General features: G+C 44.6%; 1 protein-coding gene and 1 long non-coding RNA gene across 3 annotated transcripts; one reads left to right on the forward strand and one right to left on the reverse strand.

The window, feature by feature from the left end:
- Nucleotides 1-5,765: 5,765 nt before the first annotated feature.
- Nucleotides 5,766-7,603, forward strand: ASCL1 (achaete-scute family bHLH transcription factor 1). Its single transcript, XM_061444998.1, has 2 exons — nt 5,766-6,976; nt 7,159-7,603. The coding sequence occupies exon 1, from the start codon at nt 6,295-6,297 to the stop codon at nt 6,964-6,966; it is 672 nt and encodes a 223-aa protein (XP_061300982.1). The 5' UTR covers nt 5,766-6,294; the 3' UTR covers nt 6,967-6,976; nt 7,159-7,603.
- A 3,293-nt stretch (nt 7,604-10,896) lies between these two features.
- On the reverse strand, nt 10,897-38,511 carry LOC133275866 (uncharacterized). 2 transcript variants are annotated; one of them, XR_009745713.1, is made up of 3 exons: nt 38,463-38,511; nt 13,715-13,799; nt 10,897-11,395 (listed from the first exon to the last, which is right to left on the reverse strand). It is a non-coding gene; the product is annotated as an uncharacterized LOC133275866 (long non-coding RNA). The 2 variants fall into 2 exon arrangements; XR_009745708.1 differs by lacking the exon at nt 38,463-38,511 and adding an exon at nt 16,429-16,745.
- Between the last annotated feature and the right edge of the window lie 33,578 nt (nt 38,512-72,089).

Genomic DNA, 72,089 nt, shown 5'->3' on the forward strand with positions numbered 1-72,089 from the left:
GAACGTGGACGGACACCGCGCCGTCCCCGCCGCCTGCCCTCAGGGAACGGGGGCTGTTCACCTCCCAGGCATCACCCAAACCCCGCTCCCACCCTCCTGCCCTGCCCTGCCCTGCCAGAGGGCTGCAGCCTCGGAGGCGCCGGGAAAAACACACACACACACCCCCCCCCAGCCTCCAAAATTTCTGTCTCCAAATCGTGGCGATGGGGGGAGCAGCGCGGTGTGATTTATCCCCCAGGGCTGTGATGGACGCGGGACGCGTGGCCGCACAATGGGGCCACCCGGCGGGGCCGGCGGTCGAAGGGCCCAGCTCCGGGAGCTCGAAGGGACGGGGGCACCGGACCTGGCGGGAGCGGCGGAGGGGCTAGCGGGCCGGGCCGGGGCTGAGGCCGGGGCTGGGGCTGGAGATGGGACTGGGGGCGGAGGGGGTGGAGCAACTGCCGCCGCTCCTGCTTTTCTTGTTTTCTTTTTCCTTTTTTCTTTCTTCTTTTTCTTTTTTTTTTTTTTTTTTTTAGTTTTTTGCAGCCCTATATGCAAACTGTCACTTCAGGTTAGCACAAGACCTGCTGTAGCTCATTAGCATGAGCTGTATCTAATATGCTTAAAACCTCTAATTATTTATTATGCCCTAATTGGCAGCCCAAGAAATGTCTGCAAAGCGATGAGTGTTCATCCCAAAGACGCCTCTCGAGAGGAATTCAGCAGTGTCCCCTGGTCAAACGTCATTTTTAATTCTTCATTAGGGCACAGGGCTTTATTCCTCTTGTAGACGGTACAACACTAAGAAAATTCGTACAACTTGCCGTCCCGAGAACTAAACTGCCTCTTATCTGGGCAGGGTTGGCAACAATTACTCACCAAGACGGTTTCATGCTCAAAGTCCTTCTTTCTCTGAAGGGCCGCTTAGCAAGAGATGCTAAAGTTTGTCAAGTATGCAAAAGTGCAGGCAGATGCCCCTTGAAAATTGCTTACCCGAAGAAAAGGAGGGAAATAGCTTTTCTTCCTGCCTTCTGAAAGTAGCAAAGTTCTGAAAATTATATTCACATAGAAACCGTTTCAAAGTAAGTTTACTTCTCTGGGGTTGCCCCCCACCTCCTAATTGCCTTTTCTTTTTTTTTCCTTCCAATTTCTTCGGGTTGCGCCAACTATTTATTTATCTTTATTCTTTCCCTCCTTCTTTTCATTCATTATTCTCTCTCTCTTTTTTTCTTTTACCCCATTTTTCCCCCCTTCCTTGTGTGTGTGGCTTCTCGGTCTGATCTGTAGCTTGTTACCACCCACTGCACGCTCTCTCCTGCAGCCGAGGTGTTTCTATACAAACTTCAGCGTCCAGTTGTCATATTAATTATTACACTGAGTAATGACTGAAATAGTCAAAATAAGGGGAGACTCAAGAGAGCTTTTTCTTGCTGCTCAAAGATTCAGCAAAGAAGCCTTGCAACAAAGCACTAATTGGTCCCCAGAAATACTCTGACAAGGCATGGAAGATAGGTTTCATAAAGCCCAGCAATTGTGAAGGGGGAAAAGATCCTTGAATAGACCCCACGCTTCTTTTCTAAACTCTCTTGCTGAGCAAAAAATGGACTGCTTCTTGAATACTGGACTGATCTTGAATGCTATACCCAGCAGAGAAAAAAATGCACCATTTATTGTAAGTTTTTTTTCCAGCTATTCATGTGTTCTATGTGGAGAATAAGCTGGTTTTGTTTACCATGAAAGACCTTTTACTTTATTTTCACTCTTGGGGGGGGAAGCTGAAAAAGGGAGGGGGAGGGCTAGGGGAGGGAGAGAAACACATGTGCCCAAATCCAGACGAGCTGCCTACTGTAACAAAATGGAGTGTAACAAATCCTACAGAAGTCCCGAATGTATCGATTCTTTGAAGATCTATATAGATTAACGACTTTCGTTCTGCTTTTCCAAGACGGCATTTAATCATAACGTAAATGGTCTTTAAAAAAGAAAAGGGGCAGGGGGAGGGGGAGGAGAAGATGGGGGGGGGGGGGAATATACCAAAGTTTTTTTTTTACATTTTTTTTTTTTAAAGCAAGGACTTCAAAGGACCTCACAAGCGTGGTTACAATTTAGGCGCACAAAAAAAAGCCACTATAAAATAATGACAGTTCAAGATTTCCTTAAAAATAAAAGGGGGCAGGGAGGAAAGGGGAAGAAAGAAAAAAAGCCCAATGAAAAGGGCAAAAGCTATTTATCATTATGTTAGAATTAAGAATTTCAAAGTGCAGGTGCAGGACTGTGCATAGGAGTGGGTGGAAGCGGGGAACCTTGAAACAATATTTATTATCTATAAACCTGGCAGCCCCAACCCCCTTACCCTCCACAGAGAGCAGCCAGGGGAGCTGCCAGCATTGGCATCACCTCAACCATGGCAAGGGGAACGTTTGCTCACCAGTGGCAGTGGATCATAGAAACGTAGATTTACAGAATGGTTTGGGTTGGAAGGGACCTTGAAACTCATCCAGTTCCAAATCGCTGCCATGGGCAGGGACACCTTCCACAACACCAGGTTGCTCAAAGCCCCATCCAACCTGACCTTGAGCACTATCAGGGGATGGGGCAGCCACAGCTTCTCTGGGCAACCTGTGACCATGTCTCACCACCCTCAAAGAACTTCTTCCTAGTATCTAACCTAAATCTACCGTCTTTCAGTCTAAAGCCATCACCCCTTGTCCTGTTACTACATGACCTTCCTTGTTAAAAATCCCTCTCCAGGTTTCTCGTAGGCCCCCTTTAGGTACTGGAAGGCTGCTCTAAGGTCTCCCCTGAACCTTGTCTTCTCCAGGCTGAACAACCCCAACTCTCTCAGCTTCTCTCCATAGAAGTGCTCCAGCCCTCGGAGCAACTTCATGACCCTTCTCTGGACTCACTCAAGCAGATCCATGTCCTTCTGGTGTTGGGGGACAACGAGCTGAATGCAGTACCGCAGGTGGGGTAAGGGAGGGATGTGCTGAGCAAAGGGAGGAAAAGGCTCTGTCCTTCCACCTTGCCTCCACCCCGGGCCTGGACAATGGCGGGGACAGAGTCACAGAGACAAAATGATATGCGAGTTACACTCAGAGACCTCTGGGATTCCCATTTTTTGCCTTTTTAAGAACCCTCTGAGACTCCAGAAGCCCAGAAACTCCAGCCTCACTCTGCCATTTCAGGAAGAAAAGGGGGGAATTTTCTTATGTGGTGTTTCCATGACAGTTCTGGTAGTGGGCTGCTCCATACATCTATGTATGTCTTTCTAAACACGTATACGGTTTACCTGGATGCAATTCTTTTGCTATCTATCTCTTCCCAAGGCCTTGGGGTTGCAGGGCTGGTTCATTGTCATTTTCTCACTCCAGCAATGTCACAACGCAGAGCTGATGCAGCAGAGCAACAGCTATTTCCAGTGCAGAGAATGCTGTTGTCAGGTAAGGTGTGTTGAACAAACCAACCAGACGACTTGGAATTGAAGAGCAAGAGCTCTCTCTACAGAAAATAAAAATTAATGTTTTATCTCGCTTAGGACTGGCTGTTCTGCCCGAGACAGACGAAAATCATTTCACACATTTCACATTTCACATGCAATGTAGGCTAAAAATCAGACAGAAACTCAGTGACCAGTGAAGAGGGCCCTGAAATAAATACAGCAGAGGTTAGACCATACAGAACTGCTTTACTTTTTCATTGCACATGTGCATTAAAAGCTGCCATGTTAAAAACTACTACAAGACTATTCAGCAGGTGCACATTAAGGTTCTGCCATGCAACACCACTGCTTATCACAGTTTTAACTCACGTGCCCAGCCAAGGCGAGAGAAGCAGTGGCAGATGAGAAGGGATCTCCACAGCTCCTGTCTGCTGTAATCGAGGCCAGCAGCAAAACAGGGTTTAATTTTGCACTAATTTCCACTGAAACCTGAACAGGGACTGCGCAGGTCCACTCCTTCCATGCTTTAGAGCTGGTGTGAATGCCAGGGATGAATGCCACTTGCCAGGGACTTCCTGAAGCCATAATCTCACCTGTGGCAAGACTGTCATACCATAACTCTGCATTTTTTTAGGGACTTAGGGGTCACACACATCTGCGTTTCCAGAGTGAGGAGGTGCAGAGAGAAGTGGAGATGAGGCAGAGTTGAAGGCAGAAAATGTTGTTAAGGCTTGCAGAGATACGAGCCTATGTGAAAGGCAGGAGGGCAGGGAGAGAAAGCTGGAGTCCCCACTGCTGCTCATGACAAGAACAGGACCACCAGCATGGCCGCAGGCTGGTCCTGGCCATGTCCTCCCGCAGGGTTGGTCTGACCACCAAATCACACCAGCCCGAAGCTCTGAGCACCTCAGCACTTCTCTTCCGTGCTCGGAAAGGTGGTGGCCTGCTTCCACTTTGCAAGGTGCCATGTGAGGTAGTGAGGGCTCTGTGAGCTCCTTGGGACCAGTTAGGGGACTGCGTGGCCTGGGAAATGGGCTCTGGTAGCGAGGGAAGTGCTGACTCCTCATCTGCTTGCTCTGCTTAGCATACCCAGACTTCACGCTGCCCTCTGAGACAAACTTCCCTCCCCAAGCCCACTGCCGGTGGCAGTTGTGTGGTATTTGGACCTTCTGAGTACTGTCCACTTTGGTAGCACCCAAGAGGGGGTTATTTTGGAAAAAGAAATAATTAAAATTTTCACCTAAAGCGTGGTCAAGCATTGGCACAGGCTGCCCAGGGAAGTGGTGGAGTTACCATCCCTAGAGGTGCTGTAAAAGACGTGTAGATATGGCACTTAGGGACATGGTGTAGCGGTGGTCTTGTCAGTGCTGGGGTAACGGTTGGACTCCATGATCTTAAAGGTCTTTTCCAACCTAAACAATTCTATGATTCTTTCTGTCCAACGAGGCGCGTCCCTTGGCACTCAGCATTTCAAGAGCTAACTAAGGGAGACCTCTCCGCAGGCTACGCACGCTACTTCCCTGGCCAGCACTCCTCCCGACACCCGCGCCTGTTCGCCCGCCGTTGTTCGCCAGACGGCAGAGCCACCGGGGCTCAAACGCACGGCCCCGGCCGCTGTGAGGGGCGCAGGCCCGGACGGCGGGACGCGGTCACTCGTTGATCGAGCTAAGCGGCACCGGGCACCCGGGCGCTTCCCAGGGACGAGCCCAAAACCCGCGCACGGAGAAGTTCCCCGTCCCGGCGCTGGCAGGGGCGCTCCTCCCGCGGGCATCTCCCGCACCGCGGCTCTCCCCTCCAAACCATGTGCCGATGAGGTTACCCGCACCCCGAGCCGCAGCAGCGCACCCCCGACTCGAGGGGCAGCGCGAGGACACGGCAGCCAAACGCTCTGCACCCCCGACCCCCCCATTTTCCTCCACCCCCCCCACCGGGGCAGGGCTCCCCCTTTCTCCCGCACACCCCTCCCCGCCACCCCCCAGCCCCCCCGCGGCGCCCCACGCGCGCCGCCTCCCGCCGCCGCCGCCTCCCCGCGCGGCTCCCCGGCGCGGGTGTTTGCTCAGGGCCGGGAGCGCGGCACGCGCCGGGCGCACGCACTTGCGACAACAAACCCGCGAGGGGCGGCGGGGCGGGGGAGCGGGCACCGCGGAGAAAGGAGCGCGGAGGGGGAGGGGGGGGGGGTGGGGGGTGCGGGGGGAGGCGGGGCCGTGCGGCGGCCAGCGCGTGTGCGACGGGGGCCGCGGGGAGGGGGGGGTGTTCCGTGTGTGTTCCGTGTGTGGTGTGTGTGTGTGTGTGTGTGTGTGTGGATGTGTGTGTTGTGTGTGTGTGTGCTGTGTGTGTGTGTTGTGTGTGCGTGTCGTGGTCCGCCTTCTCTCCCCCCGCCCCGCAACGAAAAGGCGGCCGGTAAAGCCGGGGAGCGTGGAAGGCGCAAGGTGCAGTGTGTGTGTGTGTGTGTGTGTGTGTGTGTGTGTGTGTGTGTGAGCGCGGGGGGAGCGGCGGGGGGAGAGTGCCTGCGTGTGTGTGTGTATGTGTATGGGGGGGGGGGGGGGGGGGGGGAGCCCCGTCCGCCCCTTATAAGAGACACAATCCCCAGCCACTTTTTTGCAAAAGGGGCTTTGCAAAGCAGGCTGCGCACACGCGAGCGACACGAGCCTCCCCGCGGCCGCCGCACGGAGGGCGAGAGGGAGGGGGGCGGGCAGAGCCATCCCCGCCGGGCTCCGCCGCCCGCTCCCGCCGGCCGCCGCTGCGCCTTCCCCCGCCGCCTGTTCTGTTATTTTTTTTATATATTTTTTTAATATAAATAATTCCTTTTCCTCCTTTGAATTTTTCCCGGCCGTGGGAGCACGGGGACCGGCCGCCGCTCGGTCGCCCCCGCGCCCATGGCCAGCGGCAGCCCCGCTAGGATGGCCAGCGGCGCCGGGCAGCCGCCCTTCCTGCAGCCGGCCTGCTTCTTCGCCGCGGCGGTAGCCGCCGCCGCCGCCGCCTCCGCCGCCCCGCCGGGGCCGCCCCCGGGGGCACCGCCACCGCCGCCGCCGCAGCTGAGCCCGGCGGGCGGGCAGCCGTCGCCGGGCGGGAAGCCGTCGGCGCCGCGAGCCGCCAAGCGGCAGCGCTCGGCCTCGCCGGAGTTGATGCGCTGCAAGCGGCGGCTCAACTTCAGCGGGTTCGGGTACAGCCTGCCGCAGCAGCAGCCGGCGGCCGTGGCGCGGCGCAACGAGCGGGAGCGCAACCGCGTGAAGCTAGTGAACCTGGGCTTCGCCACGCTGCGGGAGCACGTCCCCAACGGCGCCGCCAACAAGAAGATGAGCAAAGTGGAGACGCTCCGCTCCGCCGTCGAGTACATCCGCGCCCTGCAGCAGCTGCTCGACGAGCACGACGCCGTCAGCGCCGCCTTCCAGGCCGGCGTCCTCTCACCCACCATCTCGCCCAGCTACTCCCACGACATGAACTCCATGGCGGGCTCCCCCGTCTCCTCCTACTCCTCCGACGAGGGCTCCTACGACCCGCTCAGCCCCGAGGAGCAGGAGCTGCTCGACTTCACCAGCTGGTTCTGAAACGCGGCAGGTGGGTCCGCTCCCCGGGAGGGACGGGGGAGGCCAGGGGAACGGGGAGGACGCGGGGAGATACGGGGGATGCACCTGCCGGGCAGGGTGGAGGGATGCCCGGTACTTACAAGCGGCTTCGGCAGCCCGGCGCTGCGCTGGTCCCGGCGCGGCTCTGACCTCCTCTCTTTTTTGTTGTTACAGGACAGTTGCAAAAGGGAAAAAACCCCGATATATATTACACAGAGAAAGACAGAAATCCACCCAGAGAAAGAACCTGTTGCATTTTCCTCTTCCCCACCGTCGGAGGGCGGTGCGGGCACGTCTCTCGCTCGGCGGGCGGGCACAACCGGGTCGGGGTGGCTGCTCTGCCCCGGTCCCCGGGCACCGGCCGGGCTTTAGCCATGGGCTGCGCCCCGGTGGAGAGGGGGTCCCGTGGGGGAGCCGGGTGGCGGGGACGGTCGCTGCTCTCCTCGGCCGGCGGAGGAGCTCTGCCACTCCCGCAAAGGGGGGGAACTCCCCCTCCGCGCCCGGCCGCGGCCCTGCAGAGACCGGCGCTCATCACTCTGTGGACAAAGTTAGTTCCCCAATGTTTGTGGAGGTGTTGAAATTAAGCTATGCTGTACTCAAAGAAGCCCTGTGCGCCCCCGACCCCACCCCCCCTCCCCGTTCTCCGCACCTCTCCTTCCCCTCTCTCCGACCTTTCCCTCTCGTTTCCATCATAGAATGCTTCCAATCTTTTTTTCTTTTTTTTTTTTTGTGAATTTTTTTATTATAAGAAAATCTATTTGTATCTATCCTAACCCGTTTGGGGATATATTAAGCTATTTTTGTACATAAGAGAGAGAGAGATTTATAGAGGTTTTGTACAAATGGTTTAAAATGTGTATATCTTGATACTTTTTTTAATATGTAATGCTTATTACCTCTTCATGTTTAGACTTGTAGTTGACGTTACCTTACAACTGGCATTTTTTGTATGTGGTTTTGTAAAGGACTTGGATTTCCTCCAGATGTACTTTAGCACCAACGTGTCTTACTTTATAGAAACTTTGTTAATGTATTAATAATGTTATTAAACAATGTTCAAAGTGAACAAAGTTTATGCAGCTATTGTCCAAACGCAAAATGGTAGCCATTTGTTTGTATATGCTGCCTTTTGGGAAAAAAAAAAAAAAATACACAAACGACCCCTATGCCACTGCCTTTTCTTACTGTTTTATTACAAACTGACAAAGGTCCTGTATAACCCTGTTTTATACAAACTAGTTTCGTAATAAAACTTTTTTTAATGAAAATGATCGGCTGCCTGCTGCATGCAATTTTTACTTATTTCTTTCTGCCATTGACAACGATGAATGTAAGGACAAAATGTCCAGTGATGTTGTGCCAGAGCTAAGTTGCGTATGAAGTGCTTGTATCTGATGGATGTAACATATATTTATATATATATATATCTTCATATAAATATGCAAAGATCCAGCGGTATCACCATTGTTTTCTTGCCCTTCTGTGTTGCAAATGCTGTACCCAAAGCAAAAGGCGAGGAGGTGATTAATGATTGTATTGTCCCTCCTGAAATCACTGCACATTAAAGAATTCCACCCCCCCCCAAAAAAAAACCAGGTCCCAAAAAAAAAGAGGGCGCTCCATCCCGCAATTCGGCAGCGTGCCCCCGTCCTCCGCGGCTCGGAACCCACAGGGCAGAAAAACACGGGGGGGAAGGAAGGTACGCGGGAGGGAGGAAGGCACAAGGGCCACCGTGGTGCCTCGGCAAAGAGAGTGGCCGGGTAAATAAATCCGTCGGGGGATGGGGGGAGGGGGGGAATGATGGGAAGCGAGAAGCGAAGTGGAATGAAATGAAATAAATAAATAAAGTAGTAGAACTGGGTGGCAGCTTAGAGACACTGGTCTTTCTAAGCTTGTTATTCTACTCAAATAGCGTGATCTGCCTGTAAAAGTACCCAATTACCAAGACTCAAAAAAGAAATTGGACTCTCCTCCTCTCTCTCTCCCCCCCCCCCCCCCCCTTTTTTTTTTTTTTTTTTGGCTAGCCTGCTTGTTGTCAGTTAGCAAGGACGTGACCAGAATTCTCCTTCTCCTTTTCGCCTGGCCCCTGCATCACTTGCAAATTCAGTTTGCGTGCACTAAGCCAAGCGGAAAGCAAAGCGCAAAATGCATCTTAAAAAAGAGAGAGAGAGAAAAAACCCCAACAAAGAGCGGGGAGAACCAGTGTGTTGCACGGAGTTAAAAAAAACCCAGCCCGCTCAGCTCCAAATGGGCCGTCGGGTTGCGAGGGATGCGCTATTTCTAAAAAGAAAAACAGGAGGGAAAAACTTTGGAGCACCCCGGGATCTTGCCGGTGTGTACGTACGTGCAGCTATATGTGTGCACACACGCATAAGCAGCCGTGGCCATACATACGTGTGCATATCAATGCACAGGTCCTTTCTGAGTTGCTTTAAAAATAGACACACTTTTGCCCCTTCGCCTCCTCCCCCCGCGCCCTGAAATGATCAAATGATCAATATGTGATTTAATGCGGGGTGTGGGGGGGGGGTGGGGGTGGGGGGGGGTGTAGGGGACGACGACGACCGGGAGACGCACAGGGGACGGGACACGCTGGGGTCACGAAATCCCTCATTACTTCGGCAGCACAAACACTCATTGTTTTAACCTCTAGTGGAACTAATGTTTAGTTATGAAAATAATAACCGTTATGTGCCTCCGTCCGCTCTCCCTTTTACAGCATCTCCCTTTTTTATTTACCCACTTTTGCAAGTGCGCAGATAAGGTATGCAAAAGAAAAGTGCAGCCAGTAATTTATAGCTATGAATATAACATTAGGATAATGTTTCATTCTGTTACAAAGGCGAAATTTCTCTTCCTTGTGTAGACAGGTGTTCTTTTTTGCTCACTGCTGAATAGTAAATATCCAGACTCATTAAACTAAAGGCAAAGTTACGCTGTTGTTCGCTACAATGTATAAGGCAGGCTCAGAAATTCACCACCTCCTCCCTCCCTCTTCCCTTCAGCCCCCTCCCGAAAGAAAGGAAGAAAGAAAACACACACACACAGACACACACTCGCACAATTTTCCTGAAGATAGGGAAAGGGCAAAGCAGGATTGGGGTAAATCTCATTACATCTGCTCTAATCGCTTAGCAACACAAAGCCTTTTCTTGTATGAGCGCGGAGAGCCTTTCAGCGCGCCCTGACAGACAGTATTCAGTCAGCATTAGTAAACTCCATAAATCAGGGACTTCTTTGGGCGCAGGATAAGTTTTAGAGCTACTCAGGGATAGGGGGGTGGGGGGTGGGAGGGAGGCGGGACAAGCGGGAGGGGGGTGCAGATGGAGGTTACTGGGCCACGGATTTATTAATTTGTTTACCTATTATGTATTTATCGTAATGCTGGAAAAGCGTCCCGTTAACAAGCGCCTCTTCCCCAGTGTCCGTGTCTCCCCCTCCAGCTCCCAAATCAAGGCCCTCTGGCAGCGATGGGAAAGCACTGCTAGACCCCCACCACGGCGGCGTTTGGCCGCGGAGGTGAGCAGCGCTGCCCACCCTACCCCAAACCCCAGTCGGGGGACGGGACCGTCCCCTCGGCGTGAGTTTTTACCCTCTCCCCCATGCCCGCTCCAGCCGCTGACCCTCCCCACGGGACCCTCCGATGACCAAACTTCGTTCCAGCGAGTGGGACCAGCGCTGGCTCGGCGAAGCCGCCGCTCCCCACAACCCTCCGCGCTCAGGTGAGAGCGGCGGGGGTACCCCGGAGATCATCCCTGGGGAGAGACGCCCAGCCCCGCGACACCGTTTTTTTCCCCTGCTTAAAAACTTTTTTTCTCTCTTTTTCCTTTATTTTGATTTTTATTAGGATTTCATTCCTTTTTGTGTGTGTCTGTTCTGCCCTTTCCCCCGCTGTCCCCCCGCGGCGCAGGTCCTGCCTTCTGCGTGCGGGCTCCCGGGGGCACCTGGGGGTTGCGGCAGGGGGGCCGGGCAGGCAGCGGGCAGCGCTGCGTCCGCGCGTGTCACGCCTCAGCCTTTATCCCGGTGGCGGCGGCGCGGCGGGGGCCGGCGGGGGTGGGGGGGGCTGCGTGAGCACCGCTCCGCCCCTCTCCGCGCCCGCGCTTCCCTCCGCACCGGGGCGGGCAGCACGCGAGAAGAGCGGGCACCTGCCCAAGGCGAGGCGGCGCGGCCACGGCCGGGGGATCAGGGCAGCCCCGTAATGCAGCGCCTGTTACTCAGTGTATTCAGGGATTAGCTCGTCTCGAAGTGTAGGGGGGACTCTGGGTCTCCCCTCCTGGAGAGGAGAGCGGGGAGAAGCCCCCCCTCCACACCCCTCCGGACTCCACCCCGGTCCGTCCTGGGGCACAGCAACTTCTTGCTCCCAAGCCAGCTCGCTTTTAGCGTGTCAGCGCGCACAATGCAGGGCTAATTCCTGCTGCAAAAGGCAAGTGGTGAGGAATCAATCGCAGGCTTTATGCAATCAAAAGGGATGATGGGTTTGGGGTTGGGATTTTTATTTTTTTTTTTTTTTTTTTTAAATTCCCTGCCCCAGACTGAATTTTTCCTGCTCCTTACTCCAGTCCTATTAATAATCCCATGCAGGCGATTGCAGACCGAGGTAAAGCTATCATTTGTATGCGCCTGAAGATTAATTTCCCCCATGTACCAACTCAACGGCATAGTTATCTCTTTAACAGGGAAAACAGTTTGGCTCCATTGTCGGGTTGCCAAGACCGCCTTTTGAGAAAGGGAACCCGGCTAGCCTCTGATCAAACTCAAAGGTTAGTTAAAAGACAAAAACAGCTGAAAATCTTCATGAATAATGCTGTTTCCCCGAGCCCAGTGTAGTGCAAACGCACATTTCAATGCCAGAGCATTTTGTTATGCTGCTCGCCTAAGTCAGAATTTCACAGAAAAGGCAGAGAAGAAAAGCTCCAACAATTAGAGGGGGCCTGTCAGAAAACATTAACGCCTTCCTCGCCCAGCCTGTCAAGCGTGCTGGAAATAAAAAACTGGCATAGCGAATCGCACCTCCACCCTCCTGAGCTAAGGGAGGGGAGAGGGAGGGGGGTTTAGGACGGAGAAGTAGAGAGAGAGGGAGACAAATGGACAGGCCCAGGCAGTTAACAGTCCCCCTCGGCTTTGCAGTTCACCCAAAAGCTGGAAAAAAAAAAAAGAAGGGAAAAGGACCTGCAGCTGGATGTTCTCTCTTGATACTCATCCATTTCTTTCATGCTCCTGAATGAAAGGACCACCACACACACTCACGCCGTCTCTCTGCATCTTCAACCTTTTCCTGCATTAGTTCTGCAAAGCACACCTGAGGTGCTCAGTGAAACAGCAGCATGGCAGAGCTGTTACCAGCCTTTGCTTTCTGCTTCCTCCAAAGTACCACTTCTAAGTTTCCCCATCTGTGGCCGTGCAGATGTCTGGTGTGGCTGACCTACAACCAGGCTGAAAGACCTCATGTCAGAGGAGCTGTGCTCATGTATAGCAGCAGAGGTATCTGTTCTTTAGATTGTGTAGGAACACTCATTTCAATGTACAGCTTTAAATACCTGTACCTATTACCTACATGCTCGAGTCTTTTTCCTTAGTGAAATACCTGCTGTCAAGGACACCAAACTATTTAAATCCTCCCTTGTGCTACCTGTAAGTGAACATCTAGGCTTTGACTTTCCCTGGCTAAAACACAGATTTTTCCAAAGCATTTAAATTATAAGAGAGATCTGCTCCTTCTCTTACTGTAAGTAAAACCTCAGTTAACCACTTAATCATCACTTCTCTCTCTTATTTTTTTTTTTTCCTTGTTGCCACTGCTGTCCCATTGCAAATGCATGTATATGTTAATATCTGGTAAAGACCAAATTAGTACTTCCATAGCCAGCCTTTTGCTGGCGGAGGTGGGAAGGAAGAGCAGGGAAGAATACTGCTGTGTCTTGTAGTGTTCAATTGTGGGTTGAAAAACTAAAATTTCAGCAAACTATGAAGTGACTGAAGAAAAGGAGTATATCCAAGCTTCATCTGAGGTGTTCTAGGGTGTTATATCAGAAAAGGGACACAGTGTCACAGTTCAGACAGCATGTGAAAGAAAGACAAGTCAGGCTTTGCCTTTGGTTGGAGAGCTGTGTAATTCCTACATGTCCTATGTGGAAGAAGCTCTGGCCTGGGGGACAGGATCCCCAGCCCTCCATCCCATGAACACCCTGGAGCAGCACAGTGCAGCCAGTCAATATGGTGCTTGCTGTCCCCTTCAGAGAAGGCAGGCATTTACAGCGGCTTTTGAGCCTGCTGTGTCCGCAGAATGATGTAAGCAGAGGAAGTGACCCACTGAGCACTGGTTCTTACATTGGCTCTGACATGTTAGTCCTGGGCAAACACAAACAACTGGTAGGAGAGAGGAGAAGTTTCATGAGGTCCCTTTTCTTTCTCTGTCTGGCTATCTGGTACTTACGGTACTAATTGCAGAGGGAGAGGTTGGGTAAAAATGCAGGGAAGGACAGGTAAAGGAAAAATTGTTTTTATTGAGGAGGCATTGATCTTGTACTGAAGCTGTCTAGATTCATTGCTGGCTATGATTTGGTCCTGAGATCCACAACTGCTAAACAGAGACCACAAGTAGTTCCTCACAGGTATCTGGGGATATGCAGCACTGGGGAAAGATGAAAAAGCTGGCAATACACAGCGAGTCACTGATCCAGACTCTGCTCTTATGCAAAGTGCTCTGGAAAAAGCCAGTGCACATTAGTACCTTCCTTATTTTTCCTGGGGACAGATAATCTATGTTTCCCTTCATCCCATTGTGAGCAGGATTCAATCTTGTTTGTGCTCTTCATCTGCCACCCCAGAAAGCGACAGTTATGTATTTTCCCCAGAAGAACTTCACTTCCTCTGATAAATCCGAGCAAACATCTGAATGTTGTCCTATATGTTACATGGAAGCTGCCTGGGAGCAAAATTCCTTTGAAAATGTTACCCACCAGGCCCTTTCTTAGACCCTGTAACAACTGCAGCAGTCAAGTTGCCCAGGTCTTCTGCTGGTGGCTCCTATTTTGCAGCAATACATTGGTTTCTTGTTTTCTGCTTTTATAAACTCCCAATAGCACTGGGGAAGGAAAGGTAAAAATTACAAAGACCCTTATAACCAGCCCCAATGGCACAGTCCAGGCCTTTGCGATAGGGGTAGGGATTGGAATGGGGATTGTGAAATGGAGCCCAAACTCACTTGGTCCAATTTCACAGAAGCAGATCAGGGAAAGAGTGCATGTTCCCCTTTTGGGATGGGGTCCTTATTCCTGCCTCCCCTGCCACACCACTCTCTTGCTCACTCTCCCCTCCTGCTGCTGGTTGGAGCTGTGAGCTACTTCAATTTACACTTACTGCACTGGCAGGGCTATATTACTCTGGAACAGGAAAGGAAAAGCCCCATATTAGTAAAGTGTGAAATGCAGTTTTGACTGAAAAGGGAAGCCATTTCGACAGGATTAGACCGTGACAGTGCAGATTAAAGCCCTGCCATATGGCTTGCTTTTACTTTCAGGTAACAGCGCATTGCTAATTAAGTAGTGATGACATTTCTAAATGAAAAAAGGAAAAAAGCCACCTGTATGTGAAATAAAGACAGTCAAGAGAAGGGAAGACATTAATCGGAGCTAATAATACTGGAAATCAGCCCTCTTTTATCATTGCGGTTGGCTTTAAATAGCAGAGGGAATTTGTTTGATTTGTTATTGAGTAAACAATAATTCATGTATGCACTCGGAGAGGTGAACACAGTGCTTCTGAAAGGTGCGTGACTGACAGTGCAGGAGGGCAAAGTCCAGCACTGCATCCAGGATAAAGCTGGAGAGGGCAATATCATAGAGGAGTTCCCCACCCTGCTTTACCAAGGACCTGCAAGAGGGTGATGGAGGGTTTCCCAGAGCAAGGCAAGATGCCAGCCTGCCTGCTTAAACGTCAGTTACATTTAAGCGCATGGTTCACTGTACTGGAGGTTTTAGCTTTTCCATCTCTGCTGGTGCACCAGAGAATGGTGGTATAACCAGGCAACACAAAACGTACAGTCCTTCCTACAGCCACTGCTGTGTCACTGTGGGACAGCAATAACTTCAAGACAATAAATGGTATTATATCAGACTGTTGGTCTACAAGCAACTGGTAATTAATAACCAATCCCTTGAGCCTTTCAGATGAAGAATGTTCTTCAAAGACCTGAGACTTTTACTTAGAGCTTCTAAGCAATGTCTGCATTTATTCCTCCATGCCGTACAAACTGCATTTGGAGCTGCTGACCCAAAAGGCTGAAGAACAGGCAGCAGAATGGGACACATTTTGCTTAATTGTCTTTTAGTTTTAAAGGCAAACCACATTTTAGGTTACCATAATGCACATCATGTTGGTCTGCCGGTCTGTGAACCCTGACCTAGAAAGGGCACTATCAGTGTCATATCCTTCAAGATTGAAGGTACTGCTCCCCCAGAAGAAGCAGCGCAACTTTATCTCTTCTCTCACTGTCTGTGTTGCCACTCAGATGTACACCAGTGTTTCATGTGGTTCTTACAGATTTTGCATGCTTAATGCTTTGAAGTTGGAATCGAGCATCCAGGTAAAGATCTAGAAAGATGGGTTTCCATGATGAGCCTGGCAAAACACTTTCTACTCTCAAATTTTTGCTTCTTTCTTCTCCACGTCTTCAGCCTCCAGTTTCTCATATATGGGGCTGTCACAGCTTGAGAGTTAGTCTGTGGACCAGCTTCTAGGCTAAGTTCCATTTGCAAAAGTCTTTATAAAAGCACTACCACATCCCTCACCAGCATGGTATATCAAGAACAAGTGTGGGGTGGAAGGAGACCAGGACAGACCAAGCACAAACCAAGAGGGAAAGCACAGACGTAACTTTCAGAAGCATCTCACTGCAAATACTAGTTCATAATACCCACCTGAATCCCAGATTCCTCTGGGCTTTACCAAAGGTTTGGGTTCTGCTTCTTAGGGATATGCTGGCGAGGATGGTGGCCAACTTCTCCTGCCTCTGAGGCCTGCAAGTCAAAGAGATGGGTAAAAACGTTGGCAATTGCTCCCATCTATACAGGAAGGGGGATGGTACAGATCGGCAGTATCACTGGAGGCAGTACAAAATGCTATGACAGAAGTCACGGTAAACATGAAAAGAAAAGAGGCTTCCTACCTAACCAACTTGCCATGTACTGCTGGGCAGGACACCAGCACAGAACTGATGAGCAGAAAGGGAGCATATAGAAAAAGCAGCGCTGGGCCAACATCCCTGAGACCGAGGCAGCCCCAGGAGATGATCCTATAGCAGCAAGCAGCACCCCAGGGCTCCCTCTCCTCATGTCCATGCATATGCCAGAAGAGTAATGTGTTTGTGCAAATGGCTTGTAGAGAAGGCTGGTAGGAGTGGAGACAAGCACAGCAGGGTGACGCCTTTATCCTCCATTCACCTACCTGGTCTCTTTCTGAACCCAGATGTATTTTCACCTTCTACAACATTTTGTGGCCATCACTGTGAAGGGATTTTGATGTAAAGACAAACAGAAATAAAATAGTTGCTGGCAGAAGCAGTGAGCAAACCTCCTTCTCTCCTCCCCTTCTCCAAAGTTTCTGTCAGAGGACCACCATGGCCACAGGGGCAGGTGATGAGAACAATGACAGGTCCATGAGCAGCACTCTGCTCAGACTGGGCTGTCCCTTGGCTTCTCTGCATGGCCAAATCCCGTCTTCTTGGCACATCACTTTTAGTTAGTGCTATTCCTTGCTCTCTGTGTGGGGAACTCCTACTGACCAATGGAGCATTTATAAATAGAACAATGTTTAATTAACACAACAGTAGGACAGACTTGTTGAAATACTTCCCAGACAGCAGGCAAGAGCCCTGACAAGGAGACTATTATGGGAATTTTAATGAATCCTTCCAGAGTGGGACAGCTTCCATACACCTACATTGCAATGACTAATTTTGTTTGTGAAAATTGTATTGGTAAATGATTTAGAGTGACAATAATGCTGGGGACCAGTGAACTGAATAAAGTCACTGGATGACTATGTGAAATGCTGCCTACAGGACAGAGCAGAGTGCTTACTAAATGCAATGCAGTCATAGGTCCAAGTGCCCAAAAGCCCACGTCAGACCCAGCTACAAATGTAGTTTGCATGAGGCAGGCAAAGAAGCAATTAAATAACCGAAACAAGGATCTAGCTGTGCCAGATGCCACCACAGCATGAAAAGAAGCAAGGACTGCACAGCGACTTCTGTGAGACACGACCAGGAGCATGTGCCTTATTAACACGGCTGTTAAATGCATGCCTGCTAGCTGCTGCTGCTGTAATTGAGACAACACACATATATCCTTGCCATCCCCCTGTCTAAGAAAACAGGAAATTAAAATCGGCTACCTCAGTGATGGGCCTGTGTGAGGTTCCCACCTACCATACAACAGCCTAGTCCTGCTAACAAGGATGTGTGAAACGTGAATCAAGGGGCACTGAAAGGACAAGGTTTACAATGTCACTGCATTCCCTTAAGTCCACCTCCTCCTAGCTCTGTAAACTACTCTTTATTCTCTATCAGAGACACTGTACACCATCAGTAAGCCAGTGGCTGTAAGCAGTAAGTACTAATGAGCTCAGAAGTTCAGAAACAGCCTCTTATCCTTCAAGATCTTAAGCAATGAAACTGCCAGGAAGACAGTATGCAAAGACAAATGGGTTATTCTTGAATTTGACATTTTAGCTGTGCACTGCTGTATTGTATGGACAGTAGCCAGCAAGGGATGCTCCTGCAGACCCTGTTCTTCTGACTTCATCATCATTGTACATTATGCATCTGAGGATCTAGATAGGCAGATTCAAGATATGGATTACCAAGCCAGGGAGCTTGGGGCCAATTTTCTTCTCTAGTTTTGCCATTTTGTTCCCCTTACTAGCGTATGCCATTTATTTTTTAGCTGAAAAATAAGGTGAATGCACTGATTATTAAAATAAGTTGCACTGAACTCCAAAAAAAGATGTTGGAAGTTTAGCTTTGCATGGAAGTGTGTGCTAGAATACTAATAAGCACAGGCAAATGCAGGTTTTGTTACCTTACTTCACACATACAGGAGCAAAGTAGTCTCTGTTTTTTTTTGCCCTAGACAATGACATACACAGGGCTGACTGACCAAGTCAAGAAAATTATTGCTGGAAACTTTGGTAACGCATAAGGATTTCACTGATCTGAAGTGGAACTTTGCAAAACGCTTGCCATAAGCATTGGTTTGCTGAGGAAAAGAGGTGAGCAAGGAGTGAATATGTCCTTTCTACTGCTACAGATGCTTCTGCACTTGGAGGTGCAGGTTGTGAAAACATTGATTATTTTTATCCACATGCATCTGTTGAATTCTTCCTTTTGCATAATGTGGAGCCTTGCCTGTCAGATTAACTCAGTTCTTCATGCCCAAACAAAAGCACTGGCCCCTGACAAATCCATCTACAGCACACCTAGCTCCATTGGTGGGCATATTATAAAAGGTAATGAGTTTGATACTCCCCTCAGCTCCAGCTGCCGTAGCAGTGTGTAATAAGCCCTGCTCTATGGACTCCGGCTCTCACACTAAAACGCCATTGAGAAGTGAGACAGCATGCCACTGAATTTAATTTACTGCTTAGCATCAGCTGGCCCCAGATGATGGAAGGTCATATGGATGGAGGGTCAAGTGGTATAAACAGCTCCAAATCTCCCTTCTGCCCAAGGGCTCAGAGCCAGTAAGCCCCATGGCAAGCAGGCACGGACCTGGAGGGGACGCGCTGGCTGAGCAGGCTCCACAAGTAGATTCCTTCAGAGCATCTGCTCTCCCAGATGAGGGACCCCTCCTGTTGACTGTATCCCATCAGCATTTTCACAGCAATTTCAAGAAAATCCAGTGCAATAGGCCAGGTTCCTTGGAGGAGCTAGTCTGCCGTTGTAGGTACTCCTGGTGGAGGAACTCTCCTACCTCCGTAACAACTCATCACACTGTGTTTTGCTTGTTAAGACATCAAAGATTTTTAGATCACAAAGTACCATCATTCTGTTTCAAGAAAGAGAAGGTGGAGAGAGAGTTTGAACAATCCAAAAAGAGCCAGTGCCAGGAGTTGAAGGAAAAAAAGAAGAAAATGGGGGCATGTGATGGTACCACCTTCAGTGATGTACAGCTCAAGGACATGCAGAGCCAAAGGCAGTGACACTGTAATTAATTCCTTCCAGAGGTTATTTTCTGCCATGGGTTTATATGAATATGTTGTAAGTGGCACTAATTTTGGGGGCATTTAAAACTAAGCCAAATCAACTAGAAATCTTGAAAGACTCATTTATTATAATCAACCTAAGGGTAACAGACCTGCCTCTGCTGACAACTAGTCATCCTGTGCTCCAGTGGATTATGATCCTAGGAAAGCAGTACTAAGACCCAGCAGCCTGTCAGGGAAGGGGTGTTCTTTCCTATTGGGAAGACGGGTAATGCTGTTTAAGGATTTTCCAGTCTTAAACCCAGAGATGTGACTGTCCATTAAGAAACAGTATGACCAAATTGGGGCCTCTGAAGTATGGAAATCTAGTGGGGATGGCGGGCCCAGGGCACGATGTGCTCCAGGCAATTTCTGCAGCTGCTCTTCAAAGACACAATCATTGAATCCAATGAGACCACCTGAGGAGCAGGAAGCCTTCTTGAGAGAGTAACACAGGCAGAATGAGACCCCCAGGGAGTGAAATATGGGTCTTTAAAAATCTACCTCATCGCGTGGAGGGGGGTTTCTAGCACAATGCGTATGCTTGGCTCAGCTCAGCCCATACGTGCACATGTTCCTTCCCTGCTTACAGCACACCAGGGGGTTCATGAAGGCGAAAGACACGCGTGTGGAGTGACAGGGGCCCAAAGACAGAGCTGCACAGCTACATGCCCATGTGGGCAGGCTGTGCAGCACAAAGCCAGGTCCCATCGCTTTTCCTGCATACTGGCACTGCATGGACCGACTGTGGGTTTATGCCCCAAATGTTTCTCTTTCTTTAGATATTGCCACCTCTGCCAGCACGGACAAAGACCTGTTTGTGAGGCTGCGCTCCTTTTCTGTGGGGATGACAGGTGGGAACTGAGGTCTGATATAAATATACCCTGGTCTGAAGTGGGTCGCGCATGGGATCTCGTCTAATTTTCCACCCTGAAAAAACGCAATTTTACTTTGCTCGAAACTTTCTCTGAAGAGAATGAGCTCAATTAAGAAAACCACAACAACACAACTTTTAAAAAATACCGTCCTTATTGTCCATGTGGGTTTTGGGTGGGCTGTGGAAATTGATTTACGAGTCAACCACTTTTCTCTTTTCTTGCCATCTCTCGCTTGAGTGGTTTGTAGGCCTTGGCCCTTTCTTTCACTCAAGGAGAATAAGGTTGTCTATGGAAGAGGTCAGCATTTCAAATTGGTGGAGTTCAACTGCACAAATGACATAGAAGTGACAAGAAAAGACAGGGAGTTTGGAGGTCATAGACTGCATAGCTCCTGGTTAGGGTTTTCGCTTTGTGATGGGACCTGGCACCAAAATGAATTAAATAACAGGCTTAAAGACTATTGAGGGAGGGCTGAATGCAAATCAAAGATAAGTAGAAGTTTTCTTTCCTAAAAGGGGAATAATTTTTTTCCTTACCTCCCCCTTTCCATATCTGCACAGGCAAGGTCTGCATGTTAAACATGATTTAGCAGGCATTATTCTGGAGCCTTTTCATCAGGTTTCTGCAGTGATTGCCTATCTTGGCCTATGATTAATGATCTGCTGTGCAATTTGGAGGCTATAATGACTCAACAATCCACACACAAACTATATAGTCGCATTCCTTTTGCAGATTTGCCAAGCTGTTACCAAGGGGCCCACAACCAAGCAGGATTGTTAGAGAGATAGCTAAACATTTCTGCAAATGCCATTCTGTCCTTATCTTGCTGAGAAGTGCGTTGGGCAGCAGGCTCATTTACAAAATTCAAAGCCTAGATTTCAGCGGTTTCTTAAAAAAAAAAAAGAAAAAAATCTGGACTGAAATAATCATTAAAAAGGCTGGTAAGAAAAGATCCTGGTATATGGCCCCTCAGTGATTATACAGACAAAATACTTTCTTTGTTTCCAAATTTTGAATCTGATTAATTGAGGCCTAATGCTATTAATGCAGCTTGAAAAAGAAAAGTTAATCTTTGGAAAACCAAGCCATAAATGAAATCTGAAAATCTAAGCAGATTTTGAAGCAAAAGCTTTGTCTTCATTTCAATTTCTATACAGGAATAGGTTATGATGATTTATTTATAGATTTCAACTGGATCAGTATCTGGGTAAAAAGTGTCTGTAGAATAACTGCTCTATAAAGTTCTTTTGTTCAAAAAATGGATCCTGATGAGAGTCATCTTGGAAAATCAATACTTCCTGTTTGTGAGGCTGCTTTCAATAAAAGTAAATGTAAACAGGAAAAGCAAGGACAGAGCAACAGATGAAATCCATCTTTCAGAAGGATGTCAGTTATCATATGAAAAAAATAAATAGAGAATAATCAATACATGTTTCTGCTTCCATTATTAGTTGTTAGATACAGCCCAAATAATTCAGTCATAATTGAAAGATTTCTGGTGTTAGTTCACTGAAGTCACATTCACTTTAATGATTCATCCAATCTTGGTTTCCTTTCTGCCTGTCTTGAGGGGCACATAGCTGGGAACTGGAAGGGCGTATACCAGATCCATCCTATACGTATTATTATTATTATCACTATTATTATCATCATCATTATAATTTTTATTATGGAAGTACCTGCAAGCTTTAAACAAGGATGGCACTCCACTGTGCTAACACTGAAACCTCATAATAACATTGTACTCTCATAATGAATGGTATCTCTTAGTCCTGTACATAATGCACAGAGACCCTGATTTTAGAAAGCCTGCATGGTTCCAGAGTTAAGTAAAACTTTAAGTGCTTCATTACATCCAGACTTAAGCAAATGCATCACACTTTAGTCTATGTCCAGCGTGGGGACTCAGATTTCTCCAAGCTATTTGGGAAGAAGGCCTTTCTTTGATCCCACTGTAGGCAACAACAAGCTCACATGCTCTGGCTTCAGAGCTCAACATGTTAGAAAGCACCTGTTTAGAGGAACATTTTTAATACTAAAGACAAATAGGAAGCAAACAATAAGTAACCGGAAGGCTCAGAGCTGTCACAGTTTCCTGCTGATGGGGAGGAAAGAGTAAGAAACCTCTGTCTATGAACACACTCAGGCAAAGCAGCATTTACCCACCCTTCTTTATACAGGGGCTTTCACCCTTGTGCCAACCCACAATAATGTGCCATAGAGGTCCTACTGTTCTGTAGGTTTTTAAGTAATCTCTGCCTCAAGTATGTACATAAATAAATAAAATCAGTTGGGAGCACACTGCTGTACAGCCACGATAGTGCTGCTGTGCATTTAAGTCTATTAATCTATGAATAGTGGTGTAGCTGACATTGCCTTCAGGGCAAAGGGATGGACTAGATTGGGGTCAACAACCTTTCAGTGGTGCTTTGCTAGCCTGTGGTTATCATACCCATAGCAGAGGTTATGCAGGACAGCCAGAGCTTGTCAATAACTGAAGATACTGCCCCTCAGAGAGTCAAATACCTGCTGCTGCAGTGGCATCATCAGGCTGTGTGAAACAGCCACTCCTCCTGACATGGAGAGTGAAGCAAAGAAAGCAGTGTGGATCTCTTAAACGTCTCAGATTTCACTTTCAGGATGCCAACGCATCTAGCTCCCAGCCTTGCCTGTGCCTCTGAAAATCAGCACCTGTCCTCTCAGGCGGGTGGTGTCTCCAAATCTGCTTGGGACTCCTCTTCCTTGACTTCATGAAACCACAAAACAGAAAAGTAAGCACTTTCACGCAACAAAAAAAAAAAAGTTCCAGAGCAGGTTTATTCAGAGGAAAAGTTTTGTCTGGGATCCAACAGGTGATTCTGAAAAGGATGGGGAAGTCAGCAAACAATGAATGCTAATTTAAAAGCCTCTTTAGTTTCTTTCTGTGTGAGTAGAGTTCGCTTGGCATCTCTGCATCCACATGGATAGTAACTTGCATGGGAGAAAGAAAAGGCATCAGACTTTTACCACCCTCTGTGGGAAAACTATCACTGACACGCAGTCTCCACAACAGCTATGTCCTTGGCTTTTCTACTGGAACCAGCTGTTTCAAATGTGGGTCATGTTTTCTGTGAGACAGCCAACCGCCTGCTAGGCAGTGTGATGAGGTCAACCCTCATTCACACTGGTCATCACCTCTCAGCTCCTTGTGTTTAGTGACCTTCACTTGAACTGTTGCTTAAAGGTGAACTGGACCGAGATTTTCAGAGGTCATGAGTGAATCTGAAGACAACAGTGTCTGGGTATGCAAGGGGGAACATTTCAGGAGATTCATTTTCTGGAAGGAAGTTTCCAATGCCTTCCACAACCGAGCTTCTTCAAGGTATCTCTCCCTGAACACCCAGAATTACTGGTGAGTTTTTGAAAAGCTCTTTCTCAAATTTTGTCATGCTCCCAGTTATCTAAGTCAGCTTCACGCTTGACATGGACCAGGTACATCTACAAATCGAACTGAAATATGGGTGACATGATGAGCTGTCCATCAGGTTTCTTAGCACACCACCTTGGATCCAGCCAGACTGGAAGCCTGCTACAACCAGGTCTTTTGAAGTATTTTGACATTTTCCTTTCCAATTCAGAGAAAGGAGCACAAACAGAGAAGGAGAAGTTATTTAAATCATTTCAACCTTAAGAAAGGTTCAGCTGAGGTGTGGCTCAAATGTTACCACTGATTATTGACAGGGACAGGTCAGGCTTTCCTCTGATTTCTCATCCCAAGGGATTTCATACACTGTAATCTCCCAGGTGATGCTTGTACACCTATGTTTCTGTGGACTGCTCAGTATGCGACAACCATAAGGTTGGACAATAAAGAAAGTACAGAGAAAATGACTCATTTTCTTTGAAACTGGGTGACTTGGCAGTATGAGAAATTATGTTTAGATGGATATGTCATACTGAGGTCACCATCAGTTTGCATGCATATTAAATTTAACTGCTAGACACATAAAGCTTATCCAGTTCCAGCCCCCTGCCATGGGCAGAGACATCTACCATCAGACCAGGTTGCTCAAAGCCCCATCCAACCTGGCCTTGAACACTGCCAGGGATGGGGCAGCCACAGCTTCCCTGGGCAGCCTGTTCCAGTGCCTCATCCATCTTATAGTAAAGAATTTCTTCCTCATGTCTAATCTAAATTTACCCTTGTTCAGCCTAAAGCCACTCCCTCTTGCCCTGTCACTACATGCCCTTATAAAAAGTCCTTCTCCAGACATCTTGTAGGCCACCTTTAGGTATTAGAAGACTATTAAAAGGTCTCCCCTGAACCTTCTCTTCTCCAGGATGAACAAGCCCAACTCAAATGAACAGAGGAGGAATAATAGTCACTCCAGCTTCACTCTTGGCAACTTGTTTTAGTCCAGATGTTCTAGGAGGAAGGACTCTGGTCTTTAGTGCTGTCTCAGAACTCCTAGAAGGCCAGAGTTCAAATGCTGGGGTTCAAGTATTAAAGAAGCTAGAGACTCTTACACACAGCTGCAAGGCACATACTAATGTGTTCCTAAGAATGACTTAAGCCAGGCCTCTCCTTTGATGAAAGAGGAAGTGAGTTTAGGTAAAAGTATGGTAGCTTTAAGAATGTGGACAAAAGTGTAATCTTCCACAAGGCAATGAGAAAACAACTAATTTCACCAGGATCTGAAAAATCTGCCCCAAAATCATTCAGAACTACTTAGAATCATAGAATCATAGGATAGTTAGGGTTGGAAAGGGCCTTAAGATCATCTAGTTCCAACCCCCTGCCATGGGCAGGGACACATCACACTAAACTATCTCACCCAAGTATTCGTCCAACCTGGCCTTCAAGCACTGCCGTACATATCAATGACTATTTGCCAAACCAATGGATGGTGAGTATCTGAGCTAGTAGATCATGTCTTTAAAATGAGTGTAACAACCAACCATGCTGGCTGTTGGCAAATACTGGCTGACAGTCGTAATCACCATTTGCATGGGTTATTTTGGGAGTCAGAAATATACAATTAGAGAAAGGAAAACAGGGATGATCACAGCTATTTCTAAGGAAGCCTGTCTATGGAAGAGCAGCTTGTCCAGAGTTGTATATTGTTTCTCACTTTTAACTTGTGGAACTGTAATTTTTGCCCAGCTTACAGAATCACCATTTTACAGAATCACATTTAAGGATGCATGTCAGTCAGTTGCAAAGACAGGAGCTAGAAGCTAATCCTTGTAAATAAAGAAAAGATATTGAGGGATCAGTCCCTTTATGGGGAATCTTTTTTTCCATGCCTCTTTTTAGTTATTTGAGCACCTTTATATGACAAAACCTGGTAAAATGGGGCCATAGGGCTAAAAAACCTAACAGCCACGAGCCTGGAAGAGACTGCAAGGAATAGGAACACCCTTTTTCTACGTTGCCTGTGGTCATGCAGAAGCACAGCACTATGAGAAATTAAAATCTTGGCCTTCTAATGTATTTTATCCTGCTTATTGACTAAATGCAGGCCGAAATAGGCATCTCTTGATAGGTCTTGTATACTCTGTTGGTTTTAATAGGAACTATTGGGCTGACTTTCCACAGATTAAGCTGTTAGTTTTTGCTTTATTTTCTGTAAAACAAGCACTGTAATCCAGAGATTACTAGAATAAACAGCAAGTGTTAAAACCGAATATATTTCATAGCTAACAACAGTTAAATTATAAGGGCTGGACCAAAAATCTGAGCTTCAGATTACCTAGTTAAGGGATCAGAAACACACAAAGAGTTAATATCTACTCCTCCAGATGTGAACTTCATTAATTTAATCTAAAACATCTTGAGAGATAATAAGACACATATTTTCAATTACAAAAATTATTTAAACAGCCCTAATCTTGCACTTCATGAAACCGTTTGCATTCACTCTAATGTCAAGCTCTGCAGGGGAATACGTTAACACAGGAAATGTAACATCTTCTAATTACAGTACTTCTATAAAACAGAAACAGAACTGAGTTTTGAAGGCTGAGCTGTAAGCAGGGACTACTCCATGGCAAATGGGGATGTAGAAGCAGTAGGGTCAGTTGTAGACAGATGGGGTATACTATATTTTAATTCTCTGTGGAGACATCATGCCTGGGAAAAGATCTATTATCACAAAATGTGTATCATTTTGAAGTAAAAGCACACTGTCATTGATTGAGTAGCTTCCATAGTTATAGGTCGTAGAAGAGAATTACTATGTTTTTGCATGCCTGACAGCTCATCAGAGGGTCGCATCCCAAAATCATATGCAGAATGGACAGCATCTATGCAATATCTTTAGTTTCTTGGTGAGAACAAGAGAGGCAGCTCTGACCTCTGCCACCTGTGGAAGGAGAGCAGCAAACAGCAGTGCAGTATTTCCCTCTCAGTCAGACCTGAGGCTATCTGAAAGCACCAATCCCATTTCACTTCTGAGGCTTTGCTTCAACTCTGAAGGCCTCCATGGTGATTACACTGCATGACTGTGCAGTTCAGCTTTTGGGACCACCTCAGCAGCTTTGAGGCTACAGCTAAGAAACAAGTGCCCAGGCCAGGATGTCATGTTGATGTACTGAAGCTTTAATAGATATATCATGAAAACCAATATGAATTTGCATATGGGAAAACTTCACATTATCACTCCAGACATGGTGCTGATGCTACAGCTGTGTGTTCTCCTCCATGGCAGTGGAAATGAGCCTACTGCTTGCATGGGTACATGGGAGGTCAGCTCAGAGGTGCTCATAGCCCATTGAAATTCACTGTGAGTTGGGTAATATCCTGCTTCAGTCTTTATAAATCCTGACCTCACCTTACATGTTCCTCCTATCTGATAAGATTTTCCCAACAGTAACAATGACTCTACTGCTTTGTAAGCAGTAATAATCTGCAAATAATATGGTGCTAGTAGGCAAAGACACCAGTTTACACTAGAACCTTTTGTATGACATGCTATGCAAAGAGCAAAGACTATTTCTATCAAGGGACACTTGCTATAAAGAGCTTTTCTGTCACATCACTACATCACTACACCTGGACATTTGGAGATGCAGCATGCATGCTTTTGGAGAGGTAGCAGCTTAATTCCCTCTTTGAACTTGACTAGGCTACTGCCTGCCTGTGCCTGACAAACTGACAGAGAAATGCAAGTAGGGAAACATATCCTTCCTGAAATAAATACACAGATGAAATTCTTCCCTGTGAGGGTGGTGAGGCACTGGCACAGGTTGCCCAGAGAAGCTGTGGGTGCCCCATCCCTGGCAGTGTTCAAGGCCAGGTTGGATGGGGCTTTGAGCAACCTGTTAGTGAAAGATGTCCTTGCCCACGGCCGGGGGATTGGAACTTGGTGATTTTTATGGTGCATTCCAACCCCAAACCTTTCTATAATTCTATGTGTATTGAAACCCAGCCTCTACCGCAAGCGATTACCTCAACTGCTTGGTGATACAACTTAGTGGTGCTACACCTTTGTTGTACAGGTAGATAACTGTCTCTCTCCCCAGCCCTACACCCCTATTGGCTACAGAATATTTGCCAATAAACAGCGCAAGAAGTATGGTGGCTCTTGGAAGGGCTCTGGCGCACAAAGAAATCAAAATCAGGCTTAAAATAATGAAGCAATCTTTTGTGCAAAAAGTTTTCAAGTGCAGCAAGGGATCATCCATCTATTCTACGTCCGCCAACCCACCCACCAGTATAAAGGCTTGGTAGTGTGGGGGACTGGGGTTGGGAGAAGGTGATGGGCAGGGATAGTTTTTTTCTTCTTCAAATTGCAATTGTTTGGGTTGCTGATCTAAGGTAAATGACAAGAAAGTGAAAAACACCACCAACACACATATTTCAACTGAAACGACTGCTTGGGATTATTTTTTTCCCCCTCTGTGTCTGTTTGAAGGTATTCTCCCAAGTTGACAAGCACGTGTTTTGGAGACCATTGAAAAGTTTCTGCCATAAATAGAGGAGGCAGCTTGGCTTAAGTGTTGCTAGGGAATACCTGGCAACAGGCAACAATAGTCCCTTTAGAGAGCCCAGGGCAAACAGTGACCGTGGTAATGGGGTGGGCTTAAGGGAGGCTCCTTGCCCAAAGCCCCTCCACTCACACTGCGCTTCCAGCCCTGTGCTGTGTTCCGGAAATTCCCTGCACAAAGCCCCCCATTCAATGGGAGGTGGGCCCGTGCGTGTGCTTTTCTGGCAGGGAGGGGGCTGCAGAAGGAGGGGATATTCTAGCCCCAAAAAAAAAAAAAAAAATCCAAACTTTTTTGAAGCACAGAAAGTGCTAAATTTGTAAAAGAAGCTGAAAAGGTTCAGAAAGGAGCATAATGGGGCCAGGGAATGCCCCCTGAATTTTGAACAGAGAGCAGAAAAGAGACCCTAAAAAGCAATTAGTGATGCTGCTTGTCGCTGAAGAGTGAGCTTGAAGGAGGTGGGAAGGCGCAGAAAGGAAGAGGGCAACTCCAATCACTTAGTAAAGTGCAAGAGAAAGGGGGGGGGGGTACGGCAGGCACAGGGAGAGAGAGGTTGGCGCCTTCGGGAATTTTTATAGTAAAGGCGGATGGAGGCACATGGCGAGGGCAGTGTCTGAGGAGCGCCTGGAGCCGAAGGCACATGTCAGGCTGGGTCTTGGCTTCACCTCCGCTGCTTATTTTTGCAAAGCTAAGGAAGCAGCAGGGCCAGGCTGTCTCTCAGTGTCCCAACGCGTGCAGGCTCAGCCTCAGATTCTCACCCATCCCTGTGAGGAGGGCTCCTCAGCCAAGCATCTCTGCCTGACGAATGAAGGCAAGAGGGGCATTTCTGAAAGACCTCTGGTCTCTTCCTCTCCTTCCTGCAGATCATTCCATTTCCAGAGCCATGCACAAACGCCTATTTAGCCCCACATTCCCTGTGCAAAATAAAAGTAAGCTGTCTGCTCATTAGCTGGGAGTTGTTAGGGGGAAAAAAAGGAAAAAAAGGGCTGTCTGAACAGGGTTGAATAGCTATAATCTTAATGGGTTGTCAGAAGTCTGCTGGCAGCAGGGTGAGGGCAGCCAATCATAGAATCATAGAATAGAATCCCCCTCTAGTCTTTTGTCCCAGACATTGTTTAGGATCAGTGGTAGCTCATTAGGTCGGGACAGTAATATTCCTGATGCTCCTGTGGGGCTGAGGCTTCAGACTGTGTCTTCAGCTGTTTTCTGATGTCAATCTGCTTCATGGAGAGGTATTTATCTCAACAAAGATCCTTTGGTGGAAAGTGCTATTTACCTTTCATATCCTGATTATTAACCTTTGACAAAAGTTGCAGCTGGAAGGGGAAAAAGGGAAGCTGAGAGTCCTGCCTTCATGAGCTGAGGTGTGTTAGAGTGAAAGGCAAGCTGAAAAAGCCAAGTACCTGGGGTCTTGGCCTACAATTTGGCCCTACAGTTTGCCTCCTTGTATTTCAGATTCCGTCTGAAAAGTAAGGATAATCACCCATTTTGCATTCTGGGGGTGGTGGAGAACAAAATATTAGAGCATGAGGTTTCCAGGCAATGGGCCAGATAAGTAGCTAAAATTGGTACCTTTCCTGCATTCAGAGGTCCCAGAAGGGCTGGGCTGCGTTGCTGTTGTTTTGTGTTTTTCTGGTTTCTAACAACAACAAAAAAAAATATTCTGAATTAAATTGTAAATCCAAATGGATTTTTTCAGTTGTTTATAATTCCCTTTACATCCTATACTTACTTTCAGCCTAGCAACATGAATCTGCTAAGGAAGGGAGCAAAGTTAAACCCCCACCTTCCTTCAGGCACCTCCACCTCTGACATACTGGGTGCAGATCCTATTCACCAAGGCAAGCCAAATCCCCAGTCTTGGTCATGTGTGCTGTTGGACAGTGTCACAAATCCAAAATGACTTATTGGTGAAGCGATGAAACTAAAGGATAACTGATCACACAGCAGATTTCCTTGTAATCACACAACACGTTTTATAGCCACTTGCCGCTCTCACCAATCACAGAGGGCAAAGTACATTGTCATTCTCTGCCCTCTCCAAGACTTTACTTCAGTATTTAAGGCCTGAGGTTTTCTAAGGAAACACTGAGAGCTCCGTGCAGCTGCCCTACACCCCTATTAAAATCCAGCCAAACTAACAAATAATGGTGAAATGATTTCCTTATTTATTTTGTGTTAGAAAACAGAGTGGACAATGAACTGCTCTCTGAAACAAAGGGGCAAGAACTACTCATCCTTTTCACTCCAATAAGAGGATGGTAAGTGCGCAAAGGTCGGCCTACAAACACAAGAGCACAAGGCAATGGGAACAACATCCCAGATCATTGGTGAGGGCAAAGCCCACCAGCAGCTGCCTCTATGGTGCTCCAGATCTGGCCAGAGCTGAAGCAGCTGCTGTGGGTATCTTGCAGACCAAAATAATTCCCCTATGCTAAAATCCTGGGAAATGATTTGATGTCTGCCAGAACACCATCAAAATACAGAGAAAAGCTTGTGACTTCTCCACTGTGGCTTAGCTGTGATTGCATTTGGGCAACTGCTACCTGGGGTGAGCTACAAATGAATATCATGAATTATAAGTTCTGCAGGAAGAGCCATCACCCCAAGGGGGGACAGAATTTCAAACCTGAATTAGTATATTCTTAAAATGGGGGCATATTCTATGCTTGGTGAAATACCTGCTAGGCTGAAGACTATTCCTCAAAGGTTGCCTAATTGTAAGGGAGAACAGGCATTAAGAGGTGCCTGCCACCAGCAGCACACAACAGAATGAGCAGGCCATGCCTCTGTTGAATAGATCCAAGAATGGATTTCTATCTGATGGGCAGCAGAAGAAATGCTGCCCAGAGATGAAACAATGGCACACATCTCATCAGCTGCAAGATGGGTTTTGCTGAACAGCTTTGCTGGGCTCTTTTTGCTGGCTGGTTTCTCTGGTACCCCAGAAACAGCTTAAATACTCAATCCGACACCTGGGCTACAAGGAGCACAGGTGTCTGTGACTGTGTTCACAGGATAAATCAAGCTTGGCAGGATATAGCAGAAATTTTTTTCAGAGTTGTTCAATAACCAGCAGCATTTCTACTATATGGCTGAAATACTACAACTAATGGGACAAGTTTTTCTCCCTACCAGCATCAAGCAGAGAAAAAACGATTACCACAATCACTCAAAGGCTTCTGAAATATTTCAATTTATTTTAAAACAATGTTGTATTTCTAACAAGAGAAGTAGAGAGAGATGAAGGCAATAGTAGCTCATACGTTTCTTCTGGCACATACTGACCTCTCTATCTTGTGCAGGGCTTGAAAACTGCAGGCCTGAAATGAACTTCTGAGGGTTGTACTGTGAGTCTGACTCTGTGTGTGATGATAAGATATACTAATTATGAAACTTTTAAATATTACTATTAGAGTGAATATTTTTGCTTCTCCAGAGGGCTGCCATTACAATAAACAAATATGATGACATGTTTTGGTGTTGTTTGAAATTTTAACAATAGACTATCTTGTCATTTCAGTATATGCTTTTGAGTGTGACAAAGACATTAATCCACTGCTAATAAATTATGCATTTTAAGTGCTATCAAAATGCCTACTTGCTGAAGAAAATCTTCTGCTACTTAAACATGCTTCTGTGTGAGCAAGCACATACTTACAGGCATGCACACCCGCACATATCTCTGCTGACATGTGCATACAGTCAAGCCCCCCAGGTACATATGAATGCATGAATGTTCAGACATGTATGAACATGCAAACCTGCAGACAACAATTCACCTACAAGCTGACAGGCACACTTGTACGCAAGACATGAATGCACATGCACAACTCGACACAACTACATATCTGCATGTATATACATTCCTGCATGCATGGTTAACTGAACATATATGCACAGATATAAACAAGTATACCTCAGAACATTCACCAACCCATACACACATCTATGGTGCTCATGCACTTGTACACATGCATACTTGAATGCAGGTGCACATAGATGCACCCCATGTGCATCTAATCGTGCACACACCCCCATGAGCATGTAATCACAGAATTACAGAACAGTATGGGTTAGAAGGGACCTTCAAAGGCCATCTAGTCTAACTCCCTGTAATGAGCAGGGACATCTTCGACTAGATCAGGTAGCTCAGAACCACATCCTCCTGGCTGTAAATGTCTCCAAAGATGGCGCACCTACCATCTCTATGGGCAACCTGTTCCAGTATTTTACCATCCTCATTGTAAAGACTTTCTCCCTCATGACCAGCCTGAATCTGCTCTCTTTTACCCACTGTCCTATTGCAACAGGCCCTGTTATAAAGTCTTTTCCCATCTTTCTTATAGGCCCCCTTTAAAAAACTGAAAGGCTGCTCTAAAGTCTCACCCAAGTCTTCTAGTCTCCAGCTGAACAACCCCAGCTCTCTCAGCCTTTCATACTCATTCAGAATCAAGCACACCCCGGCACACACCTATGCACACAGACTTGAATGCACCTACGTGCATACACACCGGCACCCCGCGTCGCGGCCGGGGCAGCACCACGGACAGCGCCCTCACTAAGCCTGGCCATTCCGGAGTGCATCCGTGCTTGGAACCCGTGAGAATACTTCTGGGATCACGAGGCAAAGTCACACTGGAATACTCCCGTTTCCTATCAAAATGCCACAGCCAAAATGCCTGCCAAGCACCTTTTGTTTCAAATAGAATATTCGTAGGACCACCTGGCTTAAACACTGAGGAAGTATGCCATCTTGGAAGCAATTCATGCAGCTAAGTACATAAAGAAGAGGTTTATTTCCACACTGCACCACAGGACAGCAATGGCATGGGTATTCTCCCTATAATGGTCATGCTTTCTCATGTCCATCTTTAGTGACTCACATCCAGCATGGAAACGCATGCCATAACAGTAGTTCATCCCTCATGCCGCAGCATGAAGCTACAAAATACCTTCTTCCTTAGTCAGTGAAGACTTCAAAAGTGATGGTCTGATTGAGATGATACTCCTAGCTTTCAGGTGAATGTGGCTGTGGTTCTTGCTGAACATGTAATGGTGGAAGGACATTGGGTTGTCTGGACACAACAGCTGAAGTTCACTAAGTCTTAATGCTCGCTTGGCCACAAGAGAGGCTGTTGAGCTGAGCCTTCTGGTGGTGGTTAGGAAAGCAGATTCATACATGCTAGGAGGACGACATGGAATCTATGTGTATAAATTAGCTCTATGAATGGCAGACAGGTCTGAGAAACACCAGCAGATTGAGAGTGACTGGCTGTAGGCTATGCTACTATTATATTGGTCTAGAAGTAGTGCAAGGTTCACAGACTCCAGAGGCAAAGTTTAATCTAGCATCTTCAATGTCAAGAACTCAGTCAATATGTTTATTGATCAGCTATGCAGATACTCTTTTCTATGTCAACACCCCCTTTTCTGGTACCAGAAGTTCTGGATGCTATGCGGCAGTATTCACCTTGCCAACCCTCAAACCTTGTACTACAAAGGCTGTGGGACTGAATACATGGATACTTAGTTATTGTGTCTGGTTATTCCTCTGAGATTTTTAAAGTATGTCTGAGAGAAAGGGTATTCTGGATCTCTGTGAATGTACTGGGCAGAGCATGGATTTTATCCAGTGGCCATGAAACCCTTCATGGGCTCTGTGGTGTTCTGCCATCCATAAGCACCCCCAGAAACACTTGAATTAGCAATGCTTACGGGAAATAAGGGTGTATATGTGCCAGATACAACTCCTTCATAGTTCTGACAGATTTGACAATTTCAACAAGCACAAGGGGAGAGAAAGGAAGCTTTGCAGCTACATTTTTAAAACAAGCAAACTGCCCAAGGCACTTTGAAATAGGGGCAGAATACAGGGGAGCACAGTGCCCACAGGGGCTGTACCTCCACATAGAAGATCACACTGCCATGCAGACACACTTGCAGCAGGATCAGCAGCTTTATCAGCCTGACACACACAGGGGCTTTTCCTCTCAGCCAGGAGTATTCGCTTGGGCTCAGCACTCTGTCAGCACATGCGCAGCCTTGAACTAGCAAGTTCAGAGCCAAAAGGGCGTCTTTTCCTTGAACTCCCTCACAACACAACCACAATCTCTTCCCCTGTTTGAGACTCAGCCAAGCATGCACTGTGCCTCCCTCTTCTTGATTTCTGATTGTTTATTGAGGTACAGTTTGAAACAGGGAAAAACACTTTACATGTTCCTATTTTTTATTGCCAATTCTAAGTTTTCAATTTTCTTTGCAGTCTTCCATGACAAACACAGTACCAGGTACACACTGACTTTATTACTGCATTTTTAGTTTCAGGCTTGTGGCTCATGGCATCCCCAAAGGGGTTGAATGCAGGCAGTACAGAGCTGGGCAGCAACAGATGCAGTGTATGCTTGGAAAGCCCAAGCTGGCCTTTGCCCAGAGAGGAAGCAAGGTTGCAATAAGCTCAATCCCTTAAGCACTTTATCTTCTTCTCTCTGCTGCAGCACAAGGGGGTACGGTGCAGTCAGGACTCCAGTCCTTGTCTGCTGATGCAGAGCCACCTTGGAGACTAGTACAAGATTAAGATGTTCAGCAGAAATGTAAGAAACTGGGGAGGCAGATCTCTGCTCTGCATTATTGGGAAAGAGAACTGACCACATATATGCCACAGGCAAAGGAGCAGACGCATAAACAAACTTGGAGGTCATAATCTCTGCTCTGTTGAATAGCTGGTTAGTGATACAGAGTCTGATATGTACAGCAAATGAGCATATATCCTATGCAGCCTCATGAGCACAGCACTTTGCTTACAGTTTGAACCTCCTGGCTGGGACACAACAACCTGCATATTACAGCCTGAAGAGTGAAAAATTCTGAAGTGATTTATGCCAATCTATTCCTGTTACATAAATCACTGTCAATTAAAGCACCATACTCATAAAAAATAAAGTCATATTCAAGACTGGAGATAACAGTGGCCTACAGTATAAGGACTGTGCGCAAGGGAAAACCCAACATCACATTAGGGTGCGCTAAAGCCCACAGCTGGTCATCACTTAATAAATGTATTTTGGCTTTGAAGAAGTTACACAATTCCTGAATTCAAATCCTGCAGTGAAATCTAAAAGAGGCATTAACCCTTTCCTCTTTAGGGTGGATGGGTAGTTGTGATTTGTAGAGCTCACAGAAAAGAAAATATTGAGACCAAGAAATATGAAGGCCTTAAAAGACAAATTATCATCTCCCCATTCAAATCATTAGTCAAGAAATTGGCTACAAAGGAGCAATCACAGGAAAGCATTTTCAAAATAATCCCAAAAGGCGGCAAATTCTTTCAGGATCAATGTCAAGCAAAGAAGTAGAAATATTTCCTCACAAGATAAGATAGGAAGTAACCACACAAAAGAGAGGGAATGCAGTTTTAGGTAAAGGCATCTGAAATGAGTCTTAAATAGGACTAGATCAAATTGCTGTGTTTGTATTGTCTAGAAAAGTGCCACAGTCCCTGTGATGGTGATCCACGCTGCCCACCCACCCCATACACACATGAATATGTGGTGGCTGCAAGGAGCCAGGCACAAGTGGGAGTGCCAGTGCCAGCTCTTCAGAGTTCACATCTGTCCCAGACCCATCCCACATCTGTCTGTGTGTGTGGTTTGTCAGGCTTGAGAACGTCCACATGGAGACCCTCAACAAGCGGCATGGACCTAACCTTGCCTTCATCACATGTTCAATAGCTTGCCACCACACTCTGACCATGCCTGAAACACATCAGCAACTAAAACACAGCACCTCTTCAGTGACTGCTCTGTACCATGGGACACCAGTGAACACACTGGTGAAGGAAAGGACAATCTTGTCCTTGATTTCAAGTAGCCACAAGGATATAGATCACAGGAGCATCAGCCACTGCCTAATAGTCTGTCTTAATTAGGAAGAAAGCCAGGTAGAAATGTCAACATAGCTTTTGTGTTTAATCTCTTAGATGAATAAATCCTTTCAGATTGGACAGTTTGACTCTGAAATAACTTATTCTTGTAGAGAGAAGTAGAGGGACAGATTTATTCTTTCTCTTTGCTAAGTGCTGCAAAGACCTTCCATTGCAGGCTAACCACTTTTTAAGTAATTATGTGCTTTCATTTTTGATGCTGGGAGCTGAAGCTGAATCCAGTTTTGTTTTTTTTTCCCCTTAATTCTTCAGTGCCAGTTTAGAAAGCCTTTTTTGTCCAAGCAAAGTTTCTCTTGCACTGCAATTCACCTGCAGGGATATTTGCAACAGAAATTCCATCTCAAATTCTTGCAAAAGACTGCTTTTGGTAGCACTTCAGGAGAAATGAGGACCCCCATGTATTTGGGAAATACCAAATCATTCAAGAAACAAGCCAGAAATCATTGTTAGGTTTAGATATGAAGGGTGTAGCACAGTCTTTACTGAAAGAAATGTGAGTGCTTGCTGAAAATTGATTTTAAAGTTTTCATGAGCTGTTTTCAGCACTTCAACCAAGCTTGGGGAATTTGTCCTTGCCAGAAATTCCATCCCCTTTCCTATGTATTTAAAAAAGGAAAAAATCATAGCTGTTTTACTGAAGACCATGAGTGAACTTGGGGTTCAAAACTGTGCATAACAGTCAAGGATGCTGTTTCTCTCCTCTGAGTAGAAACTCCCTTTTTGTTTTGATCCCTCCCCACCCCAGGCTGGCTTTACCACATGGAACCTATTCTTTGGTGGTGTTTCTCTTGGCTTATGTCAGTCTCTAAGAAGGAGACCCTGACTCTTCATCCCTGGTAGTGCTAGCTATTTCCTGTGTGAGATCACTTTGAGTAATTCATTTCTAAAAAGCCTGTCCCTGTGTTTGCACTGTAAATACACACACCGTGTCAGAAACCTCCTTTCAGTACATTCTGCTAAGCTTAAACAAAACTCTTGCTTTTGGAAACACTAGACAGGACATTGTAAATCATCACCTTTGAAGGCAAAAGGCAATGCCTTCCTTTCACTAAGTACACTTGTAAAGCTGCACACAGGTATTTTCCAGAACTTTGAACAATTCAGTCTCCCAGTAAGGAAAAAAAAATAAATGGCCTGCTTAAACACCTGTATGGAAAGTGATATCTAATCTTTTATGTTCGCTATTGGAGAGTGCTCAGGTCAATCAACAGTCAATAGAAGATAGTGGTAACTCTTATTTTCTATTTTAGTTTACAGTCCAGGGTGAGTATTTGTTTTTGAAAGATTGGAGGGGTTGGTTGGCAGTGCCAGGGAACCGGACTCTTTTTTTATCTGCGTGCATGTTATGAGGAGGAGGCAGGTGCAGAACAAGCTTTCTAACACCGTCGGCAGCAATAATCCCCACCTGAGCATTGACTGGCCACCTGCTCTTCAGGCACATGGATAATGCAGGCTCTAAGTTAGCCTAGTTCTACGTGTCTGCTAAGCAAGGACTCATAAAGGACTCAAATTGCAGTAACATCAGTAGGTATGTCAATATATCAATATTTGATCACTGACAGTGATTCCTTCTGGATTCACCCCAAGGCACACAGCCCAACCTGAAATGGTCTAACCTGATTTAGTGCACCTGTGGTTTATGGAGGACCTATTCCAAGCACTGCTGAAGTCGGCAGGTAACTTGTAACCTGATACCTTCCATGCCACAAGCAACCCAGCTTACGGTTAGAGCCCAAGCATCCTGAAAGCTGATGAATGCTGTGCTTATATAGAATCATAGAATTGTTAGGGTTGGAAAGGACCTTAAGATCATCTAGTTCCAACCCCCCTGCTGTGGGCAGGGACAGCTTACGCTAAATCTTATCACCCAAGGCCTCAGTCAGTAGTCAAAATCTAAGATCTCACACAGAGTTTGGGCCTCAATTTACAACGGGATTTATCATATTTATGGGAAATCACTTTCCCCTGTTTAGCAAAATATGCATCCTAAAATACATAGCATGAGACAACTGTTAAGCGGCACAACAGACAGGAAAATGCAGTCCAGAATCGAGTTTGCTAGGAGGCAGTGCAACTATTTTTATGCCAGGGAAGGGAAAAAAAAAAGCACAGATGAGGCTTGGCCTCATTCTGTTACCTAAATTGATTCATTTATTCCCTGTAAATTACAACTGTCTACATGGCAAATATTCCTGTGAGCCAGGACAACAACATTCCTTGCTCCTCAGTCCTGATATGATGCTGTACCTCCCCACTGACTGAAATACCAGGCTTTTCTCTCCTGCTGTATCTTACAGAGATGCCACAACACACAACAAGAAAACCATCTGTGGCAGGGAAGCCTTGCAGAAATAGAGCTCCACACTTAATCTAATGGGTTTTTATCTTTCAGGGGAATATGCTGTGTACCAACTGAAAGAGCTACCAGCTAAACATATTTACATCACTCACACCTGCAGGGCAGGCATCCCTGGGTTTAAGTGCAGGTGGGAATGGACGAGCTGGGGACTGAGCTCAGCTGAAGGGGTGTGAAGGAAGAAATACTCTGTAAACACCTCAATAGCACACAATTAAGAAGCAGGGAAAGTTAATTGTGGCTAATTTTGCAACTATGACAGATGAAAATGAAATAAAGGCATTGGATCCCCTAAATTTGTGAGGGGTGCATCACTTTGGCATGATGAAAATCAGAGTGCAACTGGAGTGGTCACTCCTGACTCCTTCCTAAGACCCACTCAACAAACCCAGGGAACCACAGACCAGTCGGTCTCACCTCTGTGCCTGCCAAATCTTGGAGCAGATTCTCCTGGAAGGCATGCTAAGGCACATGAAAATCAACAAGGTGCTTGGTGACAGCCAGCATGGCTTCACTAAGGGGAAACCTGCCTGACCAATTTGGTGGCCTTCTATGATGGGTCTACAGAACTGATGGACAGGGGTAGAGCAGTTGATGTCATCTACCTGGACTTGTGCAAAGCGTTCGACGCTGTCCCACACAACATCCTTGTCTCTAAATTGAAGAGACATCAATTTGATGGATGGACCACTCAGTGGATAAAGAACTGGCTGGATGGCTGCACACAGTTGTGGTCAATGGCTCAATGTCCGGCTGGAGACCAGTAACGAGTGGTGTCCCTCAGGGATCGGTGTTGGGGCCGGTCTTGTTTAACATCTTCGTTGCTGACATGGACAGTGGGATTGAGTGTGCCCTCAGCAAGTTTGCCGATGACACCAAGCTGTGTGGTTCGGTTGATAAGCTGGAGGGAAGGAATGCCATCCAGAGGGACCTTGACACGCTTGTGAGGTGGGCTGATGCCAACCTCATGAAGTTTAACCATGCCAAGTGCAAGATCCTACACCTGGGTCAGAGCAATCCCAGGCACAGATACAGGTTGGGCAAAGAAGAGATTCAGAGCAGCCCTGCAGAGAAGGACTTGGGGGTGCTGGTGGATGAGAAAATGAACATGAGCTGACTTCAATGTGTGCTTGTAGCCCAGAAAGCCAACCATATCCTGGGCTGCATCAAAAGGAGCGTGACCAGCAGGTCGAAGGAGATGATCCTGCCCCTCTACTCTGCTCACCTGGAGAGACCTCACCTGGAGTATTGTGTGCAGTTCTGGTGTCCTCAACATAAAAAGGACATGGAACTGTTGGATCAAGTCCAGAGAAGGGATGAGGGTGATCAGGGGACGGGAGCACCTCCTGTATGAAGATAGGCTGAGAAAGTTGGGGCTGTTCAGCCTGGAGAAGAGAAGGCTGTGTGGAGACCTCATAGCAGCCATCCAGCATCTGAAGGGGGCCTATAGGGATGCTGGGGAGGGACTCTTCATTAGAGACTGTAGTGACAGGACAAGGGGTAGCAGGTTAAAACTTAAACAGGGGAAGTTTAGATTGGATATAAGGAAGAAATTCTTTAATGTGAGAGTGGTGAGGCACTGGAATGGGTTGCCCAGGGAAGTTCTGAATGCTCCATCCCTGGCAGTGTTCAAGGCCAGGTTGGACAGAGCCTCGGGTGGCATGGTTTAGTGTGAGGTGTCCCTGCCCATGGCAGGGGGTTGGAACTGGAAGATGTTAAGGTCCTTTGTAACTGTAACTGTTCTATGATTCTATGTTTCTATAAAATCTCAGTAAGAAACCTAGCCTAAATCATAGCATACCAAAAAACAGTTGGTTTTGGTTTTGTTTTTTTTTTATTGTTGTTGGTTTGGTTTGGTTTGGGGGCTTTTTCGGGGGGAGGGGGGGGGGAGGAGCTGTTCATAGGAAACTTTGCAAAGATTCACAACCTACTCTAGGAACTACAGGTGGAGCAGTAGTTACCAGTACCACCTTTCGCCAGTGTTGCTGGCTTTTTCATTGGCCCATATAGATCCTAAGCTGAACTGGAATGGGCTGCACGTCTCCCTGTCACCACAGTGCTTATAGTTAGGAAACAGGGAGGTTAGATGAAATGGGGAAAATATGGAGGGGAGAAAATGAAGTATCTGGTGGAGATTAATAAGAGGAATGTACTGTTAGTGAAAGATGGACTCATTGAAATTGTGCGTTTTTTCATATTCTTTTTTTTTTAAGTGTATTTTTAATTTAAAAAAAAAGCGTTACTTATTCTACATCACCCTTTGGCAAGGGAAAAACTAAACTGAATGTTTAAAGTGTAAAAAAAAAAGTATGAGTAACTGTTCTGGTAAGTCTGTAGGTGTTGGTCAGCACACCACGTGTCTCCACACAGCTTTCTGGCTTATTGACACTCTGTGTTCCTTTTGCCAGGGCTTGTCTTTCATTTTGAACAAGAGCTGCCAATGGATGGTTGAGAATATGCAGGCAATAAAAGTACAGGAAGCTGCAGCTATCCTGTAACTTACATGATTCCTTAATCAGGAACAAGGCCAAGCATGTTTTAGTATATTTAGAAGAAAAGAAAGGAGGAAAACAGCATGCAGAAAACAACTCTGCACTCTAAATGAAGCAGGTACAGTTACTTCATGCTGGATTTATTTCAGCACAACATAACAGCTTTCACAAAGTGGTTTAGATGGAATTCCCAGGTGACTTGTTGTTGTGTTTAAATACTGCCTGCCTAGGCTTTAAATAAACAGCTTTCATATTAATTAGAAACAAATCCTCTCAATTGGAAGGTATTAACTGTTTCTAAATTGCACACATAACTGTTACTCTGACTTTGATTCAGTTACATGCTTTTAAACTTGTCAGCCATTCATAGTCTAATAACTACAGTTTACAACAGTGTAATAAAATATTGATTCAACTGTTTTGACCTTTCATTGATCGGCATAACATGTAATTAAGTCAGTGTACAGCTTTCCTTGGAGCAAGCAAGTAGCTCGTTGCTAGCACACCAGCCTAAGTACATATTTATGTATTTCTCCTAAGCCTAGGAGAATTGTTTTACGTGTGTTTTGCAGTAATACATATGCCAATTATCTCTTTGCTTGTGTCTGAATATAATTTAATCAAAGACAATACTATGCAAGTAGGACCTGAATATAGCTTGCGGGTCTTTTCACTGGCCAAGTTCATTGATTTCAGCAGCGGAGAGCCTGACTCACATGCTTCATCTTACACTGACAGCAAAATCCTTGTAAAAGGACCTGTGGCTGCCAAAAAGTACAGCAGGAGTTGTTAGATGGACCTGATACTGGCAGTGCAAGACTCCTACTGAAGCCAGAACAAAGCTTCCTTCTTGAATCCTCAGGGATATTTAGCAGCAATAAAAGTTGTTAGAGCTCAGTATCAGCCTTCTCCAGAAGACAACAGCCTTGTCTAGCTCCTGGGAACAACACTCTGTTTTGCTTTGCTTTGACCCTGTTGGGTAAATCCACATTTCTTTTGTGGCTGACTAACCGAAACAAGATGTTGTTTCTCTCAGTTTACCTCACACCATTCAAAAAAGCTAAACAGATTCTCAAAATGTTTGTGATCAGACTGAATAGGCCAAATTAATCCTTTGTGCTTTCAGCCTGCTTTTCATTAATTAGTGGAAACCCAACCTGACAATACTCAATATCACAGTCACCAGACTAAGAGTGCATTGCTGAGATAAATGGAGAAGAAGGAAGATGTCAGTTCCTGGCATTATCATCCTCCTGTACAATAGCTTTTTGTTTGTTTGAATATATATGATAGAGGCAGATAACTATGTTTTGTCCTTGGATATTACCATCAAATCATGTAAAAAAAAAAATACAGAGACCATGAACAACTGTAGTTGTCCAGGTTTTTTTGAAATCTCTGTAGTCATGTACAAAACTTCTATTTTTGGTGCCTTCAGACATGTTCAGTTTCTGGGTGTATTTTCAGAAGTATGAGTGCACAGTACCCTTTTTCTAGGGGCACCTTCTATCTCTCAAAATGTATATTCACATTGAATCAATGTTATCCCATGTCTTGGGGTCCTTCAGCTGAGCTCCTGCAGGCCATCACCACAAGAACTGCTGATTAGCTTTGGTTCCTCACAACCTCTGTGCTACTACTAGAGTGGCTCTTGCCAGAAAATCTTACTTCAGAAGACCTTAAGAGGTCTTTCTCTTCTATTCACAATAGGTTAGTTTCTCACTTTGTCCTAAAATCGCCTAGCAAAGTTAGCAGTGGATCCAAAGGATGAGGGGCAGACAGATTAGGATATTCAGGATACCCAGCTGCCAGGTGTGTTGTAGCGCCCTTCTCACAGATTCCTCGTGGCCTTTACTTCTCCCTTCTGCACTCAGCATCCCTCAAAACTGCTTCAGCACTATGTGAGCAGGCGTTGATGTTGCACAGAAGTGACTACTGGGAAACAAGGAGGTTATTATTCTTATTTAGCAGTTTCTGCTCAGCTTTGGCTGGTTCTAAACTCACAATTTCCATTAATCACATCAGGTTTTTGTGAGGCTGTCTCAGTGCAAGTCAGAGCTCACGCCCAGTGTGGCAGAGGGTGGCAGGTCCATTTTCATCCCTTTAATGCAGAGGGCAACTGAGGGTGAGATGATCTCTCTGCACCAGACGGAGCAGCCACAGGACTGCAGTAATTTATTCTTTGGTGATGCAAACTGCTCACACTAAGATGTGGTGGGATAAAACCTCTCTATCTGCCTGCAGTGAAAACTCAGCCTCTTGCTCCTACTGCAGCGGTACACAGCTTCCACCATTCAAATTTCAAGTAACATCAAAAATAACTTTATATCTCTCTGAGCCTATAGAGAAGTGTGTGTGGCTGGGGAGGAAGACAGTATTTTTTCATACTTTGCAGAAGTGTTAGTATCAAATTGTGCAGACCATAAAGAAAAGTTATAGGAAAATGCTTTTGAGGACTGATGAAAGGAGATAAAAGAATGATATGAGTGGGAACTGTGGATTGTTCCTGCATCTACAGGAGAGAAAGTGAAGGGACAGGGACTACAGCACTTCCGTAAAGATATTTTGACCGCCAATTCTGTACCAGTTCACAAGGAAGGGTGACAAGGGCATACTAGGAAGGTTTTAGGATGGATAAGCAAGCACTTCCTCTACAAACCACACTGCTGGAAAGCAGTGGAAGGTTCTCCATCCTCCTGTCTCTGTGTGACACAAAAGGTCCTACATCTCTTGTCTCTAGTATGCAGTGCAGCAAAACATGAAGCTTACGTTACATACTCTGACTGAGTAATTAAAAGCTTTCTAAATAAAGTCCACTTTGCTATTGCCCACCATCTAGAGGGAGCTTTAAAGATACCTTATGAGGATAAAGGATTATTTGAGGTCTGGTAGCCTGAAGGCAGCATAAGAAGGTAGCTAAGGAGGAAGGTCTTCTCCTTCCCACATAACTCCTGTAATGGCAGTTTGAAGCTAGTTTGAGAATGTGTTCTATATACTGCAGCATGCAGATCTATGCTTAGGAAGCACTGGAAATTGTGATAACATCTGAAAAGTAAGTTGCAAGCAGAGGGTTAAAGAACTGCAAAGGTGTCAGGGTTTCAAAGGGCCATCAGCCCAGCTGCTAAATTCCTACCTGCAAACGTGCAGGGTGTGCATGTGTGCACCAGTCTTTACCTTTGAATATGAACAAACCATTTGCTTAAGCAAATACACTTGCCCTGTATCTCAGCTACTCAATTTATGAGCACAGATTTCTGGCTCACAGCTACAGAGGACGTCATCTCTGAACTTAACGTCCAGTGGTTGCCTTCATATTCTCTTGATCCTGTGCTCAGCCTGAAAAAAAATAAGGAGCATGTTGGCAACAGCTTTTACACACTTTTTAACATCACCTTCAGAACAGAAGGAACACCCTGTATCATGCTTCTTTACTCATTGTCTATCCATGCTGCCAAGCTGATTGACCCATAGAAAACCAAAGAAAGAATCTGAGCTTGCTTTGAGAGATGGCTAAGCAAGGGGAGATAACGCATGGGTACACACTGCAACAGTCCCTACCAGCTCCAGCTTTGTGTGCCAGCAGGGGACTGAAACTGATGAGACCATTAAGCTCAAAAAGATCACGGGATCCCATTGCTAAGTGGGGGCATGCTTAGGCAACACGAGCTCACCTCTCTCGCATGCAGAGTTCAATCCCTCCAAATTAGGGCTGAGGGTCACTGATGAGGCTGGTTGAGGAAGCTGACATTGCAGGTGCAGCGACAGCTTTGGGTCAGATAAAAGAAAAGGAAGAGAAAGAGAAAATTGCATTTCACTTATCATTTCTAAGGTACAGTTTCTCCTGCTGTAAACTTGTAAAAATACACAAATGAGGGGTGGGGGAGAGTGTAATAAATAGGGGTACTCTGGAGTGCTTTTATATATATCCGAAAACATTTTCTAGAAAGCTAATGTAACCTGCCAGTGAGAGTATGAATACCTTGCTAGGTCAGGGGGTGACGCTGAACTCACAGAACACACTCCCTCAGCAGCACCATTACCCTCTGATTTATGCCTTTCAAGCCTAGTTTGGGGGAATAAAGTGTTTCAGACCATTTTAAGAGAAAGACTTCCCTACTTACCCCTAGTTTCCTCTATCCCACTGCTTTCAGGACCCTCAGCCATGCCCATTGGGCTTTCATTGCTCTGTTCACAGCACAGAGGAGTATGTTTGTTATGACATTGTATTCAGGGGGGTGTCTACCAGTCACAAACTCCAGACCAAGATGCCCATGGTTGGAAGATACCAGCTACAGCTGTTGAGCACCCAATGGCACAACCTGACACAGCTCTCAAGAGAGCCAGGCACACTCATTACCTGTGTAATCAGCACCAGGTACCAGAGTCCCATGCAGAGACAACAGCCGAATTGCTGGTGCCCTAGCACTATGGTCTGATCCCATCACAGCTTGTCATGTACAGGTGGGATAAGATCTCATCTGGCTCATTGCCCTATGGCTTGAGCAGAGACCTTAGCTCCAGCCAGCTGTGAGAGGTAAAGAGGACCATGATGAAAATGTCACTTTTTCTAGATTCTGTCCCTTTTAAAATAAACACAGTGGCAGGAAATCTTAGAATTCTTTAAAATGGCTCCAGGACAAAAAATAAATAAAACAAACCAAGAAACCCCCAAAATACCCTGTAAAACCAAAAAACACTTTCAAGTGAGGAATAATTATTTAAAAAAAACAACAAACAAACAGAACAAAGCTAAAACCAGCCTGGCTCTTTTGTAACACTTCTTCCATGCTATGGCGGAGTGAAAACTGCTTCACTCGGAGGTTTGAAAACCGAACCCCTATGGGTTTGCTGGGTATTCCCCACACATGGTGAACAAGAGCAGGCTGTGGTTCCAAGCAGACCACAGAAACGATAATGAGAGCCATCAGTCTGTCAGTGAGGCTCACACATGCAGTGGCATGTCACAGCTGCACAGCTCCCCATCACGAATGCACCATGTAACAATACCTCCAATGCGCTTTTTGTGCCATATGAGCCAGTGTGACAGCCAGCACTTTCCTCACTCTGTTTACTTCCTTGCACCTTGAAAATAAACAACTTACTGTCTTCCAGGGATCCGTTTCTCCTTTAACTGTGTATTCCTGGGCTCTCACTTGACTTCTAGGCACAGTTACGTTTAATAATGTGACAAGCTCCGTGCTCTGCACACCATGCTCATTCCTGTCATACAGCACATAATAAGCACAATTTACCTGATTTTTTTACAAGCTGTGTAAGAGGCAGGTCTCAGCTCACTTGACCAAGTGATCTTCATTTATTTATAAATCATTCATTTCTTTCTCCATGCTCTAAATGGGTCATTTTGTGGTCAATGTGTCTGAACCTCAATTACAACTTTAATGTTTAACAGCTGGGGGAGTTTTGCTTCTGAAAAACTTCTGTACAGGGCTTTTACTCCCCTAGCTTTATTTGATCAGCCATATGAGCACACTAATACAAAACCTAGGCAAGTTATGCAGAACAGACTCTTTCTGATGGAAAACCGGGATCATCCATGGAGAACCACAGGTTTGTGTCCCCTAGCAATCTGGTTTACACAAAATGAGATAAAATGGTGGGCATTTTTTAAATATGTTGCAGAAAACACTGAGAATGACCTTCTCAGGCTGACAACAAGCTCCACTTTGTTGTCAGCCTTCTCAGTGAAATATCCTCATGAGACACGACACCCAACAAGAGGTCAAAGGAAAGAGGTGCTGTGCCAGCAGACCTGCATGAGACATGCATCTGCATCTTGCGCACCTCTGTGCAGATCCTCCGTCTCTGATAGTATAGCTGAGACCAAGTTTCAGGCTTTATTCCAGTAAGAAATATTCATCTGTCTGCTTCTCTTCTAGCCAAGTGGCCAAGTTAAAAAAAATTAAGAGACCTAGAGCAAGCTTATTCATGCATCGTCTCTTAGGGTATGGAGCTAAAAAGGAGGAATGCAAAAGAACCTCACCATATCATGCATCAAACTTCAGGCAAGCCAGCAGGGCAGAAATATGTTTCTTGGTGAGCTCTGCTGTCAGCCATATTTAATGAAGGACCACCTTATCTTAGACATCTCAGCTAATCCCAGCTACCACAGTGTCACACTTATGCAAAGCTTGAACTCCAGGAACATGAAACATGCAGCTATTGGAAACTGTTTTCAAATTAATTACTTCCTCATTAGGCAATACAGATCATGTCAAACAAAGCTGAGTTTACTGAACTTTTTACTAATAATAGTTAAAAAAAGTTTGTTTTGATAATACCAAAACTTTTTGTTTCAGTAAAATTTTTTAAAACATAATGAAGTGCTATTTACTCCCATGTATTCACATAAATGATAAAGTTACTCACAGGGAACAAATTTTTGATTTCTGAGTTTCTCTAAAAGAGGACATGATCTCAGACGTCCCTTCTTGGCTATGTTGTGACACAGACAAATAATATCACAATCTTCAGTTACTGCCATCAAGTCAACACCAACACTTTAAACTCAGAAACAAAACCTGATTCACCATAAAGTCTACTGTGCGTTATCTCAGGGCTTCTGGCACAGTTAAGTGTCAATCCTTCACAACCCTGGCTGGAGGACTCGGAGCATGTCGGCTGAAGTAGGATCAAAACGACAATCAGGAGGGTGACGGGTCTTGCTGGGATGACAGGCAGGGCATGCATGTGGGAGTGAGCACATATATGTGTACTCTGTTGCCCCTGAACTCCCCGCTGTCCCTTTTCTTGTGAGCCAGCGGGGTACTGAGCCCGCTGAGAGGACTGACTTGTGCAATTTCAATGCCCTTTAGTGATGCACAAGAACAGAGCCGACAGGAGAGCTGAGGGGATGGGGCATGGCAAGGCTGCTATTTATTTGCTAGCTGTGAAGCGCACGATTTGCCCATGCCACATCATTCAGGGACCAGCAATTTCAGATTTTTATGCTGATAATTCTTTCTAACAAGTATTCAAAGGAGGTCTCTTTTCAGGGACCACCAGGCTCTAATTACAAACAAAGCCATAAGCATCTTCAAGGTCTTGCTTAGAATCACGGAAATCCCACTACAGGGCATTAGTCAGGAAAACATCAATATGCCATCCCAGACCTGTCCCACCCCTCCATTACGCACTCACTTAGAGCTTCTGAGACTTTTCTTGGTTCTGTGGGGAGCAAGGTGGTAGTAACAAATCAGTAGTTACCTGGAGGCTTGCTTCAAATGCAGGGCAACCAATAAGCAGTGACACAAACCCCTGAAGTTCTGCTTCCTCCCACAAAAAAATGTTCCCATGTGAGAGAGAGCTTCCCATGAAGAAGACCCAAATACCCCTTTCTCTCCCTCCCCAGATTCCCCTAGATGTCCACATGCAAATCCTTAACAACTATGATTGTGATAATTTACAGTAAACACTGAAACACACCTTTTGATACATAGTGTTTCACATTTGAAAGTGGCACCAACAACCTTCTGCTAGTTTAATTTTGCAAAGGAACCGTACAAAAGCATGTCATTATTTTTCCAGATGAAGAGATTAGGAAGTGCCTAATGTACACAAATAAATCAACACACAAAGACAGATTAAAAAAGCAACACCAGAAAAAGAATAGCAAGGAACATGCGCTTATGTTAGCTGTTTTTATTGTAAAGATATTTTTAACTTCATTTAAAAATATCTCCCTCTCTCTTTCTGAATACACACTTGCAGGACATTGAGAGAGAAGTCCTGGCTAGCAGGATCCAGTTTGCAAAGGGAGCTATTAGCAAGCAGATTTCAGAGACCATATTCTTCTTATGAGTAACTTTGTCTTCTGCAAAATTATTCCAATGAAAAGGGTTTTTTTCTTTTTTGAGGTAAAGCACAATTAAGGTTGACTTCCTTTGCTTAAATTAAAACAGGACTGAAATGAAGAAACTGACTCGTTCCTCTAATTTTACAGGCTCAATAGTAATCTAGCTATGCTATTCATTTAGAGAAACCACTAATTTTGTTATGTGGCTGAAACTAGAAGGCCTCAGCTTTCTTTCTCTCACTTTTCCCCCCTCTTTTTGCTCTTTGTCTGTGCACCTGTTTGCACCACTTTACCATCCCATTTGAAAAACTTTGGGTAATCCTCTGGCACTAACCCTGGTGTGATAATACTTCTGTTATTCAGCAGCATAATTACAAAGGACAACGCAGATAAAACATGTCTTTTACTTCTGCTGTGAACATGCCAGTTTTGCCAGTCTTCAAGGTGAATGATTTCTAAAACCTTCCGTATGTAATGTTAATCTAAATTCTCCACACAATGAAACTTCCATCACCTTAAGGGAAAATTGTTACTTTTGACACATCAAAGTGAATGCTAATCATCAAAATTTTTACAGCAGCTCTCTTAGCAGCAGCACCTTCTCCAAAACACTTTATGATCCTTGACAGACGGACCTACTCAGAGACAATTTCATATTAGATCTCCTTTAACAAAGGGAAGGTACATGTGTGGGAAGATCAACAAGATAATTAAATATTGCCTAGTTCCCCAATTAGGGAAAGGGAAAGTCAGCATCTTCACACCCCTTTTCTCCTTCCCCTTTATCCCTGAAGGGAAGGCCCAGCTTTGCTGTTTGTGTCTCATAGCATGTTTGGACTTACTTGAGCTGTTATCAAGGCAGAAGAGGGCTGGTGACTTGGGTCTTTCCTCACAAATTCCAGCCTGGCAGCCACTCTTGTGAAACCCACAGGAGCATTTGCCTGAATGTCTAATGTGGGTGCAATGGCTGAAACATGACCCAGGAGGACTACAATGGCTGAAAGATGACCCAAGAAGAAAGCTAATTCAACCAGGGAGGCAATAAGAAACTCATTAACCAAGATCATTTGCCCCATGCTCTCTTTCCAATAGCCTAAACAAATCATCTAAGTTTAGAATCAGGATTCATATCAGCACAGAACAGACAAATGTTGTTCCCTTATGCTCCTCTGGCATGTTGCATTATTTTTCTCAGACTTCAGAGCTATTTGGGGCAGGACATCTGTTCCAGACCCATGCTTAACTCTGGGCCCACAGCTAGGAATGGTGATTATACAGTGATGACAACAGTAGCAAATTTGGCATGCAAAAGAAATGGCCTCCATTTCTTGGTGGAAAGTTTACCTGAAAATATTGCATTTGTATGCTTTAAGAGCATCCTGCAGGAGCTCATATCAGACTCCTCCTTGTGCCCTAAAACCTTCCCCACTGAATCACAAATTAGCATGCATCCTCGGGGAAACTTTGAAATACTTGTTGATTTTTCTGGCATCTGTGCCCAGATGTAACAACATACATTTTACCTGGTTTTACCACTACCCAAACATTGCTAAATGCTTGTCATCCATGCCTGGACCTCCCTCCAACCTGCAATTTCCAGCAACACTGGAGCTAGTGAAACTGAGACTGAGAACAGAGGATTACCAGTAGAGGTCCTTAACTCCTGGCTACTTCACCTAACAATCCCATAGACACGAGACAAGGACAAGAAGAGTCACAGAGAATCTTTAAGGACAGTACCTGAAGGGCAAGATCCAGACCAGACCAGCCTCCTGTGATCTCTGAGACAGAATAAAGTTACTGATCAGTACCTAGAGGCAAGTCAACCATGTCAGCAGGGGGAGCTTCATGGTACTCTCAAGATCATCATCCAATCCACTAGACAGTACCCTGTCCCCCAAAGAGACTGAATGAGGCCTGAGGAAAAGGACATCTTCAGCTGGTTCTTCACTAGTTTCTCAACAGTACTTTCAGCAAAATAGGAAAATTGTTATACAGGAACAATAATTAGCCACATTATCAGCAAAAGACACTAAAACAGAGAGAAAGTTTAACCTCTCCAGCTATGGGTTTTCCTATTCACACCCTATCCCAGCATCTTGAATTGCTCTGTAACAACACCTACCCTAAATCGAACTATATGTAATGGAGAACAGGTCTCCATGTATTCTTTATCATACTTGCAGAAAGGGAGTGATCATTTCCAATTCCTGTCATGTCCTGCCTGAGGAAACATAGGATTTCCTTACAATGACAGTTGTTTGGCACTAGTCAATTTGGTTTGACCAAGATGTCCAATGCTCAGATCAAGTCTGCTGATCAAGAGTTTGTGGGTGACAGGTATGGATACCAAATAAATAAATACATAAACCTTTTTTCTTTCCATGCAGCCACAGCACAATACTTAAAGCATGCTTATGAGCCTTTCAGTCAATGCTTATGTAGCAATTTCACCTACGGATGGTGATACCCTCTCCTCTGAGTCAGTTACCAGTCCTGTGTACACAGCAGAGCTGAGGGCTCAAAAGGTAGAAGAACAAAAATTTTGTGGAGACGGTAAGAAGCCTTCTCTGACTCTCTGTACTCAGCAGATGAAGAGGATATCAGGGGACCCTTCAGTGAGAGCTGAAAACAGAAAACCTTCCTACAGTAGTCCTGAGTAACCTCCAGGGTGCTCTCATATTGCTGTCTGTGGTAACTCAATGTCATTAGTTGACCAAGACAGACAGCCTGTACGATCAATGGTTGAGGTTATAGTGTGGAATGACAGGCCCTCCTGATAACAGGTAAAATGTTCATTTGTCTCACTCCCATGCTGACCACAGGATTGAGAATGAGTTTCAGTGTCTGAATCAAGACAAAAACTCTCTATGTTGTCAGCTTAGTGTCCATGAAATCTTGAAATGCATAAAAAAAAAATTGTTACAAAGGGAACACAAGTAGCCTGTGCTCAAATCAATTCAGTGAGGAGCCTTCCAATGTCGAGGAAGAATAACACTTCCCCAGATTTCAACAGAGAAACGTAATGAATTCTCTGTACATGGGTTCCTCAGGTAAATGATGTTGGGTACTTTGTGGATGGGCATATTTTCAAAGTTTCAATTCATTTACGATAATTTTCTAACCATTTGGCTACTCATCAGAATCTCATCAGGATAGAAATTAGGCAAAAGTCCTTCTAGAACAGACCTGATTGTGAGAGATCTTTCATTCCATGGTCCTAGCCAGCTGGAAACACTGTGAATAGCCTCTTCAATGATATTTCAGTCTCCTGCTTTTGGACCCAGCTGAAACCAGGAAGTGCAGTGAAACCATAAATACCATTAAAAGACAGAGAGGGAGAAAGATTAACCAGATTTTGGCCAACCTCCAAAACTCTGCATTTCAGTTTGGGGCAAAGGTTCAGGCTGGTTTTCCCAGATTAGTTAATTCACCTCAGCTATTTCCCGCTCCTAAATGGTGCAAAGTGCATTTGCTTATCTTTTGCTCCTTCATACATCAAGTGCTGCTCTTATTTCTTATACACCAGGCAACATATGTGCAGAACAAGCAAGAGGGCTGAATTCATGGCAAGAATCCACAACTAATTTGGGACCAGAAATAGTGGGCGTGAAAAGCTGATTCCAGCTGCAAGGGGTTATATGGAAATATCCCTCTCCATTTTTCAAAGTCCTGTCCCATGTAGCACTGTTGTTCATTAATTAGAAATTATAATATGTATTATCAATCACAGATGAATGGAGAAATTCATTGCATAGGTCTGCTAGGGAAAAGTGAATAAAAAGCAAGGCATAAGGCTGTTTGGGTTTTGTTCTGGTTGTTAATGGAGAGAGGGGCAAGAAGGGGTCCATTCCTGCTCACCTGGTCCTGTGTCCCAAGACTCAAGCACAAGGTAGGGTTCAGCAGCAGCAAGAAAGATGGGCTGCTCACCCCTTAGCCTCCTGGAGTTTAAAACAGCTATTCAAAAGCCCTTTGAGCACAAATGTTAAGGACTGTCCTGAGCAGAGATTGATGCCTGCTCCTCAGTTTAGAAGCAAATTCTTATCAGGTTCTGTGCAGCTCCTGCATGGACAGAGTGCCTTCAGCCCCCAGCATCAAACTGCAGCATGGGGCACTGCCACAGTACATAAAATTGTCTTGTAAGTTTGCCTGAATGAAATAAACTACACTAGAGCCTAAAGGGCTCCTTTGGAAGTGTGGCCACAGACGTTGAGCATACCACATGTCACTGCTGAAACAATACAGAGTGGACAGACGCATCCAAAATAGACTGAGGCAACATCAACAGAAATAACAGGCAGAAAGCAGCGTATGATTTTCCAGAAATTATTTTCAGACAAATCCATTTACTTTTCCTTTTGGGGAGGAAAGGGGGGAAAAAGCGAGCTGCATGTCCTTTGGAAACAGTGCTGGTATTATTCACACTGCCAACCAAACCACTTAAGCTATAGAACCTTTGCAGTACCACAAGTGTAAAAAAACAACCAAAACCCACTTACTTCCTTCTCCCCCCCCCCCCCCCCCCCGAGTATTGACATTCTTGTGCAGTATTAGGAGAGCTAATTTAGCTTCCAGTTCTAAGAATTTTTGAATCTATAGCCAGTAATTATTTGCATTCAGGGGTACAAAAGAGGAAAACAAAGCCCACAAATTCTAGCACATTCATGTGGGATTGGGAGTTGAATTAGGATCCTCACACCCCATTGAATTATCGGCCCCCCTATTAGAGCCTTATTAAAATGGTAATGATTATAATGCCAGTCATAGGCAGGCTGTCGCACCTGTCAAAAAAAATACCCCGATTATCCTGTTCTTTCAACTGTCTGGCACTCGAATCCATGTCTCAGGTTTACTATTCTGTGAAGTTTTTATTTTCCTTTCTTTTTTTCCTTTTTATGAAGAAAAAGAAAAAATACAAGAACAAACACTTCCACAAAGGTGATAAAAAATCCCCTCTAATTTAACACATCTACTACACATGTGGTGTTACGGTATCTTAGGACAGCAATCTGAGGAAATAGATACTATTTCACTGGTTTTCTCTATAGTGGCGAAAAATACAGAGGACTACACTAAAATCTCTTTATTAAAAGGAACACTGTTTTTTTAGGAACAAAAAGAACAATTGTCCTTCCTGCTTCCACACATACACGCACCATTTCTACACACAGCCAGGATTACGTTGCTCTGAGCCGTAAAGTCTTTCTTCACACGCAAAAATAAACACCTCGGATAGTTTAAAGGGGCAGTCCTCAAAAGGCCGACATTAGTCTCTGTCCTCAGGCTTTGCTACTGAAGAAACTGTATTCATTCACTTCCTCCTTTAAAATTAGTGAAAATATAATGTGAACTAAGCAGCACAAGTCTAGGGTCTAATCCTGAACTCACATTTAGTATAAGGGCACTGAGGCTTGGGGAGCTCAGCTAGCTTTCAATTTTAAATCCTACAGGGATTATTCCAATTGCTGTTGTAAATAGCAAAACCAGCAATAATTTTAATAATAATGAAAAGACACATAGATATTTGGCTTCTCCCAAAGTAGAAAACAAGTTGAAATAGTGTGGATTGGTTCCTGAGAGTTTTAACTGGTAATCAGGTGGAGAGTTTTCCACCCTATTCAAAAGATGCCTTCCCCCTTTCCTCTACCCTAGTTGTATGAGTTTGTCAAATACCACAGCATAAAAGAATGTCAGTGGAAGAGCATTTAGGGGCTGAATGCCTTCAATAGCATCTGAGACAGATGCTGTGTCACTAAGTGCCCAGGACCCTTTTGGGAAGTGAAGCGACCAACAAAAGACCGGTTGGGTTCTGTTTGTTTTGGTTTGTTCCAGAAAAACATTTTTGATGAAACATAAAAAAAAAGCTAGGGTTTTCTTAGCACTGGGGATAAAGAAACGCGTAAGAACTGCACTTAGCAGGTATCAGCTCCTGAGCACATGAAGCACTAGATTTGGTCCCGTTTTCACTGAAATAGCTTGAAAAAAAATCCCTTTATTTTAGAAGCTCACCTATTAACTTGAATAATGATTGCCACCCTAAGATGGGGATTGTAGCTGCACTTTGGTAGGAACAATCCCTAAGTGTCGTTATTATTTAAGCCGTTCATTGGTTTTCTAAATATATTTTTTCTGAGCTCACAACAGCTCAAAGAGTATTTCTTAAGGTGAAAGGGAACAGAATTTGAAAGGATGTTGTAGTGAAAAACAAGACCATAGAATTTTGGCCAATAAACAAGTGAGCAAACAGTATGCAGCTGCTACCTATCACCTCCTCAGCCTTAACACATGCATTTTTTGGAGGGGACCTGATGCTCCTCAATATTCTGTTTTCTACTTTTTTAGATGATAAATACTTAACAATAGGGATCATCCAGTTCCAAACCCCCTGCCATGGGCAGGGACACCACACACTACATCATGTCACCCAAGAGTCCTTCCAACCTGGTCTTGAAGAACCTCAGTCCTTCACTCTGTCGTCGGGAGAGCTGCAGCACTCACACTGACAGCGGGGAGCTGCAGGCTTTGAGGAAATAAAAGAAGCTGCCTGGCTGTATTCTGCAGATGGCACATTGCTTGGGCCTTGTGAGGAGCAACTCGGGCAGTGGGACCACAAGCTTTTTCCTAACATCTCAGTGCCCATAACCTCAGATGCTTCAATCAAACAGCTGTAACAAAATTTAACAAACTACCTTCTGAAAGCATTACTGAGAGAAAGACAGAATTTATAAAACACTCCCATAGCAATGGAAACAAACAGTTTCACTGAGAAGGGTGCTGAGATCACTTCACTGATGGCTCACTTGCCCAGAATTTGCCTGCAAGTGATCAGAATATATTTGAAGCGACGCTCCAGGTTGCATCCTACTCTTTCATTTTCCTGCTTGAATTTCACCAACAATCATGTAGTTCTGTGGCTTTTCATTTGGAGTGAATGAGTGTTGCCACCCTTGTTGATGTGGTAGTTAGAGAAACTATCCCTTCCTTCACAAAAATCCTCAACCAAAACCAGACCACCTACCCATTATTAGCCAGGGTTGCCAGTTAAAAACATATGAAGGGAATCATATGAATGGAGACCAGTGTGCATGTTTTATTAGTTTGAACAACAAGGCAATAGATGGATGAAAGATAAGGTAATGATTTGTGACAGGGGTCCAAAATTTGATTTCAACAATTAAATTACCCTTCTAAGAGATCCCCAAGGAAATCTATTAAAATACCATCTTCCCCTATCCCCAAAGTATACAAAAGCTGCCTAGTAACTGTCCAGTATCACTGCCTTTGTGACATGTTGGATGATTCCCAAGACAAAAACCATATGCTGTCTGATGAATGGTAGAGCAATCAGCAAGGAAAGGCTATTCTTTAAGTTACTTACCCTGAAAAAAAAAAAACAAAAAACCACCAAAAAACCTAACAGCTAAGCAACAAAGTTTGCACTGAAAACACAGGGTTTGGTTTTGCTCACTCATCCAGTTTTTCACTGGATAATCAGAATTACTCCCAAGTCAGAAAAAGCAAGATCACATCCCTGGAAGGCATGAGGGGAATTGAGCTTTTCAGGCTCTGCATCAAAGGCAATCTCCCATGTTCAGAGGAGCATGCAGCACTGAAAACTGTGCTGGCTCATGCTTGATCACCATATTAATACTTTTATCAGCTCTCAGGGACTGGTATTGAAGCCTAAGCTTTCCCTCTTATCACCACTCTTTAGCTATCTTACACTATTGTTCTATCTGAGGTTGCCCATACTGCATAAATAAATATTGCTATTTAAACCCAGAAGTTCCAGACGTGAAGCATGGAACAAATGAAGGTAAATGAACTTCTCCATCATCACAGAGGTAAGAGAGATTTTTGTTTGACTCAACCTAGATATAACTTTTGGGCCTAAATATAATAAGCACTTGCAGCCAAATGTTGAATACGAGCAAAGACATTTAGCAACACAGGACTTAGGCTCTTACATACCTACATTGCATCTCAGGTGCAAAATAATGTATTTGCTGATGATAAGTAAAGAAGCCATGGTGCCAATTTGGCATTTTGAAATACCAGCATGGTGCCTGATGCCAGAAATCAGTATTACGTACTGATGTGGTCAGTAGGACAGAGAAAGCCTGCTCCCGAACGGTTGTTCAATATAGTTCAAAATACCTTCCTACATGCTATTTTTTCATCTATTCTATACTTAAATTCTAATTTATATATAAAAAAATAACTTCCAGTCATCAACTGTACATAGTGAAACATTCTACATGTTCAGATGTGATTTTGGAAACTATGAATAAAAAAGCAGTTTTTAATGAGAAACCCCCACTTTGAGAGGCAAGTACATCTCTCAGTTTACTGCTTTGTCCACATGCATGCCCCAAATCCAGAAATTTAGGCATTTGCATAACTTTCACTGTATTTCTTTTTCAGAATAACTACAACTCATTGCAGTGTGTGGAATTTTAAGCAAATGGTCTGGTTATGTTTAGGCAGATGCATAAAGTTAAATTGTAGTGTCTGGAACAGAGATGAGATCTGGTATCCAACTGTAGAGGGCTACATGAAACTCAGAGGGGAACTTCGTGAAGAGCACCAAAATGCTTTACTTGCCTAGCCTGGAAGACTTCTAATTCCAAGGCCTTCAAGTCCATGCAGGTAATCAACAATTTCATAGTACTGCTGCAAAATTCAACAACAGAACAAAAAAAAGAGAGACATATCATGGTTACCTTTCCTTAGGGAAAACTTCCAACTTTCAGAAAAATTAAAGAAATTTCAGAGGCTGCTATCTATACATTTTCCAGATGTAGTTTTCCCTATATATTATTTGTTATGATCCTGAAGCCAAACCCCAGATCTGAACAACTGCCCAAACCCTTCTTCAGTCTGGCCCCAAGTCTAGTTAGCATTCTGTTCAGAATATCCTGCTTTGACTGTGAAAAGGAGCAGTTACCTCTTTCATAAGCTACTTTAGAAGGGGGGAGAAGGGAGGGGGAGGGAAGGAAGAAAAGCAAAAAGAAAAATTCTGTCCTTGAAAAGCTTGAATAGATGCATACTATTATGGCTCTGGTAGGAGTGACTGGGGCAAGTACCTGAAAACACGTTGAGGCCTAAACCCTGTCTGATTAACCAAAGTCAGGATTTTGCTCCCTTGCTCCACAAAACACATCTGCATGTAAGTCCCTAACCCCAGGGACAGGTGGGTCCTTGTTCTACTATTTCTAACAATCCCCAAAGATATTGTATTGAGCAGGGGTATGCCCATTTAAGTCCTGGTGGCTGAGATGCACTTAGATTACACCTAAACTTGCTGAGACTCCTTGTTGTGATGCTCTCCTGCTTATCTTGTCAGCAAGACTTGATAATCAGTGTTCTCTGTGCCCATCTACCAGATCAGGCACATGCAAAATGCAGCAAGGAGGTATTTCTAGCCTGTTCGGTTTCCCTTTTAGCTATCGTGGTTTCCATTCCTGCCTGCCTTTGTCTCCTCAGTCTTACTCTCACAGCTTCAGCACCTAATGTGGGGATGTGGATCCCCCCCCGGATGATGAATACTGTGGGCCCTTGAAGGCGCAAGGTAAAGTCTGTGGACATAGCTGCAAGTCTTTCATTCAACAAATCCCTGCATGGAGGCCTGCTGTAGCTGGGACTTTAACTCTGTGGTATTTATTCTACTGTGCTTCATAAAAATTTTACCGCCAGTGATGACTCACCCAACAGTTATACATGGTAATTACCAGGTCAACCGGAACTCAAGGTTTTCATACAAGTTTGACTCCTCACAGTTGTATATACTACACATGACTTAAACCAGTGGGATTATTCCAGCCTTTTTCAAAGTAAGACCAGATCGGGCTCATTAATTTATAACCAAACTGTAAACAGCACTTGAAGCATACAGTTGCTTTGAGTATTCCTGGCTTGCACCACAAGAGACAAGAAGAAACACCTGCCCTGATGCAGTATCAGTTGGGTGTAACTATGCTGAAATCAGGACAGAAACAAACAATAGGTAACTAGGAATTACACACAGCCGGCTGTCAGGAGTTAGTCCTTTACGATCTCAGCAGGTCTTAATGTGATAACAAGAAACCAAGTATTTGCAAAATTAATTGCTTGTGACTGGTTTTGAATAGCAATGATCACCTAAAACACACGCTAATAATGTTCACAGCATTTTCCATTATCTTTGAGGTGGATACCGCTGTAGACGTGCACCCAAAACTTTTGACAGGAAATGTGTTGGATAGGCATGCAATACTTCTTGGTACTTTTATAACAGCCTGGGCCATATAGCAGTTACTGTCCTGTTGGGAAAAAAGAGTAAAGCTGTTTATTTATTTATTTATTTTCATTCTGGTTATTGTAACAGGCAAAAAAAGAACTCTCTAGTCAACATAGAGTGGACAGTGGAGTAGAAGACCATTTCTAGGTGCTTGTACTGAAAAGAATTTTTTGCTGTGATTGTGATTTATGCCAATCTTCCAGTGACAAACAAAAAATCACCTTCACTTTTTTTACAAACACTTTTCTCCCTTTGTAACTTCCTGGTTTGCTAAAATGACCAGGAAGAGACTGTAGGATACTCACAGGGATTTCCAAATGATCCTAAAATCAAACCTCTTTGACTGGGATTCAGTGATTATTCCTTACTCAGACAAAATCAACACATTGTAAACTCCATGAAACAGCACATGGTAAGGAAGTCGTGGAAGTGTCCAGCAAGTTCTCTGTCATGTGCTTAGCAAACATCTGATGGCACTGTTACACACTGTGGTCACAGTGCACTCTTTCCTCATCACCCCAAGTGGAGCATCTGGGGGACATTTTGGGTGTACTGAGCATGTCTGGACAGTAGCCAGTACGCAATAAATGAGTATGTGTTTGCTTAGCATTCAAGCAGGCAGTATTCAGCCAAATAACTTCAGACATAGCGAAGAGCATGACACTGTACAAGTAGTACACCAAAATAAACTGGAACACACACATTCTAGCTTTGATTCTCATCTCTGACCTTTGCTGTCTGACCTTGGTAAAGTCACTACATCTTCAGATGTCAGCTCTCCAGGTGGAAAACATCCATTCACTTTCCATTTAGTAAAATGGGGGCTAAATGCTAACCTAATACAAATAACAAGCAGCAGGTTTATGCATCCAGCAAGCCTTTTGCCAGGCATGTTTCCAGTAACCAGGAAGAAATGTTGGTTGTTCCCATGAATGGAAGGAGGAGACAGGGTCTGGGGCGCTTGCTTAGGTGTACCCCATCCCTGACCCTCCTGGAGCTCAGCGACACAAACGCTGCCTGTGCCTTCTTGCAAAGCCAAGGGACTGTTTCCAAACCTGCAAGCCAAAAGTGTGATTACACTTTTTTGGACACACCTCCATTTCCCTGGTTGCTCCTTTCTATACCTCTTGTTCCAGCAGCAATCTCATTGTCTCTTATCTCCCCTCCACAGGATCTTTTCTTGTTTTAGCCAGAGAAATGTTGGGTTTTATTTCCTATTCTTTCCCTCCATCCAGTCCCCTTGCCACAACCCCCCCAACCACCATTCTGTACATTTGCAGCAAAAGTGTTAACTTCAGAAACTATTTGTATTTCACAGGCATTCACACATTATGCCAAAACGATGGCCCAAAAGTTTGGCGGGTAATCTCAACCACAGAATCCGTGAGCTGATGATGAATGGCTGTGAAGCCTTTGTGATTGCTCAGGCTCCATTGTAGCTGGAACAATGGAGGAGGACACAAGTCTGGCTCAGGAGAGCAACGGATAAAACTGTTGGGAAGAATGGCGGGCTCCTGCCGACATGACCACTTGTTGACATTGAAAAGATTCAAAAACAAGTGAGCAGAAACAGAAACGATTCTGTTCGGTGAGGCTATTAGTTGCAACGTGTGGCAGTGGAGCGGTCACTCCTGATGTGTTTCCTCACTAATGAGCCCTGAATGCCCTATTAAACTGGGATGCTATAGGCCCAGCACCACTGGGGCAATGCTATGCATGAACGATTCTCCCAGCACCTATTGGCTGCATGCATGAAGGAAGCAACTGGCAACACTCAGATTTAACCGGGGCTGACAGAACAGTTAAATGATCATTAATTAGAGTTGCTGAACAGATAGGGACTCAAAGCAATTCTTAATGACAAGATAACAGTCTAGCATTACTCAGCTTTGAGCAAGTTCAAGCTTGCACCCCATCTCAGTCTTTGTACTGTACAGACGAGTGTCAAATTGATTTTGCCTTCATTCATATATTCATGAACAATAAGAAAACCTGACTGTGTGTCGAGGCAGTTCAAGAGATTTTTATATGTCAATATGAAAAGAACCCTGTGTTAAAAATAGATTTTATGCAAAAAAGCTCACATTAGAAAAAGGGTAAGAGAACAGTAAAAAGAATCACTCATCTATTAACATGTTTGGAAACAAATCCAAAAACAAGCCACCACTTGCCATTTTTATGTGCTTTTTCATCAGCCTCTCCCCTCAATACTGAACTCGCTCTATTCTTCCTACCTTTATCCAGCCTTACAACTCAAACCCTGGTTTGCTTGATCCATCACTGAATACTTATCTGGGTAAATAAGAGAACACAGCGTCAAAGTGCCAAGCATTAGAAGCAAGAAGTCAGAAGAAGAAACAAATTCTCTGGCTTGAGGGCATCATCCCCATCCATCAGCTTGGGAAGAGCCTGTCCCCAAGAGCATATTTATCTCCTAATCACCAGCTTCTGGGCTGGTTGCATCATTCTGTAAAACATGTATGGCCCCTTCTTGCAACAGGATATTGGATTAGCTCAAGTCTGATTTCCTATAAGAAGTCCTGTTCGCTGAAGACTGTTGTTGACTATGTGTTCATAGAGCACATTATAAATTCTTTGTAAATGCACAGTACAGTTCCCAAAGGCTTACAGGCCCTGGGCACTTGTGCAAGTTCTCTCACCAGCAAGTAAAGTGTTGAAACAAACAGTGCATATTTGTGACTATGATAGTGAAGATGAAAGTATTTGGCAGTGTATTTTTATTTGACATTGGGGTTTTTGTTAGTATTATTTTGAAACTGTTGTAAGTATACTGTAATAACCACTTTAGTTTCACAACAGGTTATGTAGGAGTGGTGTATATACATCACACAGTGAACTAAGAGTAAATTTCTTGAATGAAACATAAAATTACATAAACCTTTAATAGTATAGGAGTCTGAAATTTATAAATCTTTTCGCACATTTTAAGGAACAAAGATACTGTAGAGAGGGAGGTAGATCACGGCTATGACGAGAGAGATTGCTGCAGATTGTTGATGAATTCACCTTAGCAACTCTTCATATTTTATGTTAAATTCTGCAATATGATGCATACAAGATAACACTATTATATGACTCTTAAAACATCTCCATATAGCAACTAATACAAGATGGTCCAGAGGGTTTCTGAGTCATCACTTGAATGCAGTTGCAAAGCAAACAAATTTTTACTTTAATCTCATCCCTCCTCATCCTTGTTCAGGGGAGCAGCCTCTTGAAAGGAAGTAACAATGTCATGGTAGGTGCTATCATATAATCTAAGAAATGTGCCATCATTCTTGCTTTACTTTTTATGACAGATTTTCTCATTTGTTGTTTTTGGGGGTTGGGTTTGCTTTTTGTTTTTTTTTCTTCTTTTCCTTTGCAAATTAGGCAGTGAAAGCTTAAGAGAGAAAGATTCTTTGCTTTAAATGAATGACCTTATGATGTGGGCCATATCAGTGACTAGAGTTGTATCAGTTAAAGACTGCCAGTGCTAGTGCAATACAGACTCTAGCTACTTCCAATGCACATGTGTGTGTTTGCGCACACGTCATGCACATGCACATGCACATACATCTTTTTAAGCCTTATTGTTAGGAACGACATGTCAGTAAATGGTAATAGCAGGAAAAATAAGATAAAAAAAATATGGAAAACTTCAGCATTTGGTTTCATCAGAAAGTTATATTCCTTTCAAACTCTTAATATGGGCACAATAATTGTGTTAGCGTTTCGGTAATCCCCACCTGCCCCAGCACACACAGTCCAGATCTAGAGTATTAATATCTCTGAAGAGAAAAGAGACTATGATTGTGGGAAGAAGCTTCTTTTCCCTTTGGAAATGCTTCCATAACACTGAGCAGCAAGCACTGCTTCACAATCACTGTTAAGGTGCAAAACTACATGTGAAATGGCATATTGCTTAATAGGTTCCAGTTCTTGCTTTCTGAGTATAAAATGAGCTAAAGAGCTCCAGAAAGGTGCTAATTCAAAGGATAGTATTACTTTTCAGGTAATGAATATGAATCTTATCATGTTTCACTGCTCAACAGGATGGTTGGAGAGGAAGATGAAACAGAATCTCTCCCTACCTTCCTCTTTATCTCTCCTTATTCCCCCGACAGTGCTGCCAGCATCCCTTCCAGCACACTCAGACTTGGCTGTAGAGGGTGATGGACTTACACATTTTGATCCAGTAAATGCTGGCCCAGGGCATGGCAAAACTCACTCTGACATCATGAGGTTGGGGGTCTATTTTACACAAGCAGCAGGCGGTCAGCCTCTTTGTCTGGCAGGAAAGGCAGCCCATCTACATCAAATTCCAGCACTGAGACTCTCAATCAAGTCTGAATTTTCAGATGTCCCAAGAAAATCTGTTCATTAGTTTCTGACTTCTAGGCATTAAACATAGCCTCAGGTAGTAAATCTCAAGATCTGCTGACCCTGTCATAACTAAAACCACTATTTAGTTTTTTTTTTTAAATGAACAAATTTTAGGCACCTCCCTGGACCTCTGAAATAACAGGGTTGATTGACAAAGTGAAAACATAACCCAAAATGCTGCATTCTTCTAGACAGACTCACTGATTTTAAAATTCCCTGGAGCTTTCTATGACATATTCTGTGGGGCTTTCCACAAGGCAGGTGAAAACATAAGGGGAGGGAGTGACAGAGATATGGAGTGAGATGTTTGGAGGTTTATTGCTGTTTAAAATTGTTATAGAAACTGAAAGACAACTGTGCTGCTGGACACTTGTCTCAGAATTTGTAAAGCAGCTTGTTGTGGCAATACTTCTGTAATAATATCTATTCTACTTTTCCAGTTCCACCCTCCATCAGGCAGGTGGTTGCTGCAATGTCCAGAGGTCCCAACAGAGGAGCCCCAGGATGTCCTGCACAGTATGAACATATAGATTTTGTTATGTTAAAGTCCACACAGTAATTACATCCTCCTCTTGGTAAAGGGACCATTGAAGAGGAATACTGCACATTTGCTACTGTCTCTCCTTCCTTTGATGCCTGGGATGAGCTCCCATTAGGCCTAATTGGACATTTTCAACGTGGAGGATATACCTGTGTGTTCCTCTTGTCCAAAGGCTGCCTGGGCACACCTTCTTAGGGCAGACCTCCAAGGGCCAGCACCATCAGTGCATGGCCAACAGCCCCAGGAGCGGTGGCAGGGCTACAGCCAGGCTGTGTTGGGATTGAGACTTCAGCTGCAACAAGGCAGAGCACAGCAACACCTCGAGACTTCTCCCTTGCCCGGTCTGGAGCAGGGGAGGGTTGTCTTGTCTGAGCACAGTTTATCAAAGTGTCGTGGTTTAAACCCTAGCCAGACAGCTTGTTCACTCACTCCCAGTGAGTGGTGCTGGGCTGAGAGCAATAGAGGCCCCCCCCGGGGCTCTCCCCTTCCCTGCTCCTGGAGGAACGGGGAGGAGGATTGAAAGAGTGCAACTCCCACGGGTTGAGACAAGAACAGTCCAGCAACCAATGTACAACACAAATCACCACCACTACCACCAACAACAACAATGATAAGAGAAAATAACAAGGGAAGAGAATACAATACCACCAGCCAAGAAACGAGTCCCACCCGGAAGCCCGTGTCCTTCCGGGTAACTCCCAGTTACCCCCACCCCGGGCATGATGTGCTGTGGTATGGAATACCTCCTTGGCTAGCCTGGGTCAGGCGCCCCATCTCTGCTTCCTTATGGCTTCCCCTCCTCCCTGGCAGAGCATGAGCCTCACAAAGTCCTTGGTCAGGGCAAACATCACTCAGCAACAGCCAAAAACATCGGTATCACCAGCGCTGTTCCCAGGCTGGAAGTCAAAACACAGCACTGCACCAGCTACCACGAAGGAGAAACATGACTGCTACTGCTGAACCCAGGACACCCAGTGGGTTTATTTCCTTTACTTTTTGTAAAGCAGTGTTACAGCTTTCAGGTTGGACTGCGCTTCATCCATGGCAAGCAGACACCCTGTCAGGCTGGGCTTATTAATAACAAAAACAAACCAAACCCACTCTTTTGCATATGCTGGGGTCTGCTTTAGTTGTTAAGGATCAGAATAACTAACATCGAATTTAAGCTGGGGGCAATGCTTGGCTAGCCTTCTTACCCACCCAGTATATCTGTTAGATATCTCCTCTGTTGACATAAACCTCTGTGCCCATTTACTCTCTGAAATGAAAACCAAAACAAAACCCACTTGTGTCAGGCAATATTCAAAGGAATGTCGTGTCAGCAAAGTTTCAATGAAAGCAAGGAGCATTCAGATGCATAAAACTGTAATGTCTCCAGTCCCAGATAATTCTGTACCATATGGCCAGAGAGAAGCAGATGGGCCAGGTCACAGTGGGGGAAGAGAGGGAGACGCAGGATTGTTATCTGACCCAGTGGGCCAACACTAACAGACTGTCCCCAGTGACCAGGCTATTATTATCAGAAAGAGCTGATAAGAATGTGATCCTCACATTTATTTGCCCTCAGGTGGTTCTCACATGTGGTGCCCGATCAAAATGACCTTTTTTTTTTCTTTGCTAAAGTTTATTTTGGGGCTGGAACATTTGACTCACAAAGAAGCAGTGGACTGTGCTGCACTTGTCTTTTATTGACTTTAAATGTAGGTTATTCCTATCTGTTTACTCACCTAAAGTTCAGAAAGTGGCTTGTCCAAACAAGCTAAATTCAACAACAATAACACAAAAAGATTTTTCTTTTTTAATTATTATTGCTGATACATGGCAGTGTAGACATCAGCCCAGCAAAAATAAAGCAGAACAGCATGTTTCCTGTCAGGGAAATCCTGGGATGTCCAATATGATTTCAGCGGGAGATTTCTATGTTACTGTGTTTTTCAGTTAGCTGCCCTGCATTAGCAATAAGAAAAGTTACCCAGAGTATTAAATTGCAAGGTATAGATCCCTAACCATTACATGGGAAGAGTTTTGAGAGTATTATTACAAGACAAAACAGATACAAAATTACATGAATAATACTTGCATAGTGAAGTATTTCTGGAGACAGAAATCAGCTATTTCTGATTGTGGTTCAAAGATGCTAAGTATTCTATCAGGGTTGTGGAATGGACTCATTAAGGATTTACCTGTGAGTAGCCTTTTCTGTACTTTCATTTATTTTATGGTTTTTCTTTTCAAGCGCCATACAGTCTCCAGCTGATGCCTGCCTGGAGGAGTAAGTACCACTGTTCTCAGGTTGCATCTAGGAGACCACAGCAGAGGAGAGCTCATCACCTGCCCACACTGCAGAGCTTCGGGCATCCTAGATCCTGTCAGCAGCCCCCAGATCATAAAGCTGTTCATGCTCCCACTGCTGAAAGAGGGATCTAGGCATGACCATGAAGGACTGATGCTCTTGCTAAAGTCAGGTCTCCCTGTACTTGCCACAGTGGGATTTGAATGGCTCTCCAAGACATCCAGCATGCCCAGCAGAGCAGTGGGCTTCATGAAGTGTCCAGCTCTCCTTTAGCAACTGGGCTGAAACCAAACTTGCTTTATCAGACCATTCAACAGCCATAAGAGCTTTTGGTAAGGAATTACCCTCTCTGCCTCAGATTGGTTACGTGGAGGTGAAAAACACCCTGAACTCTTCCTGTCCTCTGAGACATTACTGAGAATGGCAGCACACAGAGAGAAACTGGAAAAGGTACATTGCCCAAGCAACTGGTCCCTAACTGGTTCCTTTTTGCCCCCTTATATGCCCTTACTAAAAATATGAGTGACTGAAGCATGTCCCCTGCACATTTTCATCTGCTGGCCAGAGATGATGGAGAAAGTTTGCCCTTTCTCATTTGGAAAAGCCGGTACTGGTCACTGGCAGCTGCCTACAACACTATTTTCACTGGGATGCAGGTGGGATTAACCCATGTGTTGGCATTGTGGAGAGAAGAGCATCCCTCCTCCTGTCCCTCCATCCCAGATCTGCTCTTCTGTGCACCCAGAAACAGTTGTGCCCTAAGAATGAAATCGTGTTTTTTTAATAGCTGCAAAAGATCATGTTTCAAGTCTCTCTTCCTACACAAAATAAGAATGAACAAAATAATCATGTCGCTGTTTGGTATCCCTAGCCAGCTGGAATGTTTACCAAAGTTTATTTTGCCATTCAAGACTGAATGCTGGAGTTCCTTTTGGGGGAGTTATTTCATAGCTCTGACACTTGGATAAACAATAGGCAGAGATGGAGAAGCCAATTCTGCAATAATGATGGCATTTGCTCATTCCATTCTAAGCTATTTTGTAAAAGGAAGATTTTGCTGACCAGACATTGCTTCTGGACCTTAAGCACAACTAACCAGTTATTATGGGCTGCAAAAGCAGAAAACCTCTGTGTATAGAATCTCTAAACCTTATTAAAATGGCCATTCAGGACACTGTCACTCAAATGAAAACAAAGAGGTTTATTGCTGCTAGATGACACTACTAGTGCTCACAGAACCTAGGTAGATTAACTCTTGCTGATCTTGGAGCCTTCAGCTGACATTTATGTTCTATCCTCTCCTTGATACACCATCCCTGGAAACTCAACATTTGCATAGAGCCAAAGAGATTTGACAGGGAGAGGGATGATTTTCTATGTGCCAAAAGTTCAGTGATGGGTCTCTGGGGTCTCCCTCTATTACAGCAATGACTGCAGGATGGAGATGTGCTGAGGGAAGGAGTGTGTGTCTGTATGCATGCATCTATGTATGGCAGGGGCAGTTGACAAGGGGTAATCAAGCCCTTCAAAGATAATTTTGTCCCTCTGGGACAGTCTATGACATTTAACAGTATTTAGGGCTGTGAGCTAGCTCTGGATTAGGGTCCCATGCAAACTATGAGTAAGCACACATTTTGCTGATAAATATATACAGTAATTATTCTTTGCAGTCTTTATGGGCTAGAATTTAACTTTTCTACAAGTGCCTTCCAGTGAGACAAGTATTCCTAAGCTGCAGGAGCACGTATAGAAAGCCCACCCCTCATCTGTAGAGGTGTCAGAGCACATCTAAGAGGGAAAAGGAGGGATTTCTATTAGCTTTCCACTCGTAGACTTTTCCCTCTGCTGATAACTTGGTAAAGCTCCTACTGAAAATGAAGGCTATTAAACATAATTCAAACACTTCTGGGCTAAAAGAAGTCCCCATAGACCCCGATTGAGCATGGGTTTGAGGACATGGTACCTCTAGCTGTGGCCCAATGGAACTGGCACCCCTGGCATGGGAGACACACCGCACCCACCACAGCCACCCTCTCAGATATATGCCCAGCTTTCTTATGCTTCTTGTCAAGATTTACAAGGTTACACACACTGGCATATAATCACAACATAGTCTCAACAGGAAGCACAGCTCCAAACTCAACATTCTCTTTATTTTCAGTTCAGTGGAAGCTCATTTGACCTCATCTTTGCTTTTGGGCTCTTCTGCCCCATCAGCACATTAGTCCAGGCATTATATTTATATATTTATTGTCACTTAAACTACTATTAAAAATAATGTAAACCAGCTCTGGTTTGAATACCTGGCCAATTCAGCTTAAAGATAGTCTTCCGAGCTGACAGTCTTTTCTTCCCTTTCTTCTACTTTACAAGAAAAAAGCTTCCACTGGCTCAGACACAGAAATATTTTTGACAGGCAAGCAGCTAGATTTCGGGGAAAGAGAATAATGCATTGAGAAACTTCTTAGAGATGGCAAAAAACTATATGTGGGGTCCAAAACTGTTCTCACTTAAAAGAACTCTTTTAATACAGAAACAAGAACAACAAAGAACAAACTAAACAGAAGAGAGAAAAAGGGCAGGAAAATGAATTCCATAAGTATTAAATGTTTAGAGACAGAAAATTGGTTACTTAGTGCAAGTGATTTTCCCCTGCTAACCTGGAATGCAATAGAAACAAGCATCAAAATTTAACTCTGTTCAATATACATTGTCCCAGCTTGATGCTGCAAAGTACTTTTCATTACAAGCCAAAAGAACAGCCCTCACTGATGCTTACCCGAATGTCTCAATTTCTGGATTAAGCTGTGCCATTGTTTTGAAGCATAGTTATGGTTTAGAGATCAATGGGACATAGACTATCCTAATCTACTATGAACAGCCTGTAGCAGCGAAGGGATACTCTGCACTAGAGAGCCATCTAAGTCTTCTAATTACTTCGGCTACTGATAGATTGGCTCTTACCCCCTTGAATTCCTTTGTCACAGAGGAGTTAAAATTCATGAGCGTCTATGCTGCTGAATACTTACTCCAGTGCTGCTATTTTCTGCGCCAAGCTAGCCATCACTGCAAAGAGTCGGAGGTCTGTCAGGCCATCTGTTACATAATAGTCAACAATCTCTAAAATCTGGGGAAACAAAGATGGAGAGAGCAAAGATGATGAAGGGTTTAAAAAGAACAGATTGCTGCCTTGCTTGGCGGGGGTGGAAGGAGGCAAGGGGGAAGGGGGAAGGGGAAAAGGATGGATAATAAGTCCTGATGGAAGCAAAGACAAGCCTGATTAGTACAACCAGCAAAACAACCCCCCAAAATATTAATCCTAGTCTCCAAGGAAGTTGACAAGGACACCAGGTTGCTGGGAGAAAAAAAAATGCTGTGGGGCAGGAAATCCGAAGGAGGATCTGAAAAATTACAGCTACAGTTTAGGCACTGCCATACACAACTAGGCACTGAAGATTCTTTCTGTCTCTTCATATTATACAGCACACTCTCTGGTGTACCACAAGAAAGTAAGAATAATTTTTTTCCTTCCACCCATGTCCTTTCCTCCTTGCCCCCTCCCTTCACAAAGGAGGTGTTTGCTGATATTTAAGGTATCAGAATGGTGAGGACTTGCAAGTAAGGCTCAGCTATGTCATATTTGTCTTGCTGTACACCTACATTTTAAATAAGACTAACAATAACTAGTGCAAAATGCTCCTAGATTTACTACCCATTTAACTGCCTTTGCAGCCATTGAAATAGTACCAGAAGTACTATTAAAAGTCTCCTATCATGAACTGACTTCTTGTCTGCTCTGTCCTGTCTTGCTCCAATTGCTAACGCTTGCAGAGCTTACTCTACCAGCAACAAGTGTAATGTTGGTGTTGTCTTGATTTTCACGACACAGGGGAAGCTGCCAGCCTAAATGGCACATCTCATCACCAGTCTCCTTGGAGCTCCCTCCATTCAACATCACGGTCCAAATTTTACCCTCAGACTCTCTTAACATAAAAGACCACTGGGAATTGAAGGCCTTATGGCAATTTCAAGCACTTGTTTCTGCTTGAACAGCAATGTGAAACAGCAATCAGACTTCTGGTTTTGGTTCTGTCAGCCCTCTGTTTTTCAGGGGCTGATTGCTGCTCACAGGACTCCTGTGGCCTCTCACAACATGCAAAAACATGACCTTAACTTCCGTAAAGTTCATATGCTTCAGAGCATCACTTCACACCAAATTGGAGTTGTACATGCTCTCTCACTCTGGTGCTTCTCTCTATTACCCCTCCTAAGCTTTGCAAACCATTTTTAAATTATAGCAGAAAACACAATACATGGCTGTTGAGGAAGGGAGAGGAAACAGATGTTTTCTGAATATGCATATGCAAACAAGTTAAGATGTAGGGATAACTTTGTTGGTTAACTTTTCACATGAAAGCAACCACTGCCAAAGCACACACATCATACTTTAAGTAATTGAAATCTGTGCTCATCCATTCGTTGTTGTTACTATAGGGAAAGGTGGTTCATTAACTGAGATCCAAGTGTATAGTGTAATGCATTCCTCTTCACTGTATTAATGGGTCACATAAGATAATGCTGACAGATGGAAAAGATGAGCTTTATAAGTATGATAAAAATAAACAATAAATGCAGGAACTGCTGAACTGGATTATCATATTGCAAGATGAGTTGTGTAACGATGTTAGCACTGGCGCCTGCTGTAGAGCTGATGCGTTAGAATACTAACATCAAGCCACTTGATACGTGTTTGATGTCTAAACAAGTCACATCCTTTGCAGAGAGGAACAAATTATGATGGAGACTGGCTGCAAGGGTCCAAGTTTCAGATAAAAATCCACTCAGATGAATTCCATGCAAAATAATTGCCCCAAAGACTTTTTTTTCTGTTTAATCATATGAAATATGTGGATAGAGCCTTTTTTCTTTTCTTTCTTTTTTTTTTTTTTTTTAGCATCCAAATAATTTGGTCCCTGCTCTAGTGCTAAAGCCTTGTAAGCCTTGTCTAACATTTCGTGCTGGGAATGCAAAGCAGGGCACCACGTACAGTAGTACAAATAACACTTTATTTACAGTTTCATGGCTTTCAGATTTCCTGTCTCCATAATCACTTCCTACTAATTTCCTTCTGTTTTGTTTGAAATGGTGGTCTTTTCAAAGAAAGTGCCCAAAGAAACAACGCCTTTGTAAGGTTTGGATTAAATCATGGAGGTTTTTATACTTCCCTTTCTGTATTTCCTGGTACCGGTTTTCTGTATTAACAGAGTTCGTGCTGTATGTCTGGATGGTTCAAACAGGATCATGATAAGAGAACTGCAAAAAGGCCAGCAGTAAAGGGCCAAAGTCTCAGCTGGAGGAAGCTGGCAAAGCTCCACTGATGTACATCAGCTACGAAGCAGAATCATTTGAAGAGCCAAACGTTTTACTGCTGGACATGAAAATCTTTCAAGCACTACCCTGAAACTTAAAAAAAAATAGCTAATAGTGGAGCATGTACAAAACGGTTAGAAATAATGAAACGTCTGTGTTTGAGGAAGTAAATTAAAAAAAAATAATGCAGAAATGGAGCTGCTATACAGGGAGACCAGCTTGGTCTGAAATTAAATACCCAGAGTATCTGACATATTTTTATCCTGTTTAGTGATTTCAGATGCCTAATTAGTAACATCTTCTACAGCTATATTTATGCTCCTCTACATTAAGCCAAGTTGGCTGACCAAAACAGGACAGATCCCAAATGCTATGCCACTTTTCAAAATGTAGCTACCAATTGAAAAAAGAAACAAACATTTTTGCAAAGACACAACATTGGGTAGCATGAATAGACTACACCCTTAGTGTTGGCTCTTGGTCCTGTCACAAACTACTTGGCCAAAACCGCCTGTATAAGAACCAAGGCAAAACCCCCATTTCCACTGCT

Source organism: Pezoporus flaviventris, unplaced genomic scaffold (assembly GCF_033815535.1).
Source record: "Pezoporus flaviventris isolate CSIRO_AGI_PZ_B2104156 unplaced genomic scaffold, CSIRO_AGI_Pfla_v1 ptg000002l, whole genome shotgun sequence".
Taxonomy (NCBI): Eukaryota; Metazoa; Chordata; class Aves; order Psittaciformes; family Psittacidae; genus Pezoporus; species Pezoporus flaviventris.

Excerpts from the sequence above, each read along its gene's own strand:
- ASCL1 (XM_061444998.1), top strand. The coding sequence starts at position 6,295 with ATGGCCAGCGGCAGCCCCGCTAGGATGGCCAGCGGCGCCGGGCAGCCG.